The sequence below is a fragment of the Eleutherodactylus coqui genome, chromosome 7, assembly GCF_035609145.1.
Source record: "Eleutherodactylus coqui strain aEleCoq1 chromosome 7, aEleCoq1.hap1, whole genome shotgun sequence".
Classification (NCBI taxonomy): Eukaryota; Metazoa; Chordata; class Amphibia; order Anura; family Eleutherodactylidae; genus Eleutherodactylus; species Eleutherodactylus coqui.
The window spans coordinates 208,326,694-208,396,125 of record NC_089843.1 but is presented as its reverse complement, the minus strand read 5'-3'; the positions used below and the strand labels follow the sequence as shown (position 1 = coordinate 208,396,125).

General features: G+C 44.6%; 2 protein-coding genes and 1 non-coding gene across 3 annotated transcripts in view; 1 reads left to right on the top strand and 2 right to left on the bottom strand.

Moving 5' to 3' along the window:
- Positions 1–11,345, top strand: part of LOC136573587 (protein kinase C delta type-like) — a 15,641-nt gene extending 4,296 nt beyond the window's left edge. The window contains exons 2-8 of the mRNA XM_066574858.1: positions 3,451–3,524; positions 3,597–3,767; positions 6,070–6,161; positions 7,475–7,537; positions 7,777–8,059; positions 8,149–8,277; positions 11,184–11,345. Of these exons, the coding sequence (XP_066430955.1) occupies positions 3,451–3,524; positions 3,597–3,767; positions 6,070–6,161; positions 7,475–7,537; positions 7,777–8,059; positions 8,149–8,277; positions 11,184–11,345 (974 nt within the window). The remainder of the gene's footprint in view (positions 1–3,450; positions 3,525–3,596; positions 3,768–6,069; positions 6,162–7,474; positions 7,538–7,776; positions 8,060–8,148; positions 8,278–11,183) is intronic.
- Positions 11,346–25,026: 13,681 nt separating this feature from the next.
- LOC136573102 (flavin reductase (NADPH)-like) lies at positions 25,027–36,329 on the bottom strand. The gene is made up of 4 exons (XM_066574281.1): positions 36,159–36,329; positions 33,704–33,905; positions 28,051–28,218; positions 25,027–26,083 (listed from the first exon to the last, which is right to left on the bottom strand). The coding sequence occupies exons 1-4, from the start codon at positions 36,291–36,293 to the stop codon at positions 25,926–25,928; spliced, it is 663 nt and encodes a 220-aa protein (XP_066430378.1). The 5' UTR covers positions 36,294–36,329; the 3' UTR covers positions 25,027–25,925.
- Positions 36,330–64,431: 28,102 nt separating this feature from the next.
- LOC136574005 (U2 spliceosomal RNA) lies at positions 64,432–64,615 on the bottom strand. Its single transcript, XR_010786186.1, has one exon. It is a non-coding gene; the product is annotated as a U2 spliceosomal RNA (small nuclear RNA).
- Positions 64,616–69,432: the final 4,817 nt, after the last annotated feature.

The following is a 69,432-nucleotide window of genomic DNA, read 5'->3' as shown; positions in this document are numbered from 1 at the left end:
TTTCTCAACCCTCCCCCAAAAAATGTTAATAAAAGTTATATAATACATGTATGCAAAAAACAAGCCCTAGTACGGCTATGGGGATGGAGAAATTTGAATGTTATGGCTCTAGGAATGGGCAATGAAAAAAATTGGAAATGGTTTGTCATTATAGCTTTAAGGGGACTCGTCACTAAAGGGGTTTTCTGCACTTTTTAAACTGATGACCCATTCTATGGATAGTTCATCATAAGTTAAATGGTTGTAGGCCGAGCGCTGGCTTGAAATCAATGGCACCACGCTGCTCCTACATTTCATGTTCCGAGATCAGACTTCCTCCTCTGACCAGTGATCACAACATCCAGCCTACTATACCGGACAGTGGGCTGGACGATCAGCTGATGGACAGGGGTCCAGATCAGCAGATGCCCATCCATCAACTATGGTACTGATGTCCTATCTAGGGAAAAGGTCATCAGTCAAAAAAGAACAGAAAACCCCTTAGGGAATGAATACAAATATCAGATCAGACCCTACTTAGTACAAACCCTAGACCAGAACTGACTTAATACAGTCTATAGGACCCATTTAAAGAGTAATGATAAGGAAATATTACAATGGTAGACATGGACCATGTGGTCTTCTGTGTTTCTATACAGACCACCAGACTAGCCGTCACCCCTCCCCTGCTTTATTCTGACATCACACAGACCTTATACAGACCTGAATACAAGCCCCGGACCGGTCGTTATTTTCTTCTCTCCTTCTTTGCACTTCATTTCACTTGCCAGCAATGCCCAACAATGAAGAGGGGTGCAGAGGGAGAGAGGCGAGTGTAATTCATAGGTTCGGTGCCCGGGTGATTTGCCTTCTCTTCCTAGATTCTCCCGAACATTTCAGGCCAGTTGGTAAGTATTAATATACACCTACCACTGCAATGGTTCTATATGAATCACACTACAACATATCTATAAAGTGTGGTTGGCATTCCTGACATGAACATGCCAGTGTGATTTCTCTTGACTATTTCTGGTTTACCCATTTTTCCACTAATATTTATAACTAGAGATGAGCGGTTACGTCTGCGGACATCCCTTCCCCTTCACAAGTCTGGAACTTACATTCCTGCTGGTCTGGATCCATCAGTGTAGAAGCCGCCTTCTCCTCTCCACCTCCTTCCTGCACTCTACCTGAAGTGATGGGAGGCGTTTCCAAAGAAAAACGCCTCGGGTCCTTGGTTGAATCACACGCTGATAAGTGCGATATCAGTCTGGGTTTCATGACTTGATATCGCGCTCAGCTGTGTATAAGAAGCCTGAGAGAGCAGCGCCCCCTACCAGCAGGTTACAAAGAGATTTATGCTGCACCTGCTAGTCGGACATTCAGGGGAAAGGGAAGACACAGAAGGGACATCAGTAGTTTGTTGCACTGCAGAGGGGACACCAGTAGTCTGTAGGGACACACTGAGGGCACAGCGGTACTTTCTGGGGCCACAGAGGAGACACCAATACTATGGAGAGATAGTGAGAGCTAGTGGTAGGATGGGGAGTGTGCAGGGATGAATCTTGGAAAGAAGAAATCTTAGTGGAATTCTGGACCCAGACAAAGAACAAAAACCAAAGCAGAAGTCATCAATCAGAGGAGATGTCACATGTGATCACTGGAGGTAACAGCACTGTAATCACTATCACAGTGTAGAATCTAACGTCTCTATGATGTGATTGTATTAGAGGTATACTAGAGCTGAGCCGCTGTTATAGATATGCTGTCCCTAATTTAATTCTGAGTTCTGCTGTGGGGCCCTGTGAGTTCAATGTATGCCCCTCTTTACAAAAGTAGTAAAACATTAGGACTGTATAAATTTGGTATTGCTCTAATCATGCTGAGCCGGAGTATAATGTTCTCAAGGGATTTATGCTGCATAGTAAAGTCAGTAAAAACAAAACCCAAAAAACAATGCTGACATTTCTAGGTCTCACCCCCCAAAAATATATGAATAAAAAGTTATACAGACATAATATAAACCCCAAACTCCTGCTATGCAGTAAATACAGCTAATGACTTGGCCTGCTGGCAGTGCCGGAAGCAGACAGCGCTGTCCATAATACAGAGGCCTGGGTTGGTACTGCAGGCAAAGCTCCCATTGAATTCACTGTCTGCAGTACCAACCCAGGCTGCTACAATGTTCACAGCGCTATCTGCGCTTCTAGTAATAGTAAAACTCTCCAACAACCCTTTTAAGGGGTTAACAAATATTTGTATTATAGCACACGTATTATATTGAGAATGCCACCACAAATGGGGCTGAAATATGGATTGGACTATTGGACGGACTGACTTTCACATGTATATATGGCATTAGGATGTGCCTGCACACGGCATATACAGTACCTGGAATGTGAAACAGGTTGTGCAGTGGAATCACAGGTGCATCCACACTGTATACAGTACATTAAAGGGGTTGTCCCGCGGCAGCAAGTGGGTCTATACACTTCTGTATGGCCATATTAATGCACTTTGTAATGTACATTGTGCATTAATTATGAGCCATACAGAAGTTATAAGAAGTTTTTCACTTACCTGCTCCGTTGCTAGCATCCTCGTTTCCATGGAGCCGACTAATTTTCGCCGTCTAATGGCCAAATTAGCCGCGCTTGCGCAGTCCGGGTCTTTTTCTTTTCTGAATGGGGCTCCGTGTAGCTCCGTGTAGCTCCGCCCCGTCACGTGCCGATTCCAGCCAATCAGGAGGCTGGAATCGGCAATGGACCGCACAGAAGCCCTGCGGTCCACCGAGGGAGAGGATCCCGGCGGCCATCTTCAGCAGGTAAGTAAGAAGTCACCGGAGCGCGGGGATTCAGGTAAGCACTCTCCGGTGTTCTTTTTTTAACCCCTGCATCGGGGTTGTCTCGCGCCGAACGGGGGGGGGGGGGGGGGATCTTGAAAAAAAAAAACCCGTTTTGGCGCGGGACAACCCCTTTAAGTGGGTGAAAACTGGAGAAAGGTCACAGATTTCTGAAACATGAGGATTGAAAATCCACAACATGCACATTTTTCCATATGGATTTTTATCTGTGGATTGTTACAGTAATTACTTCATTCAGATGATATTCAAGGGGGATCATAGCCTTATCCATCACGTATATCTAATCGTATATATAATGTATACGATGCATCAGAGAAGAGCGCAAAACACTGAAGTGATGTGTTCAGGCTCTTCTGCTTTATTGTTCTGATGCAAGAGGTTCTATACTTTGGCTTCTCCAACGGTCCACAATGTAAAGTCCAGAGCGCGTGCGATACTTCTAATATAGTAGAATCCTACAAGAGGCTGATGATGACAAAGCTGCATGATCATTGTCTGAGACCCTGTTAGTAAGATGGAACTACAATGCGTCTTCTCCTCACATGTTTCTTGCTCTGCACACAGCATTAATATTACTACATAACATGTAATTCCCTACTGTTACACAGATCTCCATCCAGATGCATTGTACTGTAGATTGCTATGGAGCTGCGCTGAAGAATCCGCACTGCAAACCTGCACTGTGAATCCAACCTTCAGATTAGTTTTGGATTTTTGCTCTATTTGTCCTCTTCATAAATGACTATTTTTCTAGGTGGTGCTGGCAGAAGACAACTCTACTCGGCAGAAGTTTGCTGTGAAAGTCATCGCCAAGAGAAGCCTGCTTACCGAAGGAGAGGACCGCGTGATGGTGGAGCGGCGGGTGCTACAACTTGCATCTGGCAGCCCCTTTCTTCTACATGGACAATTTGCTTTCCAGACAAAGGTACATTTATGACTACTTCCAAATGAACAAATACCAGTATATGTACCTGATGCTGTAGTGATACAAAGTATCTGTGAGCTGTGCCACAGTAAGACATTTCCATACACCGAGATCTTGGGCTGACATAGCAATAGTCACAATGGGCCCCACTTTACACTCAGGGGCCGTTAAATATACAATACCTTTATTATAATGAATGCCCGCTATTGAGTTTGTAGGTGTACAATGCTGTGCTTATTAATGTCCTAGTATATCAGTACAGGGATATGGGAGCCGTGAGTCTATGGATGTCGAGGTGAACAACAGTAACAAGCACAACCGAAAATACCAAAACTGGGTGCTACACATGTGCAAGAACTCTAATCAAAGTTCTAGAGACACAAATTGAACCACTTAAAACCTAATACAAACATAGAAGCAAACCACAGGGGTATGTGCAAACATCGGGGAGTCAATCTGCTGATTTTCACTGCGGACGTCACTCATTGCCTTGAATGAAATCCACAATGAAGATCCATCCCTTTCCTGTGACCGATGACGCATGCTGCATGACTATCCTCCACTGCAGGTTGTTTCCATTGTTAGTGAATGGGGTTTGTTAAAAGCCCTCTCATTTACATTGTACTGCACATTGTTGGGGAATGTCGGTGCACATTCTGTAGCTGAAACTCCACAGCGTCTGAACTCACCAGCCGTCACGTTGGTTCAGCAAGTACGGCAGTGATTGGCTGACAGCAGTGCTCGCTGGCTAATCAGAGCCATCGCTTCCTGGAGGCGGGATTTATGAACGCTGCAAACAGGAAGTGACAGGATCTGTCAGCGGCCAAGGAGTGCAGGAAGCCTAGCGGAGCTACGGAACTTTGCAGACCATCGGGAGGAACCCGGACCATGGCAACTAGCTTAGTACTAATAAGACATTCCCCGAAAAGAAAACCCTGTGCCTCTTTTGGGGCAAACATTATTATAAGACAGGGTCTTATTTTCAGAGCATCATGGTATTGAATAGTTACTATTTGCAACCAGGCTCCTAAGCTGGGGGTCTTCAGACCCCCTTTCTACAATATAGGCTGCTCTCATTGGAATTAGTTTGTAACTGTCTCTCACATAGCATGCTGAATGGCAGCTTGTGTCACTTGAAATTAAAGGGGTTGCCCAGTTACTGAACAACTCCTCTTCAATAAGACCCCCTGTATTAAAACAATAAATTGTGATATACTTACCCCTCTGCAGCCCCTGGGATCCAGCCCTGGAGCCCGCTGCATTCCCGGTGATGGTTGTGACAGATGATGTCACAGGAAACCACATGACAACTGCAGCCAATGAAAGATCAGTACAGTTTGGTTGCCATAAAAGAAATTAAAATAATATCCCTCTGGTGCCAAGGATTTTGAAAATTTAATATTCCAGGTTAAAAGTAGTAAAACTTAATAAAAACTATATAAGCTTGCTAATCGCCATAATCGTACCGACCCACAGAATAACGTTGTGTCACAGTGAGATCTGCAGGATAATGGCATCAGTGCGTTTTATCATTTCACCACACTTACAAATGTAAAAATGTTCCCATACATTATATAGTAGACTAAATGATACCATTAAAAACACAACTCGTCTCGCAACATAAGAAGCCCTCATATGGCGAAAAAATGTATGTAATGAGAATAGGGATGAAGAAGTGAGAATAAAAACATGAAAAGTGTCCGGTCCTTCAGGGGTTAAAGGGAAAAGGATTTTGTGTAAAAAATATGTGAATGTAGGCAAACGGTTTGTAAATAGTCTATGGATGCCACTGCGACTGAGATGGCGTCTTCTCTATGATGCAAACATGAAAACCTTATATGTACATTATTAGTGAAACTAGATGGAGAACGGCTGCTGTATGAGGTATAAGCTACACCTCTCCTGTGTCTGGGGCCGGGCTGCAGCCTTATTATCACCAGTACTGAGCTTACTGATCCATCATACATGTAACTGTCCCATCCCCCCCGTCGTCATATAGTCTACATCTATGATGGAGAAATAACTGAGAATGGCCTCCGTATAACATAGTATGTGAGGCTGAAGGAAGACAATGTCCATCTAGGTCAGCCTTGTTGATCCAGAGGAAGGCAAATAACCCCAAGAGGCAGAAGCCAATTAGCCCTTTCGGGGGGAAAATCCCTTCCCGACTCCATAATGGCGGTCAGAATAATCCCTGGATCAACCTCTGATAGTTCCTGTCTGTATAGAATGAAGATGCTGCAATCATTTGGTAACTTGATCCTAGACATTCACATTCTTGTATCGCTCTTCTGTATGGCAGGACCTGGTGCTGCTCGGAATGGAGTACATCAACTGCGGAGACTTCGATGAACTTCTACAGCGGAAGGGGTGTCTCGACAGCCCCTGTGCACGGTAATGTAGTCGTAAGCTAATAAACATCTCCCTGTGGTTTATACATGAAGAGGACAGTACATGAGTGAAGTTACCCTTACACGGGGCAATTATCGCTGGAAGCAGCAAATTCAGGCAATAGCCGTCCCGTGTACTGGGTATGGAGCGAGAAATCGATCACTGGTCAGAGTCACTTAGCAGAACTAAAAACCAAGCGACTATCGGCCGTGTAAACAGGCAATCGTTCTACAATGCATGACTGCCTGTTTACTGTGAATGTAGGCGGCGGGTCAGCATGATCTTCAACCACTCAGCCTCCATTCACAGAACGACTATCACTGCTTGTGAAGCACAGGGGCGATAGTTGGGCGGCTCTTCATGGAATGGCTGTTGGGCGCTTATGTAACCTATAGTAGTGCTGTGTAAAGGAACCTTTAGATTGTTAGCCTTACTGCCCACATACAAGCTCCAATGATGGACTCCATTCATTAAGGGACTGTACATAGAATAGAGTGTTATACTCAGAAGCTGCAGCTATACTCTCCATCTATAGGATGTTAGCAGGGGCGTAGCTAAAGGCTCATGGGCCCGGGTGCAAAAGTTAATCTTGGGGCCACCCAACTTCTCTTAACTCCCTAATGCAGAGGTGTAACTTAAAGCTCCTGGGCCCCAATGTAAAACCTGTAACAGGGCCCCCAAATATAATGCTTTATTCATAGTACTGGACTCCCTATATGGAGAAGAGAATATATAGTTACGTCAGTGGATGTTAGTACTGAAACACTTTGTTAAAAGACTTTTATCCAATTCTAGGCTTGTTACTCTCTATATGGTCTGAACCTGTAGATCATGGATCTCACATAGTAATAGCAGCATCTCTTATACATAACTCTAAGTCACACAGTGCTTGCATAGGACTGCACCTAAAGCAGGGAAATGGCTGTTCTTGTATATCGGCACTGTTTGGCGGCCATTAATCTGCAAAAAGAAAAAAAAAATAGTTCCATGCTCCACCGCATGTAACATTATATTGCATTGCTCCGGTGGATGCTATATCTTCTCGAGGCTCTATAGGGTGTCGCACAGAGAGCCCACTGATCTATAACACAAACACATATGGCGCTGCCCTGTGCAGGAGTCCTTATCCCCATGTTTGTAGTATGCAGAATAAGATAGGATTAGAGAACATGTAGCATGAAGAATGAGATGTGTGATCCCTGCAGTCTATAGTAATAACCTCACATGGTGGATATTCTGCTCTTCTGTACTATGTGGTTTTTAGAGCTTTCTGTCAGCCTCCAGATACTAATTCTCTTCTCTCCCCTTCGTGCCAGTTTCTACGCAGCGGAACTTGTATGCGGTATCCAACACCTGCATGCGAAGGGCATCGTCCACCGGTAAATATATTCTTGTCTTTTTTAGGTGGAATGGACTCAGGCCGGGTCTGTAATCCCAGATTATATTATAGTAGATGGTTTGGAATCTGATATAAAACATACTTAGATATATTAGTTCTGGATGTTTGTGCCCACATTAGGTAACATCTTCATATATTTATACAGTAAATCAGCTAATGGGACAGATTCTCTCTTAGCAGTATGAATGGGAATAAACCATTGTTTCCTCTACTTCACAGAGATCTCAAGCCGGATAACATCCTGGTGACTTCAGCGGGCCATCTAAAGATCGCCGACTTCGGGTTGGCCATCGAGGACATCTATGGAGACCGCACAGCCTCCGGATATGCTGGAACACCGGGCTTCATGGCTCCTGAGATGCTGAGCGGGGAGGAGTACAATGCTGCCATCGACTGGTATGCCTTAGGTATCATTCTTAATATCATGGTTACCAGCAGGTCCAAGTACCATCGAGGACGATTTAATGCCTCCAACATCGAGGCGAAGAACATCATCAAGAAGGTGAATATATTCTCTATGTAATACATGTTATACTAGACCAGGACAGTAATAATAGTTCAAATTACTAGATTGTATTTTTTCATTTTTAGCTCCTCCGGGAAGATCCTACGACGCGCTTAGGGGTCCACGGTGACATCAGAGCCCAGAGGTTTTTCCAGCATATCAATTGGGACTTGGTAGAAGCCCTGCGGATGCGACCACCACACATCCCTGTACCAGTAAGTATAAGCAGAAATTGTATTGGTTCAGCTTGGTATGTTCTAACGTCATAGTAGTACTAATAGGAGATGGCTAAGCCTCACTATGGTGCTAGACGTGGGCTGTAGCCCTAATATCACCTTTATGAGCTTCCTTGGTGTATATACTGTATATGTCTATGCCTCACTATGGTGCTAGACATGGGCTGTAGGCCTAATATCACCTTTATGAGCTTCCTTGGTGTATATACTGTATATGTCTATGCCTCACTATGGTGCTAGACGTGGGCTGTAGCCCTAATATCACCTTTATGAGCTTCCTTGGTGTATATACTGTATATGTCTAAGCCTCACTATGGTGCTAGACGTGGGCTGTAGCCCTAATATCACCTTTATGAACTTCCTTGGTGTATATACTGTATATGTCTAAGCCTCACTATGGTGCTAGACATGGGCTGTAGCCCTAATATCACCTTTATGAGCTTCCTTGGTGTATATACTGTATATGTCTATGCCTCACTATGGTGCTAGACGTGGGCTGTAGCCCTAATATCACCTTTATGAGCTTCCTTGGTCTATATACTGTATATGTCTTGTATGTTTAGGTTGTAATATTGTTTAGGAAGAACACTTGAATTTCTGTGACTATCAGTGATAACTTACAGTAACCTGATTTAGGCCACTTTCATACGGGAGATTTTTCCATCTGACTTTCGAACCGATTTTTTGGGTTAGAAAATTGGACAAAAATGAAACGGATTCATTAGAACGGTTATATTTACGGGGGACTTTTTCTACTCGTATGAATAGTTCATGGAAAATAGAATTTACAGCATGCCCTATTCCTGTCTCATTTTTGAACAAGAATAGCACATGATAATGTGTGATGTCCGGCACATCGGACAGCGCATGGATGATGTGTCTGTGTGCCGGCTGATGTGAGTTCCATGTAAGAATCTTAGACACAAGTTTAAGTTTGTCCGTGTGCGAGTAGTCTTAGGCCCAATGCCCACGGGCATAATTGCACTGCGGGATCTGGAGCAAATACTGCTCATAGGGCATGCTAAGCAAAACACTTTTCCATGCCCACGAGCGGAAATAAACTGCGATTTTCTGCTGCGGGCGGAAAAAATCGCAGCATGTCCTATTCTAGTGTGAGGCTCGCACGGGCAAATTCCATTGTAGTCAATGGAAGCTGCCCATCCCGCAGCGAGTTGCCACACATCTGCATCATCGCTGGTGCAAGAGATCTGCACTGCGCATGTGTGGCGGCACACCAGCCGGCACATCTACAGCGAAGAAAGAAGACAGCAGACAGGTAAGCCAGGGGTCACCGCTGGGGAACAAGGTCTGATTCCATTACGAGATCTCACAGTCGGATTCCTCCCCGGCCGTCTGCATTTGGCCTTAGGGCTCAGTCAGACGAGCGTCCTTTTTGCGTAAAAAAAAGTGTTGCATGCATGTGCAAAATGCACCTGACTGTAGCTCCATGCCCATTGCTTTCAATGACGCTGCCTCTGATTGGCTGAACGCTGTGACCACTCACAGGCAGCACTCAGCTGTCATTCAATGAATGGCTGAGCGCTGCCTGTGATTGGCTGAGTGCTCAGCCAATCAGACACAGCTCTTTTAGGAGGCGGGGATTTTTAAATCCCTGGCCAGCTGAAAGTGCTTCAGAGCAGTGCCGCCAGTCAGCGAGAACATGCGCCAGAGCTGCACAGCAGCAGAGAGGTGATGTGTGTGTGTATATATATATATATATATATATATATAGATATATACATACACTTTTTTTTTTACAGCAGTTTCTGTTTCAAGCCCTTCCCCGAAAGTCACTGTGGGGGTTGACTGCATCGCATTGCTTTCAATGGGGCCAGCGGCAGTAGCAGCGGCCCCATTGAAAGCAATGGGATGGCATCATGGTTCTTTGCCACAGCTGTGACAGCTTCATCCCCACAGGGAGTCCCCTTGTCACTGAACACTGTGACAGTGCTCTCACAGTGTTCAGTGATAAGGGGACTCTCCGTGGGGAATCTTTCTGCATCGCACGGACCCACCCAGGGCACGGATGTCCTATCTTTTACAAGTAGGAGTATTTTGCGCCTGTAAAAGACGGACATGTGAACAAATCATAGGGAGCCACTGGCTCTATCAGACATGCCTTTTTTTGTGCACATAGGCGCAAGCAAAAAAAACGCTCGTCTGACTTTGCCCTTAGGGCTCATGTCCACGGGCAAAATATGATTTAGGATCCGCAGCGGATCTCCCGCGTGCGGATCCGCATCCCATAGGGATGCATTGACCACCCGCGGGTAGATAAATACCCGCGGATCGTCAATAAAAGGGATTTAAAAAAAAATGGAGCATGGAAAAATCCGGACCATGCTCCATTTTCGTGCGGGTCTCCCGCGGGGACGGCTCCCGCGGGCTTCTATTGAAGCCTATGGAAGCCGTCCGGATCCGCGGGAGACCTAAAATAGGAATTTAAAGTATTTACCATCCGGCGCGGGCGGGGAAGGTCAGCTGTTCCTCACGGCCGCATCTTCCTTGCTTCGGCTCGGCGGATGTGCCCGGCGCATGCGCGCGGCACGTCGGCGACGTGCCGGCGACGTGCCGCCGGCGTCAGGAATTCATCCGCCGGCCGAAAATGAAGATCCGGCCGTGAGGAACAGCTGATGTTCTCCGCCCGCGCCGGATGGTAAATACTTTTAAATTCTTATTTTCGGCGCTCATGTCCGCGGGGCAGGAGGGACCCGCTGCAGATTCTACATGGAGAATCTGCAGCGGATCTGATTTTCCCCGTGGACATGAGGCCTTAGGGTGATGAATTTTTATACAGGAATTAGTTTGTTTTTTTGAACTGTAATCCAGTGCTGTCATGAGAAGTTATCATACCAGCTAAATCCCTATGCTTCCTCTTCTTATAGTCAAACAACATCCGGCGCGGCTCCCGACCATTTAATCTCGAGAGGATGGAGGCAGCAGAAGCCCACCACTCGGCCATATCGGCAGACCACCAGGCCTTATTCACAGGGTTTACATTTGTCAGCACTAACTGGAAAACCCTGGACAGCACACCGGCTCTTTAAGATCATCAGAGCAAGATCTCATAAGCCCCAAGAAGACCATCCAGAGAAGAAGACCATCAAGAGAAGCAGAAGAACACCGATGATGTCATCAGGAGCAGCCCAGCAATTCCATCAGACCGAGCTGGATGATTACTGCCAGAATGTCTACATCTGGCATACAGGTGGTATACCTTTGTTTTTCTTTTGATATACATGGCGTGAGGATGTGCCTGACCATGTCAGACGCACCGCATGCGCAGAGTGCGTTGATATTATGGTACTATATATATAGTGTTACACTTTATATATACTCCATAAATGACTAAAAATACAATTACATTTACCAGTGACTACTGGTGAGTGTAATTTTATATTTCCCCCTCCTCTATGACATCTATTAGTATTGTCATCGATGACGGGGAAATAAGGAGAGAGATGGCCGGCTATTAAGGGGTGGAGGAGGCCGGACCCTTTTTTTTTTCTTTCTATGTATGGTATTAGGATGTGCCTGACCATGTCAGACGCACCACATGCCCAATATAGGATGATATTATGATACTCTATGTATAGTGTCACCGTATACATAGACTTCATAATATATTAATGCTACAATTACATTTACCGCTGACTACCGGTGAGTGTAATTTCATATTTCTCCCTCTTCTATGACATTGTTTAGTTTTGTCACCGGCGATGGGGAAATAAGGCGAGAGATGGCCGGCTATTAAGGGGTGGAGGAGGCCGGGCCTATTTTTTTTTTTAAATTAATATAAAATTTGTTTCCAGGAATATAAATGTTTGGCATTAAGATGTGCCGGACCATAGCGGGCGCACCACATGCTCAGAATAAGATACTACGGTACTACATGTATAGTGTTACACTATATCTATACTCCATAAGATATTAAGGATACAATTACATTTACTGGTGATTACCGCTCAGGGGAATTGTATACTTCTTCTCTCCTCTGACACCTCATGGTTTCGTCACCAGTGAAAGCGAAATAAGGTGAGAGATGGCCGGCTATTAAGGGGTGGAGGAGGCCGGACCTTTTATTGCAATTGTTTGCTTTTATATTTGGGCCAATTATAGTAGTCGGTCATTGGTCCAGCTCTGTAGACAGAAAAACACAAATGTTCCGGATCTTTGAATGCAGTGACACCATTTTTAAATTGTTTTTATTGTGCAAAAGTAATAAAATGTTACAAAACTATATAAACTGGATACAAATGTAATCCTACTGAGCACAGGATGTAGTGAAGATGTCATTTATGCCAGCGTCATATAAGCCTATGTGCACCAGTGTAGTGTTCCTACAGAATTAAAGATGCTTTTTTCTGCCCGCGTTCCAGATGTGCTCTTTTTCCTGCACAATTGCGCAGTGTTTCACGCATCTCCTAGCATATTTCGCGTACATTTATGTACCCTCTATTTCACTTCTATGAGACCTTTTGCTGTGCACATGTGCAGGAGAATAGAGCACGGTGCGCTGGTTTATTCTTCAACTAAAATCCTCAGGAAAAATACATGCATGTGAACAAACCCATTGAAATCAATAGCTTCTATAATCTGTGTATTGTGTGCAAATACACCCGTGTGCCACCGGCTTCACTGTATAAGGCCTCCTTCACATGACCAGTAAGAAATAGACCTTATTAAAAAGGGCAGGAGGTGTTGTGTTGTATGTTAGGAAAACATTCATCTCTACAGAGATTCAAGCTTCAGAGTCTTGGAGTTCTGTAGAAACTGTTTGGGTAAGAATACAAGGAGAGAACAACAGGAAGGACACCATTGTAGGCATTTACTATAGGCCACCTGGACGAGCAGATGATATGGAGGAACTCTTTCTACATCAGATGGCCAAGCTCTCAAAAAAGCATGATATAGTGATCACGGGAGATTATAACTATCCGGACATTTGTTGGGAATCTCAGGTAAAAGTAATGGATCCAACACATTCTTATCCGCTCTTGCTGACAACTTTATCTTCCAAAGGTAGAAGAGAAAACAAGGGGATCTGCTACCTTGGACCTAATTCTTACCAACAGGGAGGGAATGGTTGCGGAAGGAAGGTTGGCTGGGACCTTAGGAGGCAGCGATCATGTTATCATTGAATTTTGGATAAAAAGGGGATGAAGACCTGAGAAAACTCAGACCTCAAGGTTGGATTTTAGAAAGGCAGATTTTATTGAACTCAGAAAGAGGGTAGGAAGAATCCAATGGCTGGATGTTCTTAAGGAAAGAAATGACTAAGTAGGTTGGGAAATATTGTGAAATATGATTCTCAAAGCACAATCGTTAACATTCCCTAAAAGAAGGAAGAATGGGAAGCATTTAAAGAGACCAGGATGGATGAACACAGAACTTGTACACATGTTAAAAGGAAGAAAAATATGATCAAACGGAAAGAGGGGGAGATATAGTCAGACCTCTTCTGGAATACTGTGTCCAGTTCTGGGCAGCCCACTTTAAAAAAGACAGAAAAACTGGAGCAAGTTCAGAGAAGAGTTACCAAGATGGTGAACGGTCTGCAAATCATGTCCTATGAGGAATGGTTAAAGGATCTGGGAATGTTTAGCTTGCAGAAGAGAAGGCTGAGAGGAGACTTAATAGCTGTCTACAAATATCTGAAGGGCTGTCACAGTGCAGAGGGATCAGCCCTATTCTCATCTGCACAAGGAAAGACTAGAAGCAATGGGATGAAACTGAAAGGGAGGAGACACAGATTAGATATTAGACAGTGAGGGGGATCAATGAGTGGAACAGGTTACCATGGGAGGTGGTGAGTTCTCCTTCAATGGAAGTCTTCAAACAGAGGCTGGACAAATATCTGCCTGGGATGATTTAGTGATCCTGCTCTGAGCAGGGGGTTGGACCCGATGACCCTGGAGGTCCCTTCCAACTCTACCATTCTATGACTCTTTGACCGTATGCACTTTTACACTCACTGCATTGCTGCCAAAAATTGCATGAAAAGAAAATCGTTGCGATTAGAGATGAGCAAGCACCAAAATGCTCGGGTGCTCGTTACTCGAGACGAACTTTTCGCGATGCTCGAGGGTTCGTTTCGAATAATGAACCCCATTGAAGTCAATGGGCGACCCGAGCATTTTTGTATATCGCCGATGCTCGCTAAGGTTTTCGTTCGTGAAAATCTGGGCAATTCAAGAAAGTGATGGGAACGACACAGCAACGGCTAGGGCAGGCGAGAGGCTACATGTTGGGCTGCATCTCAAGTTCCCAGGTCCCACTATTAAGCCACAATAGCGGAAAGAGTGGCCCCCCCCAACAACTTTTACTTCTCAAAAGCCCTCATTAGCAATGCATACCTTAGCTAAGCACCACACTACCTCCAACAAAGCACAATCACTGCCTGCATGACACTCCGCTGCCACTTCTCCTGGGTTACATGCTGCCCAACCCCCCCCCCCACGACCCAGTGTCCTCAGCGCACACCAAACTGTCCCTGCCCAGCCTTCAGCTGCCCTCATGCCACTCCACCCTCATGTCTATTTATAAGTGCGTCTGCCAGAGGAACCGCAGGCACACACTGCAGAGGGTTGGCACGGCTAGGCAGCGACCCTCTTTAAAAGGGGCGGGGCGATAGTCCACAATGCTGTACATAAGCAATGAGAAATCCAATCCTGTGCCACCTCCATCTGGAGCTGCACACGTGGGCATAGCAATGGGGAACCTATGTGCCACACACTATTCATTCTGTCAAGGTGTCTGCATGCCCCAGTCAGACCGCGTTTTTTTATAAATAGTCACAGGCAAGTACAACTCTGCAATGGGAATTCCGTGTGCACCCACAGCATAGGTGACTCCCTGGAACCCACCGGCTGTACATAAATGTATCCCATTGCAGTGCCTTGGACAGCAGAGCTAACGTCAGATTAAATGCAGGTGGGCTTCGGCCCACACTGCATGCCCAACCTGACCGGGGTTTTTAATTCATAGACACAGGCAGGTACAACTCCCTATTGTGAAGTCCCTGTGGACCGACAGCATGGGTGCGTGCCAGGAAGCCACCGGCGGTACATAAATATATCCCATTGCATTGCCCATCACAGCTGAGGTAATGTCATGTTTAATGCAGGTGGGCTTCGGCTCACACTGCATGCCCCAGTCAGACTAGGGTTCTTTAGAAGTGGACACATGTAGTTACAACTCTCTGTGGACCCACAGCATGGGTGGGTGCCAGGAAGCCACCGGCGGTACATAAATATATCCCATTGCATTGCCCATCACAGCTGAGGTAACAATGTCATGTTTAATGCAGGTGGGCTTCGGCCCACACTGCATGCCCCAGTCAGACTGGGGTTCTTTAGAAGTGGACAGATGCACTTACAACTCCCTGTGGACCCACAGCATGGGTGGCTCCCTGGAACCCACCGGCGGTACATAAATATATCCCATTGCATTGCCCATCACAGCTGAGGTAATAATGTCATGTTTAATGCAGGTGGGCTTCGGCCCACACTGCATGCCCCAGTCAGACTGGGGTTCTTTAGAAGTGGACAGATGCACTTACAACTCCCTGTGGACCCACAGCATGGGTGGGTGCCAGGAAGCCACCGGCGGTACATAAATATATCCCATTGCATTGCCCATCACAGCTGAGGTAATGTCATGTTTAATGCAGGTGGGCTTCGGCCCACACTGCATGCCCCAGTCAGACGGGGGTTCTTTAGAAGTGGACACATGCAGTTACAACTCCCTGTGGACCCACAGCATGGGTGGCTCCCTGGAACCCACCGGCGGTACATAAATATATCCCATTGCAGTGCCCAGCACAGCTGATGTAACATCAGCTGTAATGCAGGTGGGCTAAAAATTAATTGGATTACACTGTAGGCGAGGGCCCCCAAAAATTGATGTACCAACAGTACTAATGTACCTGAGAAAAATTGCCCATGCCCAACCAAGAGGGCAGGTGAAACCCATTAATCGCTTTGGTTAATGTGGCTTAATTTGTAACTAGGCCTGGAGGCGGCAGCCCAGTTAAAATAAAAATTGGTTGAGGTGAAAGTTTCAACGCTTTAATGAGCATTGAAACGTATAAAAATTGTTTACAAAAATTATATGACTGAGCCTTGTGGGCCTAAGAAAAATTGCCCGTTCGGCGTGATTATGTGAGGTTTCAGGAGGAGGAGCAGGAGGAGGAGGATGAATATTATACACAGATTGATGAAGCTAAAAGGTCCCCGTTTTGGATGGTGATAGAGAACGATGCTTCCATCCGCGGGTGCAGCCTACGTATTGTTTAGGTATCGCTGCTGTCCGCTGGTGGAGAAGAGAAGTCTGGGGAAATCCAGCCTTTGTTCATCTTGATGAGTGTAAGCCTGTCGGCACTGTCGGTTGACAGGTGGGTACGCTTATCCGTAATGATTTCCCCAGCCACACTAAACACACTCTCTGACAAGACGCTAGCCGCAGGACAAGCAAGCACCTCCAGGGCATACAGCGCGAGTTCAGGTCATGTGTCCAGCTTCGACACTCAGTAGTTGTAGGGGGCAGAGGCGTCACCGAGGACGTTCATGCGATCGGCTACGTACTCCCTCACCATCCTTTTACAGTGCTCCCGCCAACTCAGCCTTGACTGGGGACCGGTGACACAGTCTTGCTGGGGAGCCATAAAGCTGGCAAAGGCCTTGGATAATGTTCCCCTGCCTGCGCTGTACATGCTGCCTGATCTCTGCGCCTCCCCTGCTACCTGGGCCGCGGAAATGCGCCTTCGGCCACTAGCGCTGTCGGATGGGAAGTTTACCATCAGTTTGTCCCCCAGCGCCCTGTGGTATAGCATCATTCTCGAACCCCTTTCCTCTTCGGGAATGAGAGTGGAAAGGCTCTCCTGATACCGTGGGTCGAGCAGTGTGTACACCCAGTAATCCGTAGTGGCCAGAATGCGTGTAACGCGAGGGTCACGAGAAAGGCATCCTAACATGAAGTCAGCTATGTGTGCCAGGGTACCTGTATGCAACACATGGCTGTCCTCACTCGGAAGATCACTTTCAGGATCCTCCTACTCCTCCTCCTCCTCCTCTGGCCATACACGCTGAAAGGATGACAGGCAAGCAGCATCTGTACCCTCAGCAGTGGGCCAAGCTGTCTCTTCCCCCTCCTCCTCATGCTCCTCCCCCTCCTCCTCCTCCTCTGGCCATACACGCTGAAAGGATGACAGGCAAGCAGCATGTGTACCCTCAGCAGTGGGCCAAGCTGTCTCTTCCCCCTCCTCCTCATGCTCCTCCCCCTCCTCCTCAATGTGCTGAGATATAGACACGAGGGTGCTCTGACTATCCAGCGACATACTGTCTTCCCCCGCCTCTGTTTCCGATTGCAAAGCGTCTGCCTTTATGCTTTGCAGGGAACTTCTCAAGAGGCATAGCAGAGGAATGGTGACGCTAATGATTGCAGCATCCCCGCTCAGCATCTGGGTAGACTCCTCAAAGTTCCCAAGAACCTGGCAGATGGCTGCCAACCAGGCCCACTCTTCTGTAAATAGTTGAGGAGGCTGACTCCCACTACGCCGCCCATGTTGGAGTTGGTATTCCGCAATAGATCTACGCTGCTCATAGAGCCTGGCCAACATGTGGAGTGTAGAGTTCCACTGTGTGGGCACGTCGCACAGCAATCGGTGCACTGGCAGATGAAACCGATGTTGCAGGGTCCGCAGGGTGGCAGCATCTGTCTTGGAGTTGCGGAAATGTGCGCAGAGCTGGCGCACCTTTCCGAGCAGGTATGACAAGTGTGGGTAGCTTTTCAGAAAGCGCTGAACCACCAAATTAAAGACATGGGCGAGGCATGGCACGTGCGTGAGGCTGCCGAGCTGCAGAGCCGCCACCAGGTTACGGCCGTTGTCACACACGACCATGCCCGGTTGGAGGCTCAGCGGCGCAAGCCAGCGGTCGGTCTGCTCTGTCAGACCCTGCAGCAGTTCGTGGGCCGTCTGACTCTTCTCTCCTAAGCTGAGTAGTTTCAGCACGGCCTGCTGACGCTTGCCCACCGCTGTGCTGCCATGCCGCGCGACACCGACTGCTGGCGACGTGCTGCTGCTGACACATCTTGATTGCGAGACAGAGGTTGCGTAGGAGTAGGAGGAGGGTGGTTTAGTGGAGGAAGCATACACCGCCGCAGATACCACCACCGAGCTGGGGCATGCAATTCGGGGGGTGGGTAGGACGTGAGCGGTCCCAGGCTCTGACTCTGTCCCAGCCTGCACTAAATTCACCCAATGTGCCGTCAGGGAGATATAGGCCCTGCCCGCCTGTGCTTGTCCACGTGTCTGTTGTTAAGTGGACCTTGGCAGTAACCGCGTTGGTGAGGGCGCGTACAATGTTGCGGGAGACGTGGTCGTGCAGGCCTGGGACGGCACATCGGGAAAAGTAGTGGCGACTGGGAACCGAGTAGCACGGGGCCGCCGCCGCCATCATGCTTTTGAAAGCCTCCGTTTCCACAAGCCTTTACGGCAGCATCTCCAGGCTGATCAATTTGGCAATGTGCACGTTTAACGCTTGAGCGTGTGGGTGCGTGGCGGCGTACTTACGCTCGCGCTCGAACAGTGGCGCTAGCGACGTCTGGACGCTGCGCTGAGAGACATTGCTGGATGGGGCCGAGGACAGCGGAGGGGAGGTTGTGGGTGCAGGCCAGGAGACGGTAGTGTCTGTGTCCTCAGAGGGGGGTTGGATCTCAGTGGCAGGTTGGGGCACAGGGGGAGAGGCAGTGGTGCAAACCGGAGGCGGTGAACGGCCTTCGTCCCACCTTGTGGGGTGCTTGGCCATCATATGCCTGCGCATGCTGGTGGTGGCGCCTCCCCAGCTGTTCTTGGAGCGACAAAGGTTGCACACCACTGTTCGTCGGTCGTCAGGCGTCTCTGTGAAAAACTGCCACACCGTAGAGCACCTTGATCTCTGCAGGGTGGCATGGCGCGAGGGGGTGCTTTGGGAAACAGTTGGTGGATTATTCGGTCTGGCCCTGCCTCTACCCCTGGCCACCGCACTGGCTCGGCCTGTGCCCACACCCTGACTTGGGCCTCCACGTCCTCGCCCGCGTCCTCTAGGCCTACCCCTACCTCTCAGCATGCTGTATTACCTGTAGTGCAGAAACAGAGCGCTGTAATTAAATGTGCCGCTTATTGGCCTGTGGTTGGAGGCTGACTTCGCTTACGGAATGCCAGGAAATAATTTTGCGCAAGCCTGCTGTAACACTTAGCTGGCTGCGTATGAATTTGGAGAACTACTACACCCAGCACAGACCCAGAACACTGAGGACAGTCACAGGCAGCCCGAATAGATATTTTTCCCCAAATTGTTTTGCAAAGGCCCACTGCCTATATTCAATCAATATGTCTTGTGTCCCTGCCTAAGCGCTTCTGGCCCTGGAGTATTACTGCAGGGCGCAATGCTCTGCACGGCCGATATACCAAAAAAAAAAAAAAGTGCAACACTGCAAAAAGCAGCCTCCACACTACTGCACACGGTTATTGATAGATAATTGCTAGCAAATCTCCTCATCACAGGCTTCCATATCTACCAATTTGGCACCTGGCAGCAAGGTCATCAGATCGGTATCGGTGTGGTCCGATAACATGCATCTTGTCATGTGATTGTGCAATGTATATGTGATTGCAAGGTATGTGAGTTGGGGTCTTCTGTTCTAAACTTTATTTTTGGAGCTGCAAGTGAGCCCCCAGATACCCTCTGTTCTGTATGGTCCGGAGTGGAAGAGGCCTAGAGGTATCCACCGGCCTACCCTGGGACTGCTGCACCTGGGAGACACCAGTGTCATCCATAAAACACTGTGAAGGAGAACGAGAGGAACGGCCATGCTGGCTGAGAGCTTCATTCTTCCAAATGTGAGTGTTGACCGGTAGAGAGCTGAAGAGAAGAGAGAGAGAGTAACCGGGAACAGAACCCCGCAGATAACCTAGGATTGTGGGTTCTTCTGATGTCCTGTGAATTCCTCCCTGTCGCACCACTTTGTGTTCATGCATCATTCCCTGCTGGAGTGTATATTTCTACTGTTGGACTGTAAATAGTTCTCAAGTAAACGAGCACTGCCGACCGGTCCCGGCTTTGCTCCTAAAAGTTTCCCTGTGTGTGGACCACTTATTTTATCATCTGGATTCACTCCGAAGGGAGGATCGATGGCATCACGTGACAGGACTGTGTAGGGTAAACCACGTTTTGGGTTACCCCTGTTAAGTCCCACCAGCGGGAACTTGAACAGGGGAGGGAGATGATAGAGCCCCGTGACAAGGCCCAAACTCCACTCCGCTGTCTCTTCGGCTGTGGGCCTGCTCCTCGGACGCTGCATGTGCATTTTGTCCTCTTCAGCAGGCACATCTACATTCAAAATCCCTGGCATAGATGCAGAATTGAATCGCCATCAAGGAGTGACATGCTGCTACTTTTTGTTTTCCACACGTAGGCTTGAAATTTGCACTGTATAGATTACGATGCAGATTCCATGGCAGAAGTCCACTATATCACAAAGCTTTACAGCAAAATGTTGCCAAACTACATGCACAGCATTATCTATTTTTGTAGCATATGTATATATTTTTTTAGATTAGTAGCATGGCTCTTCAAAGACACCCTGATTTAAAAAAAAAAAAAAACTACAAAAACAGGCAACCATGAGGGTTGCAGAAGGGTTGTCACAGGTGGCTCTATAGTCCCCCAGACAGTGGCGCCAAAGGTGCTCTGGGGTTGTGTAACGACCCAAGGAACATACCGCGGTACACTTACAGGAAGACCTGTTTTATCACTCGTGACGCCAGTACTACCACCGGGACTCTCAGGATGGAATGCCGATGAAATAAATGAGACGAGTCCGGTAGTTTGTGGTAGTTATCTGGGAGTACGCAGATTTACTGAGCTGAAGTTTGAAACAGTTGAACAGTGCAAAGTCTCCAATACAGTACTTGATAGTGGTACAGAGATATACAGCAGAATGCAGACTGAACACGATGCAAAATACAGTAATATTTAATTGTGTAGAAACTGGCTTCAACGCTCTCTCCTTTCCTCTCCTCTTTCTCTGCTTAATTGAAACAGATTCAGAAAGAAGACTCCCCACTAGTTGCTCCAACTGAAGGGATGAGTGAACTGATGAAAGGGGAGATGAAGCAGAGTGTAAAGTGGCTGCTAGACTAATCCTGGCTTTGAGTTCACCGGGTAGTTTTCAGACTCGCTGTTTTGTTGGAAGACCGACCTCTGAAAGATCCTTCTCCTCTCTGCTTCGGATCACCAAGGGAGCAGAATGAATCCTCACTCAACCTTGGGAAGGCTGTGAATATCACTGTATACTCTCTGGCATGAGTACCTCCTCCCCGACATGACCTGACTACAACCTCTCCTCTCTCACTCCTGGATGCATCTCTCTAACTGCTCACTGACTCCTCCTTTTATCCCCTCTTCTCCTTCCCGCACTTTCTCAGCTCCTCCCCTCTGCATAGGGACTTGTATTTTTGTTTTCCCGCCTTTGGACTCTGCACCAGTAACTTTGAAGATGACTATCCGCTATTAGGGCACCAGGCGACATCAGGCTAAGCTCTAGGCTTAGGAGAGAGGGAGAAACAGGGTTTCTCAGACGTACAACACCTATGTCCAAGGACGGCACAGGTGGGACAGGACAGGTGTTGCTGTGAATGTTCTGTAGGACCCGCTGGGCCACTACACATGCACCTGTAGTACCTGAGATATAAAGTCAAGGAGTAATTTTACTGCAGGAAATATTATAAAGTGGTAGCAATTTTACGATTCACTTAAATCAATACTAGTTCTAAGTTCATCAGCCGGCTTTTGCATTTGAACAAGTTAGTTGGAATACCAGTGTTGTACTTGGCTGTAATTTCTTGATTTAAATTGCAGAGTTATGTTCTGCTAATGATATTTAATCTCTTACCCCTTGTACCTCTTATTACCAACCCTTCTCCTCCTTAAATAACACACAAACAACTATTTATTTTTGGATAATTTTGGCCCCAGCAGCCATTTTATTACGAACATTTGGCATATATAATTCTTTTAAGAAAACCTTCATAACATTCCATGCTGTGAGGGGAGGTCTTTGGGGCCCAAAATCTGGCACCACAAGTTTAAAGGAAAGTATCCCACTTACCTCCAGCTAATCCCCACAGGCTCAGATGCACCACTAGCCCTTATAAGGTTAATTGATATCATCCACCAGCTCTGAGGGACTCCCCCCGTCAGAGCCACAAAGCGCCAGACCATACCACACTTCTGCCAATAAGGGAAAAGGTGAGCTATCCTTACCCGACTCCAAGGACCCACCAAATGCTACCATGACATATTAAAGTGCCCAACACACCCATTATCTGCCATCTCCTTTTTCCTACTCTTCTCATACCATCAAACACTCTCTGTTTATTAAACAACTTAAAGTCAGAAGGACTGGTCTTCCCAGTTTTTCTCCTAACTGCCTTTCCTGCTCTTTTTTTCCTTTTATCACTTCCTACATCACCCCTCCCCTCACCCCTACTCATACCTCCTTTATCCCCCTGTCTCCCAGTCATGTGGGCCCTAACCTACAGCCCTTGACCTCCATTACGGCCCTTAGTTGACCTGCAGCAACTGTTAGTCAAAACAATTCTTGACATCCTTCTCTGACCCCTTTCAGAGACAAATTGTTTGTCCACAGAATCCACTTGTGGTGGATCTTAATATGTGTGTATTTACTGAACTGTGCATATCTTAACCCCTTAACGCACCATAACATAAGAGTTTTGGATTGCCTTACCTAGAGGCATCAAGACATACATTTACTGAGGTATGAATGCACAGAAGCTGTGCCCAGGCCATTAGCAGTGGGTGTTGGCTGCAATATATAGTTGATATCCTGCTGAAATGGCCTGGATCATAGATAACTCTGATACCAGCCTTGCAATCCCTTAGATGCAGTCTATAACAACCACAACATCTAAACAGTTAGACAGAGATAAGGTACTCTCTGTCACCCAGTCTGTGCCCCTCAAATACAACTGTGTGGAGCATATGAGCTGTTATGGCAGGCAGTCAGCTAAGGAAGGATCCCAAGCCTTTCATGGTTATATGCCTTTTTGTTATTGGTAGAAGAGGGGTAGCCAGGCACTCTTTATCTGCCCCGCCTTAAGTGGTTAATAATGAAGTTTAGTTTCCCTTCTACATGATTCTACAGAAGGAAACAAATAAAATGGAGTGAAGTCACAGAAGAGGCGTTAACAACAGTCCAATAATAAGCAACATTGTATTATTGTTAGTGCTGTTAACCCCTTGACATGTATGTTGGATGTGTGTGGGGCTTGGAACATAGTCTGATCCTGACAAATAACCATTTAGATGCCACTGCTAATTCTGACATTGGCATTTAAGTGGCCTGATAGAGGGAGGGGGCTCCCTCTGTCTTTCTGCAACAATATAAGAAGGTGCCATTTGGATGTCACGGCAGCCTGGGGACTTCTGAAGGGCTGACATGGATTTTTACCTATTAAACCATGACTATGACAGGGCTTAATAGAATGCATGCAAAAAGTACAATATACTGCAGTACTAATCTATTGCAGTATATTCTATAAGAGATCAAATGATCAATTGTTAGTTTAAGTTCCCTAGGGGGACCAAAAAAGATTGCAAAAAATAAAATATTAAGTTTAAAAACTTCCTCTTTTCTAAGGTTTCACATCAAGAGATTAAAAAGTTGAATAGAAAGTGATCAAAAAGTTGTATGTATACCAAAATGGTACACAAAAAAAAACTTAAAAGTCATCCTGTAAAGAAATAAGTGTTCCCAGAAGCCAGACAATAAGTGATTATTCTGCTTAAGAAAGGCATAATATATGCCGAAATGCATTGCAGTTTCTTTGTAATACTCCTCTTTTACTAATAGAGTTGTCTGCTGAATATACAGCAGTGCTTCTGTTTATGCTAACGATGCAACAGAAGAAATAGATTGTCACTCTTACTAACGCCCAGGAGAGACAGGGAAACGTTTTTTGGGGAGTTCTTGGCACTCTTTATATTTTTGAAATGACCCAAAATAACATTCAGTAAATATCCGTAAAGTATATATACCATCAGATACAATTTTAAAAACGTTCAACAATTTATTTTATTAATATTTTCAAATATTGCCATTGATTGGTTCCTGGAAACGAGTGTTGATAGCCCTTACCCAATAAAGAGAACCTGTCAAGTTCCGTAACCCTCTATACCTATGGCCAGCGTGTTTTAGTGACAGACACACTGATTTGAGTGGTGTGTCACTTACACCTACAGGCCGCATTCAAAAATCAGTATTTGATGGGTCCAAAAACATTGAACCTACAAAGAAAAGTATAAGGCCTCGTTCACACGGGTGACACGGCATCGCTACGATAAAATCGCAGCGATATCGCATCGCTGGTCCGTGTGACATCGCTGCAACTTATCGCGGTGATACTGTGACTTTGTACCAACACATGCAAGGTTTTTCGGCGGAGGCTTGAAATATAAGCCCTTCCCCGAAAATAAGCTGCAGCTGAAGAAGAAAAAAAACAAAACACACATACATCACCTGTCCCGCGCTGTCAGCCTGACCGCACCTTCTCCCCGGGTCCCCAGCAGTGAGCTTCTCCTCTTCTGGCCAGGAATTCAGAAATCCCTGCCTCCTGGAAGCGCTGGCTGTGATTGGCTAACGCTTAGCCAATCACAGCCAGCGTTTCAAGGAGGCGAGGATTTTTGAATCCCCAGCCAGAAGAGGAGAAGATGTGGCTGGGCTGACAGCGCAGGACAGGTGATGAATGTGTATTTTTTTTCTGCAGCCAGGGCTTAAATTTTAGGTTTGACAGTAGGATTTCCTACTGTCAAAGTTGCATCGCATCGCACGAAAATCGCGTTTTCATGCGATGCAACAGAGAAGAAGGCTCCATAGGGAAATATGGACTACAAAACCTCACGAGCCGCGTGCATATAGTGGGACCTGTGAGGTTTTTGTGTCGTTTTGTAGTATGCTACAGAACATCGCATGTGTGAAGGTACCCATAGGAAAACATGGGCTTCTCATACATGCGATCTGTAGCATTGTAGCAATGCTACAAAATCGCATGACTTTGTCGTCCGTGTGAAGGAGGCCTAATGGAAACATTTGCATCTCTTCTCTATTTTGGACCCACTTTTGGTTTTGGCTCACAATTACTGCTGTCTGAATGGAGCTATCGGTTAAGAGGCTGTAAAAATGGGACTTTTTAAGTTTTTCAGTGGCGGATCAGAGATGAGTCTGATGAAGGTCATGCATAATTGTATATGCCATCCCCACTCCCCCAACTGCCCTGCTCCCTCCAGGCGCTGATTGACAGGTCTCTCCATGTGTGCAGTAACATTACATTAGGTAAATTAAGGTTGGAATTATATATTTGAGCATTCCCAGAGACATATAATCATATGTGAAATAGTTTGTCAGTGTTCGAACTCTATGCTTGTATTCCCATTTCTATTAGCGCGCCATGTGGTTAAGAAGCACATATCACCTGTAAAAATCCAAAACGCATTAAAAAATAGTTTTACTCTAAAATGTTTGGTTGTGCCGACATAAATGAATATACCACCCCATATTCTTTCCAATTATTTACAACACATGGCAACTATCTTCCTAGTCCATTGGTTGTCATTAAGAGTAGAGAGCATAAAGCGCGAAACGTCTGCTCGCGATACTGTGTTGGTTATTGGGTAACCTCTTTCATCTGGGACAAAATATCCTTCGTGGGTCAATATTTCTTTGTCTGTAAGATAGAAAAAAGTATTTAGCTCTTAAGTTCTTGTGCCAAGACCCACATAGCATGTTAGACAGTAAAAGACTTGTGTCCATCCAGTTCAGCCTATTATCCTGCAATGTTGATCCAGAAGAAGGTAAAAAAAAACCCAATAAGGTAGAAGCCAATTTTCCTCATTTAAGGGAAAAAAATTCCAATCTGGCAATCAGAATAATCCCCGGATCACCGACCCTTCTGAAGTAGTCAGTGACTATAACATGTAATATTGTATCGCTCAAGAAAGGCATCCAGGCCGATGTTAAATGCTTTCATCGAATTCGCCATTACCGCATTAAAATTACGTGTCACCTCTCCTGATATGTCTAATTTAGTAAATACTTGTATTATCAAAGAAAAGGTCTTCTGACCATCTTTTGTTGGTAGTCAAACGAAATACAGATAGTCCTCTACTTGTGAACGTTCAAGTTACGAACTTCACAAGATACGAACAATCTGTCCTGCACAGTATGATGTCATGCTATGGCATGACATCATACTGTGCAGGGACCGGGCAGGCTTCTATCAAACCTGTCCGGTCAGATCGCTGGACTCTGTGCGGTTGCTAGGCAGCCGGGGCCTTCTGAAAAGCCCTAGGGCTGCCTATGCAGAGTGCCTATCAAGCCGTGCGTTTGATAGGCGCTTTGCATAGGCAGCACTGGGGCCTTTCAGAAGGCCCCCGGCTGCCTAGCAACTGCACAGCGTCCCGCAATCTTATCGCGGAATGCCGTACGGGACCCCCGAATGTCGGGTGCCGGCTGTTCTTACAACGGGTACCCGGCGGCAGCAGTTCCAAGAAGCCGCGCCGCTCCTCTGATCTGTTAACACTTTAAATACCGCTGTCTATTCTGACAGCGACATTTAAAGTGTTAACATTTCTGACAAGTGGCACGGCTTGCCGGAACTGCTGCCGCTGGGTGCCCGCTGAAAGAACAGCCGGCACCCGACGTTGTATGGAGCGAGATCCACCCGCGATCCCCTCCATAAAACCATTTGTTCGGATATACGAACAAATGTACTTGCGAACCGGCACCTGGAACGAACGCTGTTCGCAAGTAAGGGGCTATATGTACGGTAATTTTTGCTTCGCTTTTTTTGTTGCGCAAGCTGTTTTGTGCTTTTTTTATGGTAATTTTTCTTAGTAGATATTTTTTAATTTGGGACTTTTTCTATGTTTACTACTTTATTTTTTTTCTAATTTTGCTTATGTTCACATGACTCGGGCAGCAGCGACGCCTCTGCTAATCTTTGCTATATAACTGAAGAATACTTCCATAAGGATGCCAGCTTAAAGAGCTTGCTACTATTTTCTTTTCCGTTGAACACCATAGGGGAATTGACAAAAGCAGCCTTGTATGCCTCTGTATAAAATGAGAGGCAAAAGGAGACCTAGTAATGCTACATGCATGTCTATGGGGGCTGTATTATGGCTCTGTACAACTTGGAGGTAGTATGGTCTTGTGGTATGGCCATGTGCAAGATCCCTCAGACAGATCCTCACTTTAAACCCTTTAGGGCTCCTTCATACACGTGGATGCGAGGCTTTTTCACGTGGAAACAGCGGGGATGAAGGAATTCCCCACCACGGCTGTCACAGCTGCAGCAGAGGATCGCAGAGTTCTCCCATTGAAAACGATGGGCGATATCGCAGAAAGTTAGAACATGCTGCGATTTTATTCCTGCATGGCACCAAGACTTCTGCAAGGACTCAATGAGTCTGTTAGGTACAGTTTGGCTCCATTATGATATGGATCCATTCATCAAGGGGATTCCCTTTTCCTGCTTCCATAATGGAACCAGAAAACAAAACTGCTAGCTCAGATATGGATTTCGCCTAAACCTCATCAATTGGTCACAGATACACTTAAAATTTTGGGTTTGGACTTGAGATCAGTTCGGTCTAGTCATTTTACAAATATATGTATAATACGAATACCTACCTGTTACTGGTGTATTTTGAAGTCCTGGTGGTCTTACGACAGTCCAGTTAAGATCAGAACATTCGTCTTCTAGATATTTTTCCATCTCAAGCATGTTTGTGAGGACACTTTTAATTAGTGGTAGAAGAAGGTTCCTCACGAAGAAGTTGGCATTCTGTCCTGAACTAGCTGTTGGCAAGAAAATAATTTACCTTAGTACATGTTCACACATGGTGGATTTGCTGTGGGTTTTCCTCAGCAGAAAGAATCTGCACCAAAAGTCATGTTAAAAATCACATTGTTTGGTGCAGATTTTACATGGATTTTCATGCAGATTTGCAGCACATTTCACCCATTCATGCACCCTTAAACTGAAAGATACAAAACACAGCCCACACTTTCTACATTTCTACGTACCAATTTCTGTACCACCCACTGGATATACAGTATATATCAGTGGTGGCGAAGCTATGGCACGCAGAGCCCTCCCTGCTGGCACGCGCACAGGCGGTTGCTCACCACGGCAGTGAATACCAGCTGGGGTGACGCGGCTTCCCTGCCGGTTTTCACTCAGCGGTGCTGATCCCAGGTGCACACTATGATGTCAGTGTGCATCTGGGATCCTCCTCCCCTGACATCTCCTCCTTGGTTCCACGAGAGGAAGGTGGAGGAGGCATCCAGCAGCACAAACTGACATCACAGTGTGCACCTGGGATCAGCACCAGCAACAGCGCTGAGCAGAGGAGCAGCGGTGCTTCAACAAGGAGGAGTAGGTAAGTTTAAGGGTCTCAGGGGGACACTATTTACTACTGGGTCGTTGTGGGGGGGTCACTATTACCACTAGGGCCGCTATGGGGGGTGACTATTACCACTAGGGCTGCTGTGAGGGGTCACTATTACCACTAGGGCTGCTGTGAGGGCTCACTATTACCACTGGGGCCGCTGTAAGGGGTCGCTATTACCACTGGGGCCGCTGTGAGGGGTCACTATTACCACTGGGGCCGTTGTGGGGGGTCACTATTACCACTGGGGCCACGGTGGGGGCTTCGCTATTACCACTGGGGCCACTGTGGGATGTCACTATTATTACTTGGGCCGCTGTGGGGGTCACTATTATTACTGAGGCCGCCGTGGAGGTCACTATTATTACTGGGGCCACTGTGGGGGTCACTATTACCGCTGGGGCCACTCTAGGGGAATCACTATTACTACTGGGGTATGTTTACACGTGGTGGAAATGCTGCAGAATATCCTCAGTGGAAATTTCTGTGGGAAATTCAGCAGCATTTCCGCATCCAAAAAGCAGTCAAAATCTGCACCCTGTCTATTTTGAAAGAGACCTTTGCTTTTTATAACAATGGAGGTAAAATCATACATCGTAATAAGGCCCGCCCCCTGATGTGTTGGGACTTTGCAATAAATAAATAGATTTTGGGTTGCAGTTTGGGCACTCGGTCTCTAAAAGGTTCACCATCACTGGTATTTATATTATCCAAAAAAACACTGTCAAGCACTAAAGGTCTCCCTTCTTACTAATTTTCTGTCCACTGCATGTTGTCATGTCTGTAGTAACAGAGGCACCAAGTTGGATTACAGGAAGTGGGGTAAGTATTGTATCATGCTGCCCCTACTGTCTTTGCAACAGGGAGGCGAGAGGACAAAGTTGCTACAGAGGGAGAGGGAAAAAGAGAGACTCACACAGATGTGGCTGCACCTAATCATAACTGTTTACTTTGTCACAGCTACTAAAATCACCTCTACACTGCTCAGTACTGCTGTACATTGTCCTCCATGATGCTGTTTTTATGTGTATATACTTATGGTACAGAGAGATCGAGAATATATCCTGATCTTCTATATGTCAAGTGCATGGTAGATATCATAACAGTTAGTATCCAACTACCTGCTCAGTGAAGACTGAGAATTAGTGTTACAGCCTGTAGAGTGGAAAGCTGATGAAAAATGTAAAATGCAGGTTATGTAATGACCAGAAATAGTGTTATTCATTAATTGTACACACATGGTAGCTTATTCTGAAAAGTCCTGTGAAACAACAGGTGCACTTAGAAGAGGTATTATGTACAGTAGCTGTTCTATGTAAGCTAATCAAATGTTATTAAAGTTTAAGTTTACTCTGGATTTTGTGTCTGTAGGTCTTTAAACCATAATCTTCTCCTAGCGCTTCAGATGTGTTTATTCACAGGTTGCCTATGGATGCGTCCTATAGTCATTCCAGCGCTACCGGTCGGGCTTGCTCAGTAGGAATGACCAGCGATGGCTCTTTTTTCTCTTTATCTCTCGGGAACAGATTGCTGAGCAATAACAGGGCAGCACTAAGAGGGAAGAGACAGAAGGAAGCACCGAGCAGGAAATTGTGGTAAATGTTGTTTTATTACAATTGGAAAATAATCTTGGAAATTAGTGATGTGTGGAAATGTCAGAAATGGAGGACGGAATAAGAAGGTAATGGCTGTGTGATGCTTACACTAACTTTTAGACAGTATTAGTAAATAAGCCCAATATCTGTTTGTGAGACAATCCAGATGATCAAGACAAAAAAGCCGAAAGGACACAAACCAAACACAGGAGCGGACATTTAAAAAAAAAAAAAAAAAGCGTCAGTCTTTTAATGCTGTTTTTTAATGTCAGGCCTTCTAACAAGCCTTGTACAATAACTGGGAATTATGGTCCAAAGCCAGAATCTTCTCCAGAAGGAAAAGATAACCATTCACAGACTGCTGTTTAAATGTGATTTCTCCTCATCTGTGTGCAGTAGTGAGAGACCTATAGACTTGGGTCGACTTTGACTTGCAGGAATGCCGCCTTCCAATAGGTGGCACTGTAGAGGCAATGTTTTATCTTCACATTTGCATATTTCCCAGAGTATTGTTTCTCTTAGGAGAAGCAATACCATTCCTGACACACATCTATAGGTCTCTCACCCAGCCATGCCAGAAACCTGCTGCACCCTGATGAGGGGCAATCATTCTGAAACAGCTGTCTGTGCATGGTTATCTTTTCCTTCTGGAGAAGATTCTGGCTTTGGCATATATTCCGCTTAATTGTTACAAGGCTTGTTAAAAGGCCTGACGTTGACTTGCTCCTCAATGCTTCCTTCCAATAGGTGGCACTGTAGAGGTGTTGTTCCATCTTTTTATTTGCATATTCCCCAGAGGAGCATGGATGGTCTTATAAGTCTCCTTACACCTTCCAGGTGCTCTCCCTAAGGAGAAATGTTACATTTCCTGATTCAGTCTTTCCTTTAAACTTAACCTATGTGGTTTTTTTCCACTGCTGGCTGTTGCTCGAAAAAGTGCCTTGAAACCTGCCATGTGTGTTACTAACCAGATCTTAACATAAACAGTATGTTATTTATAGAGGTATTAGGACCCTATTACAGTGAAGATTATTGTTCAGATTATCTCTGGATCGTGAGAATCTAAACGTTAAACTTTAACCCTTTCCAATCCACTGTCTGACGTCTAAAGGCATTCTGATTGAAGGCTGCACAGTTTCCGATGTCAGAAGACGTCCAGCAGGGTATTCTTACTGTATATTACTGGCCGCTCTGTTGTCGGAGACCTCTCCAGCATGTCCAATACCACAGTACTGGCTCTAGCCAGCAGATGGCGTCATTGTATAATGGCACAAAAAGAAAAAAACCCCTAGGAAACCCTGAATTCAAAATTGGATTGCAAAGGGTTAAGTGTAAAAGCTGCCAGAAACTGAACGATGAACAATAATTTTTGTTCTTGTTCAGTTTCTGCAGGTATAAAAATCAAACTACGATCAGGGCTGGGTAAACAGTCAGTCATTTATCTATGAACAACTACCTGTCAGGTTGTGCTCCTGGGACCTGTTGTGCTATGGGTTTCTAGGAGCACAGTTCCACAGATGTGGCATGTTTGTGCTGGCTGGGTGTGAGATTCTCCAGCCAGCCAATTACTGCAGGTCTGTTGCATATAAATGTTAGCCACGATGGCTAGAGGGAGCTGGTTTCCTCATTCCACCTTTCCCCCTGGTGTTTGCATTCATGCATGTAGTTCTGTTGGTGTGATGGTGTGAACAGTGATGCGGGATGTGTGCGCCTGCGCAGGGTGCCGGACATGTATGAATAGTCCTGTTCCTTTTCTAATGCATTCCAGGATGTGTGGGTATGACTGTGTCCTATTCTGCTTTGGATCGTTTACAATCTCTGGGCTAGTTAGGTCCTTAGGTTCCAGTGTGGAGCCGTCCCTATTGGGATGATCACCCCGCTTGCAGGCAGGATTCATGGGGTAAATTGCTTTGTTAGAGTAGGGACCCACAAAACAACAAGGACCTTTGTCAGCAGGCTTGTTGGCTTTAGTATCATAGCAAAATACAAACCAATATCTTGTACCATATCTATTTCATCTGTTTATACGTGCAGGTATGCTAGGTGAGTGTTTTGAGCATTTGTCAGTATGTGGTTTATGTCTATCCCATGATTCCCAAGTTCACATATGAAGGAGACGTGACATTACCTGCTTACTATGAATGGAGGTTGGCAGGCAGAGGTAATCTCCCTTCCGCCTCTATGTACTAAGCAATTATTACACCTGTGTGAGATAACAGGAGCGATAGTTGCTGGGATGGCTGGGGAACAATAAATTAATATCAGGGCTTATTCACAGGAGTGATTTTCAAGCCTGTGTACTGTCCAAGTTTGTAACTGACTACTCACAAACAAGATACTGAACCATTACAGTCAATGGTGCTATACAGACATTATTTTAACATGGACTGTAAATAATTGCAGGACGTCCCATTCTGGTTCAACATCTCTGAGGACAGTCACCCATTCAATTCAATGGGTGTGTAAAAAAAAAAAAAAGGAAGTGCACAAGGAGGACATCCGTGTGTGCTCCATTTTCACTGATTATTGCTAAGCAACTCTACAAAAAGGGTTTTGCGCAAGAGAAAAAAAATGAATGACACATGGATCAAGACATGGATGCAAAAAACAGACACACGCAACGCATATGGATGTCATATGGATGTCATACCCTCGTGTTAAAATTGGTCAGTTTTTCACACACTTAAACCTCTCATGTAAATAAGGCCTTACTGTTTTACTGTTTTTGTTATATTATGGCATTGTAAGTCAATTGCAAGAATAGAACTAATGTCCTCCAACCCATTTAATAAATAGAAGCATTCCTTGTTCAAGGTTTCCGTTTCTGCATTAATATATTTTTACAATAAATGAATCGAATTTTGCAAAAAATGTTGCAGGTTTTCAGCGCAGAAATCCATAGTAATTAGAGATGAGCGAGCATATTCGCTAAGGGCAATTACTCGAGCGAGCATTGCCGTTAGCGAGTACCTGCCCGCTCGGAAGAAAAGATTCGGCTGCTGGCGCGGGGTAGCGGTGAGTTGCGGAAGTGAGCAGGAGGGAGCGGGGCAGAGAGAGGGAGAGAGAGATCTCCCTTCCGTTCCTCCCCGCTCTCCCCCGCCGGCACCCGAATCTTTTCTTCCGAGCGGGCAGGTACTCGCTAAGGGCCATGCTCGCTCATCTCTAATAGTAATAATCCACAACCTTCCAGCACCGTCTGTTCTTGGTCCAACATAGGCCCTAAGAAGTTTTGTCGATAATTTACCTTGTTTGTAGAGCAACAACAGAGAAAAATTGCATTATGCTGTAGATACATACTGTCTGTGTACCAAGACGTCATGGTCACCATCCGGTTCACCCCGGTCTGTCGCATAGCACTCACAATGGCTGTCATGGAGTCCGTGTAACCACTTATTGATGAGAATATTTTATATGGGAATCCCAGACAAGATATAATTGCATCATGTCCTCCGAAATGTTCGGCTAATGAGTCTGCCAAAAATATATTGGCTTCTACTACCTAGAAAAGATGCAGATGTTAGTGGACTGATATACTTCACCAGAGAACAGCATTGTAATGCTCTATGTGAGGACTGCAGATTTTTATAATCCAGCCCTGCAAGATGTGTGTATGTATGTATATGTATGTATGTATATGTATGTATATATATATATATGTATGTATATATATGTATGTATATATATGTATGTATATATATGTATATATATATGTATGTATATATATGTATGTATATATATGTATGTATATATATGTATATATATATGTATGTATATATATATATATGTATATATATATATATATATATATATATATATATATATATATATATATATCTATGTATATATATATAAAATATATATAAAAAAGCGAAAGCCCTCACTGGCTGACTGACTAGTTACTAATTCTCTGACTTCCCGGTGTCGTACAAACTTGAAATTTGGCACAACCATTCTATAGGTCAAAAATAGGAAAAGTAAAGGGGTCGCAACTTGATTGTTCTATTGTAAGGGCAAAAGTAAGTGACCCCCCATGTAATGTACTTAATAGGGACTAATAACACACATCTGTACTGCACAATGTGAAATTTGCCATGACCATTCTATATGTCTTAAATCAGAAAAGTAAAGGGGTTACAACATCAATATTCAATTCTATGCGTGAAAAACTGTGCAAAAACCTGTCATACATGAGATCTTCTTTTCCCAGAAATCATAGATCCTAGGGTAATGATTTGCATACTATGGAGAATCTAACACCCCTTTATGTATATACACTGAGGAGAATCTAACTGACCTCTATTGTATGTACAGAAGAGAATTTAACTGATCTCTATGTGTATATACTGAGGAGAATCTACCTTGCCTCTGTGTGTATATACTGAAGAGAATCTACCTCGCCACTGTGTGTATATACTGAGGAGAGTCTACCTCTCCTCTATGTGTATATACTGAGGAGAGTCTACCTCTCCTCTATGTGTATATACTGAGGAGAATCTACCTCACCTCTATGTGTATATACTGAGGAGAATCTACCTCACCTCTATGTGTATATACGGAGGAGAATCTACCTCACCTCTATGTGTATATACTGAAGAGAATCTACCTCACCTCTATGTGTATATACTGAGGAGAATCTATCTCACCTCTATGTGTATATACTGAAGAGAATCTACCTCACCTCTATGTGTATATACTGAAAACAATCTAACTGATCTCTGTGTGTATATACTGAAAACAATCTAACTGACCTCTACGTGCATATACTAAAAGGCTGTAAAGTACATAAGGAAATGGCCATGGACTGTAGGGATAGAGCATTCCTTTAAGGCTAAGAAGGGGCTGCAACCACCAGTCTGGGGGTAAATTTGAATAAAAAGGGGCGTTACCTTTAAAGGTAAAAAGCGAGGAGAGTGGGAGGGGTGTAACATTCTGCAGAGGGACATCGGTACATGCAGTCTGAGGAGAATATAACACTCCTCTATGTGTATACATATTTTATTCCTCAGTTCCTCTAAAGTAACCATGACTTCATAAAACTTTCCTTGCGAATAATAGGTAAACACCAGTACCAAATGAACTCAGGTGAAGCCGGGTATATCAGCTAGTATAGAATAAAAAGAGATCAAAAAGTCGAACACACCCAGAATAATGTAAGTAACAATGCAGCTCATCCCACAAAAAACAGCTCCATAGGCGAAAAAATAAAAAAGCTACGACTCTCTACTTAAGGCTATGCAAAAATAAAACTTTTCTTATTTAGTAGTAAAATCTTAAAAAAAAAACATATAAACTTGGTATCAGGATAATATATAATTTATACTGAACGGCATATAAAAAAAAACAATGCCACAGTTGACTACCTTAGTCTCAAAATCGACAATGAAAAGTGATCAAAAATTTTGTCTGCACCCCAAAATGCCACATGACTTCCAAAAGTTATTCCAGCAAAATCTGCACTCCTTCGTTTTTGAGCCCTCCCTTGTGCCTAACCAGCACTTTCCATTTACACATGGGGCATTTTCATACTTGAGATAAAATGGGTAACAAGTTGGGAGGACACATGATGATTGGGATGGAAATATTTCTAAAACGCCTGTGCTACTTACACATATAGATATCCTGTATATACGTGAAAGCAGGTTGATGATTGTGGTGCATGCTCCCCTTGGAAGAGGCTGACATTTGTATGGTTCACCAGTAATAATGGAATTCTACCTACTGTAGGTAATTGTGATTAGAGAGTATAAAGTACCTTAGGTTTCTCATGCTGGATGGTCACTTTGCTGACGTTTCTTACAAGAGCCGTTACTTCATGTCCATCCTGCAGGGCTTGGTTTACTAGCGGTACACCCGTCTGTCCGGTAGCTCCAAGGACTATTAGTTTCATTCTGAATCCCTGTTTCTGATGATAACATTCATATTTTATTGCTGTAACTTCTAAGTTGAATTTGTAAAATACTTGTAAATTTCAAACTTTAGCAGGATTATAATGCCTAAACTGCCAGTTCACCTTCCTGTAAACCTCTGAAATTTCAAACAAAGTACATGGTGATTCAAAAGTTAGAAGCAGCTGGAATATCTTCTGAACAAAAAGAGATACACCCGGGCCCAGGAGCCTTAGTGGGCCCATAAGGCCTCTCTTCTCCATATAGGGAACCCAGTACTACCGCATTTTCCCGAAAATAAGACACTGTCTTATATAAGTCTTTGCCCCATAAGAGGCACAGTGTCTTATTTTTGGGGGGTGTCTTATAATACTCACATAGTAGCCAGTGATCGGGTCCCTTGCGCTGATCTCCAGGCTTCCGTGCACTTCTGAATGGCAACAAAGCATTTTTTTCCTGGTAGCAGGGCTTAAATACCCAGTCTGCAGCAAGCAATTGCTCTGATTGGTTCATCGAGCGTGTGTCAGCCAATCAGAGCTGGCGCTCAATTAACCAATCACAGCCATTCATTGAATGACATCATTGAATGGCTGTGATTGGTTAATCGAGCGATGGTTCTGACTGGCTGACATGGCACTTGATGAACCAATCAGAGCAATCTCTTGCTGGAGGCGGGGTATTCAAGCCCCGCTACCAGGAAGAAATGCTCTGTCAGCGTTCAGGACAACACAGCAGCCCAGCGTGAGGGACCTGAACGCTGGCTACTAGATGAGTATTGCTTTTTTTCCCCTGTAGTGTAGCTAGGGCTTATTTTCAGGGAAGCACAGTATGAAAAAAGCATTATAGTTGGGGGCTCTGTTACAGGTTTTGCATTGGGGCCCAGGAGCAACAAGTTATGCCTCTGCCTTTAAGGGTAGGATTTCACTGGAAAGTTAAAGGCGCAGTCATTTTTTTCAATACCTGCAAACATTTTCAAGTTATGGATGATGTCATGTTGCGTATTAATAAAGTTCGTATGTTGTATTTTATGATCTAGAAAACACTAATTGCATACTTTTTCATAAGATCCTGTCAACAATTCAGGACAGAACTGAGATCATCCTGATAGTCTATAACAGAAGTTCACGTGAGGTGGCTGAGGCTTTCAATGAAAAACACCCAGGAAGCTAGCTAGTGAGTACACAAACTGTCAGGAAACTGATTCAGAAGTTCAGGAAAACTGGTAATGCCCAGGACAAAGCAAGAACTAGAGAATGTGACACACATAATGTTCTAGGACGTCGAGCAGTGGGTGGGGTTAGTACAGTTAGAACTGGCAGAACAGCCAATAGTACCATTAGTAGCAAAATGAATTTACAGAACAAAAACAACTGTATAAATTGTATGGTTACGAATGCAAGAAGTCTGATCGGCAAAGTGGGTGAGCTTGAAGCGAGAATGACTGATGAAAACTACGATATAGTTGGAATAACGGAAACATGGCTTGATGATAAGTGCGATTGGGCGGTGAATTTACAAGGTTACAATCTCTTCAGAAGAGATTGTGGAAACCAGAAATGGGGAGGGGTATGTCTGTACATCAATTGTAACTAATGCCAAGGCTACGGGAGGATATAGGGGCAGGAGATGAACATGTGGAATCTCTATGGGTAGAAATACAGCGAGAAAAAAAATAACAAAATCCTGATAGGGATTTTCTATAGACCACCAAAAGCAACAGAAGAAACTGAAACCTTACTATTAAGACAGATAGAAGAGGTGTCAATCCGCAATGAAGTAATTATCATGAGGACTTTAATTATCCAGATATAATATGGGAAGACGAAACCTGCAAATCTCACAGGGGGGATAAGTTCTTGAGAACAATTGTTGTTCTCAAGGAGAACAACAGTATAACCCTTCACCAGTATGGGTTCATGAGGGGTCGATCATGTCAGACCAATCTGATCAGCTTCTACAATGAAGTAAGTTTTAGGCTGGACCTGGGAGAGCCTATTGATCTCGTATATCTGGACTGATATATAAAATGAGACCGCTCGGACTGGGTGAAAACGTGTATCTGGGTAAAGAACTGGCTCAGAGATAGAAAGCAGAGGGTAGTAATAAACGGTCCATACTCTGATTGGGCCACTGTCGCTAGCGGGGTGCCACAGGGCTCAGTACTAGGTCCCATTCTGTTCAATATATTTATCAACGACCTGATAGAGGGGCTGCACAGTAAAATATCAATATTTGCAGATGACACAAAAATATACAAGATAATTAATACAACAGAGGACAATGTGCGGCTACAAACAGACCTAGATAAGCTGGGGGCTTGGGCAGAAAAATGGTAAATGAAGTTCAATGTTGATAAATGTAAGGTTCTGCATATGGGCAGGAGAAATGGATGTCACCAATATACACTAAATGGGGTACCGCTAAGGAAAAGTGATATGGAAAAAGACCTGGGGGTACTAGTGGACTGCAGACTTACCTGGAGCAATCAATGCCAGTGAGCTGCTGCAAAGGCAAATAAAGTCTTGGGGTGCATTAAAAGAGGTGTAGGGGCGAGGGACGAGAACATTATTCTTCCACTATATAAGGCACTTGTCAGGCCTCACATGGAATACTGCGCACAGTTCTGGTCACCGGTGCTCAGGAAAGATGTTACAGTGCTGGAGGGGGTTCAAAGAAGGGCAACTAAACTAATACATGGAATGACGGGACTGGAATACCCAGAGAGGCATCAAAACTGGGATTATTTACTCTGGAAAAAAGACAGCTAAGGGGCAATCAAATAACTATGTATAAATACATGAGGGGACAATACAAGGATCTCTCCCATGATCTGTTTATACCAAGGACTGCGACGGTAACAAGAGGGCATCCGCTACGTCTAGAAGAAAGCAGGTTTCATCACCAACACAGAAAAGGGGTTCTTTACTGTAAGAGCAGTGAGACTGTGGAACTCTCTGCCTGAGGACGTGGTGATGGCAAAATCCATAAAGGAGTTTAAGAGGGGACTAGACGTCTTTCTAGAGCGGAAGGATATATCAATTTTAGGTGACCAGCGGGTTGTTGAGCCGGGTCTAACAGACAGGTAGGAACTGTTAGGGATTGATCCAGGGAACAGTCTGAATGCCATTAGGGAGTCGGGAAGGAATTTTTTCCCCGAAAGGGCTAATTGGCTTCTGCCCCTTGGGGTTTTTGCCTTGCTCTGGATCAACAAGGAGATTGAAACAGGCTGAACTAGATGGACATTGTCTTCATTCTGCCTAACATACTATGTTACTATGTAGTCTCCGTCTTCTGTGGAAACATCTAGCAGTGCTGTCGACACCTGAATATCAGAAACTGCTCGGACGACCAGTTTTCAAGTTGTCCTGGACACTACTAGTTTTCTTAAACTTCTAAGGCCGCCTGCAGACGGCCGGGTCGGATCCTGCTGTGAGAATTCTCGCAGCGGGACCCGACCCGAGCCCCTGCAGGGACCAGCGCGGCACTCACCTGCTCCCGCGGCTCCGGCTCTGTATTATGTTATTATAGATATGGAAAAAGGAGGGTGATTTAAACTTTTATTACTTTTCTTTTTAAAAAATTGTGAAACTATTACAATTTGGTATTGGCATAATCGTACTGTCCTGTAGAATTACTTTAATATATCATTAATACTGCTCAGAGAATGCAGTGAAAAATAAAAATAAAAAACATGCCAGAATTACAGATTTAGTTAATTTTGCCACTAGAAAAAATGGAATAAAATACGATCAAAATTTTACATGTTCCTAAAAAATAGATAACTGAAGACTGGAGTTCATCCAAAAAAAAACCTCCTGGCAATGGAAAAAAAAAATAATACGGCTCTTGGAATGTGGCGACACAAAAGGAAACCTTTAAAAAAGAAATGTTTTAAGTGTACAAAAATAGCAAAACATAAAAAACTGTATGAACTTGGTATTGCCGGAATCGTATTTATTCTGCACGTTGAACGAAGTAAAAATGAAAGAAAAAAACTAATGGCAGAATTTCTTTTTTTCCCCAATCTCCCTACAATTTATTTTACAAAAGTTATGCAATACATTATACCCCAAAATGATGTCTTGTCCCACAAAAAAAGAAGCCCTCACATGGCCGTGTCAATAGAAAAATGAAAAAGTTATGGCTCTTGGAATGCGACTGAAAAATTAGTGAAAACTAAAGGATTGGCCCATTTAAAAAACCTGACCTGGTGGTTCTGACAGGGTGGTAAGAAACCCGCCACTCAAGGGGTTAAAGGGGTTGTCCAAGAAATTTGAAAAATAAGGGTTCCTCCATGGCAGGAAATAATACATAAGCTTATACGATCAGAAAAGCATGCAAGTGAAAACTCCCCTGTCCATTTGTCAGCGTTTCCGGACTGATAAGAATTTCCCGGATCGACTGGTCACTATGGATGAGACCTGGATTTATTTGTATGACCCTGAAACCAAGGAGCAGTCAAAAGAGTGGAGGCACAGTGGTTCTCCTCACCCAAAGAAGTTCAGCCACTAAGGTGATGGCGTCTGTGTTCTGGGATAAGGAGAGCGTGCTGCTAGTGGACGACCTTCACAATGGTTCCACCATTAATGCGAGGTATTACATTGAACTTTTGGACCAATTGAAGGCAGCTCTGAAGGCCAAAAGGCGCGGGAAGCTGTCCAAATGAATCTTATTCCTACAAGACAACGCCTCCGCTCACAATGCACAAGCGACCACAGCAAACTTCTCTGTGGGGTTGCTATTACTACTGGGGCCACTGTGGGGGTCGCTATTACTACTAGGGCCACTGTGGGCATCACTATTACTACTGAGGCCACCCTGGGGGTCGCTATTACTACTGGGGCCACCCTGGGGGTCGCTATTACTACTGGGGCCACTGTGGGGTTCACTATTACTAATTGGGCCACTATGGCGTACCCTGTTACTACTGGGACCACTAGGGGGGTCAATATTATTACTAGGAACACTATGAGAATCACTGTTACTACTGGGGCCATTGTAAGGGACACTATTACTACTGTGACCACAATAGGGATCTCTATTAGGGCTCATTCACACAGGCGTACTATGCGTATTTGCGCAATCAAAAATCGCTTATGCCAACGTATGTGGGTGCGCAAAAAAGACTGCAGATGGGCCCACTGAAATGGTGCACAAATATGCAGTGAATCAACAGGTTTCCGGCGCATTCACCATGTATTTGCGCAGCCCATTCACTTCAATGGCCTATTGCGGTGCAACAAAATAGGTCATGCTGTGTGACAATATACATCATGTGAATAAACTCATTGACATCAATGGCTTCTATTCACTGCATATTATGTACGCAAATACGCTTGTGTGAACAGGCCCTTACTGTACCGTCTTACAATTACTATTGGCCCCTTGAAGGTCACCACAAGGGCTTTTACCCACTAGCGTTTTGTTAACGCTGCGATATCGCTGCATTTTTTTTACTGCAAATGTCAATGGGACTTTCTAATGTTAAAATCGCACAAAAAACGCAGAAGCGCAAAATAGCGATTTTTGTACGATGCGATTTAAACATTACAAAAGTCCCATTGACATGTGCACAAGTGTCCAATTGACACATCTAACGATTTTACCCATGTGGCGGTTTTATGACCCGATTTTTTTTTCTGGCCTACTTTTGAAGCATTTTTGTCATCCCATATAGAGCTATTTTTTATACCTTTTTTACTGAAATGTTTTTCATTTTGTTATCTTATCAGAGGTCAGTAATGTGGGCAGAAGAATGAACAACTCGTTTTGTCTCTGCTAATACTAGCTGATTTAATCAATAATCAAATAGAAATGAAGACCAAATGGATGGAGAAATACAAATGAAGACCATAAAGTTTATATTAATACATGAAGACTGTTTATAATTCCTGTAGAGATGAAATGATGGCTCATGTATACAGTATATAGCACATATAAGTGAATGCTATTGGTCAGTTATCAGTCACATGACCAGCGGCATGCGGGCAGTTTGAATCTTGAGTGGCAGTTGGCAGTCCAGGTGACAGTTGTCAGAGACTGGATGCACAGCAGCTTTATGCAGCAGCGATCAAAAATGGAGGAGATTGTAAGAGGAGAGAAGCGGAGAAGAGACGTCATTGATTCATCGGAAGATGAGGAGACGTCTCTGAAGAAGAGCCATGGGAGGAAGAGGAGGATTGGCTCAGGACAGAACATCTGGCAGGAGAAACATCATGGAGACCAGAGAGGAGGAGGATGTGGAGAAGCGGAGGTGATCCTTATCTTGGACTCAAGTGAGGAGGAGAACCCTGCAATCAAGAAAGAAGAGGAAAAGAAAGAAGACCCCCGGGACTCAGGTAGAGGAATACAGATTGGGGGCATGGAGAGCCATAACACCTATAGATGCACATACACAGACACAACTAACTACAAGGGGAAGCTGCTTTACCACACTGTTACTTATAGACTGGCTTTTCTTATCTAAAGCCCTGTCAGTTTACTATTTGATACATTTGCCAGTTACAGGCTTTTGATACACAGTTGCACTTTTGGCATTTTTCAAAAGGGGAAAGCAAAAACAGGGCCTTGGTTTAGCAGTAGAGAATAATTTAATTTGCATTTCTGGTGCGCGAACAGTCAAAGATGGACCAAATTTATTAAGACGCGTTCACTTACTAATAAATCTGGTACATCTTTTTACAGCTCACTGCTGCTAAAGATGGCAGAAGATGGGCAGAAGATGCCAGTCTTCAGGAAATTCCACCAAAATGTTGTGCTTGTTCTCAGTATCAGTGAAGCCAGAAGATATTACATGGCTGATGAGTATGGGGTGAATATGTTCATGGCAATGGTCCCTAATGAAAACTCATATGAAGCCATGAAAAATCTTGTCAGCACTGTTTTTTTTTTATTATTTAGATTTTTATTGGAAAAATTAAAAAAGAGTTTTTTCTGAACCTTAACCTTTTTTTACTGTTTTAAAAATGTTATCAAACCTTTTTCTATATTTCATATAGCCCCACAGGGTACTCGAACTTATGATCACTTCAGTATTGCAGTATAGAGTAACAGTCTCCATGTTGCAATGCTAGCCCATTGGTACTAATGATTGCATTCCATGGGGTGGGGAGACGATAGGGTGGCCTTCTTTTGGTTGACTGTTTAGGTGCGTGGTCAACTTTGGTAATTAACTATTTAGATGCTGCAATCAAAGTTGAATGTGGGTCTAAACAGTTGGTGATGGTTGACAGCTGTCCAAAACAGCTGATAGCTGGCAGGTATGGCGCACACTTGGCTTCTGGTCCCGCTTTATACATCCTTCATGATTGCATGGCATATATTTAAGGATATTTAAGGGTTAAGGATTCATCAAATGTAAAAGAGAAAGACCTGTGGAACAAAGTATGTGTCCTCATCAGTAAAATGTATTATGTATTTTATCAAACATTTCTCAGTATAAACCTAAGGGAGTATTCAGACGTCCGTATATCGGCCAGGTTTTTACGCTCGAATCGATATACGCTGTCCCTCGCTGCAGGGGGAGGAGGCAGAGTGCACTGAGCTCCCGCCCCCTTTCCACCTGCTCTCCACCCCTCGCCACAGTTTGCAATGGAAGGGCTGGACGGGGAAGAGATAAGTTCCCCCCTGTCCCGCCCCCTCCCATTGCAAATAGTGGCGAGGGGTGGAAAGAGGGTGGAAAAGGGGTGAGAGTTCAGTGCATTGCTCCAGGCCCGCCTCCTACCCCTGGAGAAAGGGTCAGTGTATATCGGCCAGGCATGAAGACCCGGGCGATATACGGACATCTGAATAAGCCCTTGAACTGGCACTTTATCCCCAATAATCCGGGTTTACAATGCTTCTACATCAGTGATATTATTATTGTAGCTACCTGCAAATTTCCCCCCAAATTCTCCTCATCGTGACTCTTGTATAGCAGATTTTCCATTAATCTTAATGTGTCCCTTTTCTGTTCCTTGTAGGACACATCGGTGCTCGGCCACCCCACCCCGGCGGCACAACCTCGGATGACATCAGTAGACTCACTTTCCATCATGTGCTCGGCCGGGGTAGCTTCGGACAGGTTAGACATATTGTGCTGGACAAAAATATCAGCTACTGCTTCTGAGGGCTTAAACACACAGGCGCATGCAGAAATACGCTCGCCGCTACCGAGAGCCTTTACCCATGAACCAGTGGAAAGTTTTCTACTTTACCCTTAATTTCGTGCTATTGCGCATGGTTTAAAAAAAGCAGAAAGGTAGGTTCTGTCCTGTTTTCTATGTGTGAGAAAGATCAGGCAAGACCTATCTGTTCTCGTATGTAGTAATATCGGCGAGAATCATGCTAATTAAAGGTAAACTATTGAAATGAAGGTTTAGTTTCTTCTGGTTTTGCGGCCGTCACGCTCGTCTGTTTGAGCTCCAAGACTCTGCTGCCTACATTCACCCGTCTGGATATTTCGTATTATTTACTGATGACTATCCCCAGGATAGGTTATCAATATCAGATCAGTGGGGTCTGTTGCTTGGACTCTCCACCGATCAGTTGATTGAAGAGGGCATGCACTCAGGTGAGCGCTGCAGCCTCTTCCCCGGCCAGTGATATTATCTTTATCGGTCACATGGCCTGGGAACAAATCAGTCCCATTCAATGGAATGGGACTGAGCTGCAATACCAAGAAAAGCCAATAAACCAAGTATGGCACTGTGCTTGATATGGACTGAAATGACAGCCACGCTCACCCAAAACGAAATCCTCCTACACTTCCTCTGTCTGATTTGTCTTATTGTTCTTATATAGCTTTCTCAGTGCCGTGTATGATCAGTAAGTTAGTGTACCCTAGTGACGGGTCATACCTTCAGTACCTCTTTAAGGGTGTCTTCACTTACTCCATTTTTGCTGCAGGCTTTCTGATCCAGGTTTTTAATGCAGATTCTCTACTGGCCTTTATATTTGAAAGGTTGAAATCCGCCATCACAACCAGCAGCCTAGACGGACTTTGGATTTAGAGCCGGCATGTATTTCAAATACTCTGCAGATTCTGTGCGGAAATTCTCTATTTCATATGGATGAGATTTTTGAATATCTTCCACATCATTTGCGCTGTAAAGGCGCCCCACAGCTGCGGTTTTATAACACTGCGATATCGCTGCGTTTTCTAATGCGATTGTCAATGGGACTTTCTAATGTTAAAAACGCATCGCACAAAAATCACAAAGCACAAACCTGCGATGCGTTTTTAACATTAGAAAGTCCCACTGACAATCGCATTAGAAAACGCAGCGACATCGCAGCATTATAAAAACACAAGAGAGTAGGAGCCCTAAAGTAAAATATACCGCTGAGATTCTGCAGCCTCTATGGCATGACTGTGGGCACCCGTAGGGGGGACACCCACTTGCTATGCAATCGCCTTGCGATGTAAGAGAGAGTGAAAACGCATGATGATGAAACCAATGATTTTCAACGGTTTCATTCTCATTTACGATGTTTTCACTGTAATCTCGCATCGCAAAGAAGAATCTGCGATATCGCCCATTGTTTTCAATGGGGCCAGTGGCAGCAGCGCTAGCCCCATCGAAAACATAGGGAGAACATTCTGCTCCCCTGACACAGCTGTGACAGCTATGGCAGGGGATTCCTTCGCCCCCGCAGGGACCGCAGTTCATGATGCTTTCCCATTTCTTTCAATGGGGCCAGCACTGCTGCGGCCGCATTGAAAGCAGTAGGTTTGCAGTGATGATTTTTTGGGGGAGGGGCTTGAAATATAAGCCCTTTCCTGATAATCATAGCAAGCTCTCGAAAAAAATAAAAAAAAGATTAACTCACCTAGAAGAGCCGCCTGGCTCTTCTCTCCAGTCCCAGCAGTCTTCTTCTCCCCGCCTCCAGAAAGTGCTGCCTCTGATTTGCTGAGCGCTCAGCCAATCAGAGGCAGTACTCAGCTGTCATTCAATAATAGCTGGGCACTGCCTCTGATTGGCCACGGACAGCTCTTCTAGGTGAGTTAACCTTCTTTTTTTTTAACTTTTTTTGACAGTTTACTGTTAAAATGGGTCAATTCCTGCATGACACTACTATATATGCTAAAATTGCGGCAGTTTGCAGTCAGAAATATGTTTTGCTCCCAAAAATGTATTCTGTATCATTTACTAATATAAAATAATTAGTCAACAGTCCAAATAATGATAATAAAACAAAAAATGGGGGCAAAATAAAAAATATATATCCATGTAGTTGTATTTGTGCTACAAATATTCCAAAACAATTGCATATGTATATATACAGATTCCAAGACCAACCCCCTAAGCAAATACAGACCACCTTAAATCCCTTAAATATACACCCCCTAAATAGATACAAATTCCTTGAGACCCCTAAACTAATTGAAACCACAGACCAGATCTCCTAAAAGAATATTCCCACATCAGCAATCCTATTTCAGCATGTTCTAAGGGCGATCATGGATTCCACAATTAGAATCCATCCATGTGCCACCCCCCCATACACCCCCCCCCCCCACACACCCTTACTGTTGCTACATTCATAATGACCCATATAAAGGAGTATGAATTCAGGGGGATATTTCGGTTACAAATCGTTGGCCCATAAAGCACCCATGAAGATCTCTTATTTACAGGATTCCTTGTTTAATTGTTTGTTTGATACATTTGTTTTGACACTTCTGTATATTTTTTGTTATAGGTCTCCTCTCTGTGTTCCCCCTCAGGTTAACTATTTGGGGGCTGCCTCTTTGGGATCCCGTTGGTAATACTCCTTGACCGCTGGAGTTCTGGCTTCTTTCTGGCCCTACTTTCTCACGTCTTGGAATCATTGGTGGATTGTCCGTTGGACTGATGGAACTTCGTGATCTTGACCTTTATGGGCTCTGAAGAAAATTCCTTGGTCTAAATTGGACTGTTCAGATTTGCACTATGACTGTCCTCAGGACTTTTAGATCTTTTGCCTAAGATCATGTCTGGACTCTACTTTGCTCTGTGGGGCGAGGCGGTGGGGTGGGGGGTGGGGGGGTGTAGGGGGCGGGGATTAAATTGTGAGTAAATATTTTTTTTCTCTGCTGTCTTGGCCTCCCATTTGTATTATCTTGTTTTGCGTGACTTTTCTTGTATTTAGTCATCTCTGGTCCCTCTTTAAATGTTTTGGCATGTTAGTTTTTTGGCGATGTGTATCTATGTAATTTGGACTGTGTGATGTAAGTGACTCCTAATGCCGACGCCGTGCTCTTATAATGTAATCTCTCTTGAGGGTATGGTTTTGACATGATTACCTAGGGTCTTATAGAGTTTTATTAGCATCTTTGTGGTGTTCAAGCATATTTCATCTTTGCGGGTTGGATTTGAGAAGCACTATTAGGGCGGTTTCACACGGCCGTATGCGCAACTACGCTCGCCGCCATGGGGAAATGATCTTGTTTTTCCACTGTACAATAACTTAATATGACATGGTACCTTACCCATGTGATAATTATACTATATGCATGTTCAACTATCCTCATATTGAATGATTGGCACCCACATTTTGTATGCATTTAGTATGACACACATATTGCATATTGACTCGCACCAATAAGTAATACTCACAGGGATTTATTGAAAATGGCATTATGTTTGCACAATATAATGGTTTGACATATTGTGAAGAGCTTAAAAAAAAAGAAGAATTGCAGATTTTATTAATTACAATTCTAGAAAAAGCGTAAGAAAAAGTGATTATCTTTCCCAAAAATGAGATAAATGAAGACTGAGGGCTCAGTCAGACGGGCGTTTGATTGCTGCGCATTGTTTTGCGCAAAACCCAAATGCACAAATATTTGCGTGACCAAAGCGGGCATCACACTGAGAAAATGCACTTGGCTGCATTTATGCACACCTAAAGTGCGCTGCCCGCTATCCCCTGCTGCAGCTGTGACAGCTGCAGCAGGGGATTCCTTGGATGCTGTCACATCCAGGGGTTTCACATTGTGGTCAATGGGGTCAGCGGCAGCAGCAGCAGACCCAGCCCCATGACATACAGAGAAGATGGCAGTCCTGTGACAGCTGTGGCCGAGGATTTGTTCATCCTCGCAGGGAGTCCCCTCATCACTGAACACTGTGACGGCATTGGGATAGCATTGTGGTCCTCTGCCACAGCTGTCACAGTGTTCAGTGATGATGATGAAATCCTCAGCCACAGCTGTCACAGCTATAACAGAGGATCGCGATCTTCTCTGTATGTCAGTGGGGCCGCCGCTGGCCTCATTGGCCACAGGTGAAACCCCTGGATACATCATTCAAGAGTTTCACATCCAAAAAATCCTGAATACTGTAGTTATTTGCGTTTTAAGATCCGCTGCCCTAGATTTACCGCTGCACATTTTTGTGCGCTGGTAAAAATCAGACATGTGACCGCTGCCATTGAAAAGCATTGGTTCTAATAGATGCAGATCGCAAATGCAAATAAGATGTGCAGCAAAATACGCCGTCTGACTGAGCCCTAAAGATCCTCTGCAAAAGAATAAGCTCTCATAGAGCTCGGTTGGTGGTAAAATAAAAACACTATGGCTCTTGGGAGGTGACGACAGAAACGTGAAAGACTTTATACTGTACAAATATAGCAAAACACAAAAAATTCTGGTATCGCCAGAATCGTGCGGACCCAGAGAATAATGTATCACAATATTTATTCTGCATGCTTGACCTGACAAGTGAAATCCAAAAGACAATGGTGAAATGTCTGATTTTTTTCTCAACCCTCCCCCAAAAAATGTTAATAAAAGTTATATAATACATGTATGCAAAAAACAAGCCCTAGTACGGCTATGGGGATGGAGAAATTTGAATGTTATGGCTCTAGGAATGGGCAATGAAAAAAATTGGAAATGGTTTGTCATTATAGCTTTAAGGGGACTCGTCACTAAAGGGGTTTTCTGCACTTTTTAAACTGATGACCCATTCTATGGATAGTTCATCATAAGTTAAATGGTTGTAGGCCGAGCGCTGGCTTGAAATCAATGGCACCACGCTGCTCCTACATTTCATGTTCCGAGATCAGACTTCCTCCTCTGACCAGTGATCACAACATCCAGCCTACTATACCGGACAGTGGGCCGGACGATCAGCTGATGGACAGGGGTCCAGATCAGCAGATGCCCATCCATCAACTATGGTACTGATGTCCTATCTAGGGAAAAGGTCATCAGTCAAAAAAGAACAGAAAACCCCTTAGGGAATGAATACAAATATCAGATCAGACCCTACTTAGTACAAACCCTAGACCAGAACTGACTTAATACAGTCTATAGGACCCATTTAAAGAGTAATGATAAGGAAATATTACAATGGTAGACATGGACCATGTGGTCTTCTGTGTTTCTATACAGACCACCAGACTAGCCGTCACCCCTCCCCTGCTTTATTCTGACATCACACAGACCTTATACAGACCTGAATACAAGCCCCGGACCGGTCGTTATTTTCTTCTCTCCTTCTTTGCACTTCATTTCACTTGCCAGCAATGCCCAACAATGAAGAGGGGTGCAGAGGGAGAGAGGCGAGTGTAATTCATAGGTTCGGTGCCCGGGTGATTTGCCTTCTCTTCCTAGATTCTCCCGAACATTTCAGGCCAGTTGGTAAGTATTAATATACACCTACCACTGCAATGGTTCTATATGAATCACACTACAACATATCTATAAAGTGTGGTTGGCATTCCTGACATGAACATGCCAGTGTGATTTCTCTTGACTATTTCTGGTTTACCCATTTTTCCACTAATATTTATAACTAGAGATGAGCGGTTACGTCTGCGGACATCCCTTCCCCTTCACAAGTCTGGAACTTACATTCCTGCTGGTCTGGATCCTGATCCGTCAGTGTAGAAGCCGCCTTCTCCTCTCCACCTCCTTCCTGCACTCTACCTGAAGTGATGGGAGGCGTTTCCAAAGAAAAACGCCTCGGGTCCTTGGTTGAATCACACGCTGATAAGTGCGATATCAGTCTGGGTTTCATGACTTGATATCGCGCTCAGCTGTGTATAAGAAGCCTGAGAGAGCAGCGCCCCCTACCAGCAGGTTACAAAGAGATTTATGCTGCACCTGCTAGTCGGACATTCAGGGGAAAGGGAAGACACAGAAGGGACATCAGTAGTTTGTTGCACTGCAGAGGGGACACCAGTAGTCTGTAGGGACACACTGAGGGCACAGCGGTACTTTCTGGGGCCACAGAGGAGACACCAATACTATGGAGAGATAGTGAGAGCTAGTGGTAGGATGGGGAGTGTGCAGGGATGAATCTTGGAAAGAAGAAATCTTAGTGGAATTCTGGACCCAGACAAAGAACAAAAACCAAAGCAGAAGTCATCAATCAGAGGAGATGTCACATGTGATCACTGGAGGTAACAGCACTGTAATCACTATCACAGTGTAGAATCTAACGTCTCTATGATGTGATTGTATTAGAGGTATACTAGAGCTGAGCCGCTGTTATAGATATGCTGTCCCTAATTTAATTCTGAGTTCTGCTGTGGGGCCCTGTGAGTTCAATGTATGCCCCTCTTTACAAAAGTAGTAAAACATTAGGACTGTATAAATTTGGTATTGCTCTAATCATGCTGAGCCGGAGTATAATGTTCTCAAGGGATTTATGCTGCATAGTAAAGTCAGTAAAAACAAAACCCAAAAAACAATGCTGACATTTCTAGGTCTCACCCCCCAAAAATATATGAATAAAAAGTTATACAGACATAATATAAACCCCAAACTCCTGCTATGCAGTAAATACAGCTAATGACTTGGCCTGCTGGCAGTGCCGGAAGCAGACAGCGCTGTCCATAATACAGAGGCCTGGGTTGGTACTGCAGGCAAAGCTCCCATTGAATTCACTGTCTGCAGTACCAACCCAGGCTGCTACAATGTTCACAGCGCTATCTGCTCTTCTACTAATAGTAAAACTCTCCAACAACCCTTTTAAGGGGTTAACAAATATTTGTATTATAGCACACGTATTATATTGAGAATGCCACCACAAATGGGGCTGAAATATGGATTGGACTATTGGACGGACTGACTTTCACATGTATATATGGCATTAGGATGTGCCTGCACACGGCATATACAGTACCTGGAATGTGAAACAGGTTGTGCAGTGGAATCACAGGTGCATCCACACTGTATACAGTACATTAAAGGGGTTGTCCCGCGGCAGCAAGTGGGTCTATACACTTCTGTATGGCCATATTAATGCACTTTGTAATGTACATTGTGCATTAATTATGAGCCATACAGAAGTTATAAGAAGTTTTTCACTTACCTGCTCCGTTGCTAGCATCCTCGTTTCCATGGAGCCGACTAATTTTCGCCGTCTAATGGCCAAATTAGCCGCGCTTGCGCAGTCCGGGTCTTTTTCTTTTCTGAATGGGGCTCCGTGTAGCTCCGTGTAGCTCCGCCCCGTCACGTGCCGATTCCAGCCAATCAGGAGGCTGGAATCGGCAATGGACCGCACAGAAGCCCTGCGGTCCACCGAGGGAGAGGATCCCGGCGGCCATCTTCAGCAGGTAAGTAAGAAGTCACCGGAGCGCGGGGATTCAGGTAAGCACTCTCCGGTGTTCTTTTTTTAACCCCTGCATCGGGGTTGTCTCGCGCCGAACGGGGGGGGGATCTTGAAAAAAAAAAACCCGTTTTGGCGCGGGACAACCCCTTTAAGTGGGTGAAAACTGGAGAAAGGTCACAGATTTCTGAAACATGAGGATTGAAAATCCACAACATGCACATTTTTCCATATGGATTTTTATCTGTGGATTGTTACAGTAATTACTTCATTCAGATGATATTCAAGGGGGATCATAGCCTTATCCATCACGTATATCTAATCGTATATATAATGTATACGATGCATCAGAGAAGAGCGCAAAACACTGAAGTGATGTGTTCAGGCTCTTCTGCTTTATTGTTCTGATGCAAGAGGTTCTATACTTTGGCTTCTCCAACGGTCCACAATGTAAAGTCCAGAGCGCGTGCGATACTTCTAATATAGTAGAATCCTACAAGAGGCTGATGATGACAAAGCTGCATGATCATTGTGTGAGACCCTGTTAGTAAGATGGAACTACAATGCGTCTTCTCCTCACATGTTTCTTGCTCTGCACACAGCATTAATATTACTACATAACATGTAATTCCCTACTGTTACACAGATCTCCATCCAGATGCATTGTACTGTAGATTGCTATGGAGCTGCGCTGAAGAATCCGCACTGCAAACCTGCACTGTGAATCCAACCTTCAGATTAGTTTTGGATTTTTGCTCTATTTGTCCTCTTCATAAATGACTATTTTTCTAGGTGGTGCTGGCAGAAGACAACTCTACTCGGCAGAAGTTTGCTGTGAAAGTCATCGCCAAGAGAAGCCTGCTTACCGAAGGAGAGGACCGCGTGATGGTGGAGCGGCGGGTGCTACAACTTGCATCTGGCAGCCCCTTTCTTCTACATGGACAATTTGCTTTCCAGACAAAGGTACATTTATGACTACTTCCAAATGAACAAATACCAGTATATGTACCTGATGCTGTAGTGATACAAAGTATCTGTGAGCTGTGCCACAGTAAGACATTTCCATACACCGAGATCTTGGGCTGACATAGCAATAGTCACAATGGGCCCCACTTTACACTCAGGGGCCGTTAAATATACAATACCTTTATTATAATGAATGCCCGCTATTGAGTTTGTAGGTGTACAATGCTGTGCTTATTAATGTCCTAGTATATCAGTACAGGGATATGGGAGCCGTGAGTCTATGGATGTCGAGGTGAACAACAGTAACAAGCACAACCGAAAATACCAAAACTGGGTGCTACACATGTGCAAGAACTCTAATCAAAGTTCTAGAGACACAAATTGAACCACTTAAAACCTAATACAAACATAGAAGCAAACCACAGGGGTATGTGCAAACATCGGGGAGTCAATCTGCTGATTTTCACTGCGGACGTCACTCATTGCCTTGAATGAAATCCACAATGAAGATCCATCCCTTTCCTGTGACCGATGACGCATGCTGCATGACTATCCTCCACTGCAGGTTGTTTCCATTGTTAGTGAATGGGGTTTGTTAAAAGCCCTCTCATTTACATTGTACTGCACATTGTTGGGGAATGTCGGTGCACATTCTGTAGCTGAAACTCCACAGCGTCTGAACTCACCAGCCGTCACGTTGGTTCAGCAAGTACGGCAGTGATTGGCTGACAGCAGTGCTCGCTGGCTAATCAGAGCCATCGCTTCCTGGAGGCGGGATTTATGAACGCTGCAAACAGGAAGTGACAGGATCTGTCAGCGGCCAAGGAGTGCAGGAAGCCTAGCGGAGCTACGGAACTTTGCAGACCATCGGGAGGAACCCGGACCATGGCAACTAGCTTAGTATTAATAAGACATTCCCCGAAAAGAAAACCCTGTGCCTCTTTTGGGGCAAACATTATTATAAGACAGGGTCTTATTTTCAGAGCATCATGGTATTGAATAGTTACTATTTGCAACCAGGCTCCTAAGCTGGGGGTCTTCAGACCCCCCTTTCTACAATACAGGCTGCTCTCATTGGAATTAGTTTGTAACTGTCTCTCACATAGCATGCTGAATGGCAGCTTGTGTCACTTGAAATTAAAGGGGTTGCCCAGTTACTGAACAACTCCTCTTCAATAAGACCCCCTGTATTAAAACAATAAATTGTGATATACTTACCCCTCTGCAGCCCCTGGGATCCAGCCCTGGAGCCCGCTGCATTCCCGGTGATGGTTGTGACAGATGATGTCACAGGAAACCACATGACAACTGCAGCCAATGAAAGATCAGTACAGTTTGGTTGCCATAAAAGAAATTAAATTAATATCCCTCTGGTGCCAAGGATTTTGAAAATTTAATATTCCAGGTTAAAAGTAGTAAAACGTAATAAAAACTATATAAGCTTGCTAATCGCCATAATCGTACCGACCCACAGAATAACGTTGTGTCACAGTGAGATCTGCAGGATAATGGCATCAGTGCGTTTTATCATTTCACCACACTTACTAATGTAAAAATGTTCCCATACATTATATAGTAGACTAAATGATACCATTAAAAACACAACTCGTCTCGCAACATAAGAAGCCCTCATATGGCGAAAAAAATGTATGTAATGAGAATAGGGATGAAGAAGTGAGAATAAAAATATGAAAAGTGTCCGGTCCTTCAGGGGTTAAAGGAAAAGGGTTTTGTGTAAAAAATATGTGAATGTAGGCAAACGGTTTGTAAATAGTCTCTGGATGCCACCGCGACTGAGATGGCGTCTTCTCTATGATGCAAACATGAAAACCTTATATGTAGATTATTAGTGAAACTAGATGGAGAACGGCTGCTGTATGAGGTATAAGCTACACCTCTCCTGTGTCTGGGGCCGGGCTGCAGCCTTATTATCACCAGTACTGAGCTTACTGATCCATCATACATGTAACTGTCCCATCCCCCCGTCGTCATATAGTCTACATCTATGATGGAGAAATAACTGAGAATGGCCTCCGTATAACATAGTATGTGAGGCTGAAGGAAGACAATGTCCATCTAGGTCAGCCTTGTTGATCCAGAGGAAGGCAAATAATCCCAAGAGGCAGAAGCCAATTAGCCCTTTCGGGGGGAAAATCCCTTCCCGACTCCATAATGGCGGTCAGAATAATCCCTGGATCAACCTCTGATAGTTCCTGTCTGTATAGAATGAAGACGCTGCAATCATTTGGTAACTTGATCCTAGACATTCACATTCTTGTATCGCTCTTCTGTATGGCAGGACCTGGTGCTGCTCGGAATGGAGTACATCAACTGCGGAGACTTCGATGAACTTCTACAGCGGAAGGGGTGTCTCGACAGCCCCTGTGCACGGTAATGTAGTCGTAAGCTAATAAACATCTCCCTGTAGGTTATACATATAGAGGACAGTACATGAGTGAAGTTACCCTTACACGGGGCAATTATCGCTGGAAGCAGCAAATTCAGGCAATAGCCGTCCCGTGTACTGGGTATGGAGCGAGAAATCGATCACTGGTCAGAGTCACTTAGCAGAACTAAAAACCAAGCGACTATCGGCCGTGTAAACAGGCAATCGTTCTACAATGCATGACTGCCTGTTTACTGTGAATGTAGGCGGCGGGTCAGCATGATCTTCAACCACTCAGCCTCCATTCACAGAACGACTATCACTGCTTGTGAAGCACAGGGGCGATAGTTGGGCGGCTCTTCATGGAATGGCTGTTGGGCGCTTATGTAACCTATAGTAGTGCTGTGTAAAGGAACCTTTAGATTGTTAGCCTTACTGCCCACATACAAGCTCCAATGATGGACTCCATTCATTAAGGGACTGTACATAGAATAGAGTGTTATACTCAGAAGCTGCAGCTATACTCTCCATCTATAGGATGTTAGCAGGGGCGTAGCTAAAGGCTCATGGGCCCGGGTGCAAAAGTTAATCTTGGGGCCACCCAACTTCTCTTAACTCCCTAATGCAGAGGTGTAACTTAAAGCTCCTGGGCCCCAATGTAAAACCTGTAACAGGGCCCCCAAATATAATGCTTTATTCATAGTACTGGACTCCCTATATGGAGAAGAGAATATATAGTTACGTCAGTGGATGTTAGTACTGAAACACTTTGTTAAAAGACTTTTATCCAATTCTAGGCTTATTACTCTCTATATGGTCTGAACCTGTAGATCATGGATCTCACATTGTAATAGCAGCATCTCTTATACATAACTCTAAGTCACACAGTGCTTGCATAGGACTGCACCTAAAGCAGGGAAATGGCTGTTCTTGTATATCGGCACTGTTTGGCGGCCATTAATCTGCAAAAAGAAAAAAAAAAATAGTTCCATGCTCCACCGCATGTAACATTATATTGCATTGCTCCGGTGGATGATATATCTTGTCAAGGCTCTATAGGGTGTCGCACAGAGAGCCCACTGATCTATAACACAAACACATATGGCGCTGCCCTGTGCAGGAGTCCTTATCCCCATGTTTGTAGTATGCAGAATAAGATAGGATTAGAGAACATGTAGCATGAAGAATGAGATGTGTGATCCCTGCAGTCTATAGTAATAACCTCACATGGTGGATATTCTGCTCTTCTGTACTATGTGGTTTTTAGAGCTTTCTGTCAGCCTCCAGATACTAATTCTCTTCTCTCCCCTTCGTGCCAGTTTCTACGCAGCGGAACTTGTATGCGGTATCCAACACCTGCATGCGAAGGGCATCGTCCACCGGTAAATATATTCTTGTCTTTTTTAGGTGGAATGGACTCAGGCCGGGTCTGTAATCCCAGATTATATTATAGTAGATGGTTTGGAATCTGATATAAAACATACTTAGATATATTAGTTCTGGATGTTTGTGCCCACATTAGGTAACATCTTCATATATTTATACAGTAAATCAGCTAATGGGACAGATTCCCTCTTAGCAGTATGAATGGGAATAAACCATTGTTTCCTCTACTTCACAGAGATCTCAAGCCGGATAACATCCTGGTGACTTCAGCGGGCCATCTAAAGATCGCCGACTTCGGGTTGGCCATCGAGGACATCTATGGAGACCGCACAGCCTCCGGATATGCTGGAACACCGGGCTTCATGGCTCCTGAGATGCTGAGCGGGGAGGAGTACAATGCTGCCATCGACTGGTATGCCTTAGGTATCATTCTTAATATCATGGTTACCAGCAGGTCCAAGTACCATCGAGGACGATTTAATGCCTCCAACATCGAGGCGAAGAACATCATCAAGAAGGTGAATATATTCTCTATGTAATACATGTTATACTAGACCAGGACAGTAATAATAGTTCAAATTACTAGATTGTATTTTTTCATTTTTAGCTCCTCCGGGAAGATCCTACGACGCGCTTAGGGGTCCACGGTGACATCAGAGCCCAGAGGTTTTTCCAGCATATCAATTGGGACTTGGTAGAAGCCCTGCGGATGCGACCACCACACATCCCTGTACCAGTAAGTATAAGCAGAAATTGTATTGGTTCAGCTTGGTATGTTCTAACGTCATAGTAGTACTAATAGGAGATGGCTAAGCCTCACTATGGTGCTAGACGTGGGCTGTAGCCCTAATATCACCTTTATGAGCTTCCTTGGTGTATATACTGTATATGTCTATGCCTCACTATGGTGCTAGACATGGGCTGTAGGCCTAATATCACCTTTATGAGCTTCCTTGGTGTATATACTGTATATGTCTATGCCTCACTATGGTGCTAGACGTGGGCTGTAGCCCTAATATCACCTTTATGAGCTTCCTTGGTGTATATACTGTATATGTCTAAGCCTCACTATGGTGCTAGACGTGGGCTGTAGCCCTAATATCACCTTTATGAACTTCCTTGGTGTATATACTGTATATGTCTAAGCCTCACTATGGTGCTAGACATGGGCTGTAGCCCTAATATCACCTTTATGAGCTTCCTTGGTGTATATACTGTATATGTCTATGCCTCACTATGGTGCTAGACGTGGGCTGTAGCCCTAATATCACCTTTATGAGCTTCCTTGGTGTATATACTGTATATGTCTAAGCCTCACTATGGTGCTAGACGTGGGCTGTAGCCCTAATATCACCTTTATGAGCTTCCTTGGTGTATATACTGTATATGTCTATGCCTCACTATGGTGCTAGACGTGGGCTGTAGCCCTAATATCACCTTTATGCACTTCCTTGGTCTATATACTGTATATGTCTAAGCCTCACTATGGTGCTAGACGTGGGCTGTAGCCCTAATATCACCTTTATGAGCTTCCTTGGACTATATACTGTATATGTCTAAGCCTCACTATGGTGCTAGATGTGGGCTGTAGCCCTAATATCACCTTTATGAGCTTCCTTGGTCTATATACTGTATATGTCTATGCCTCACTATGGTGCTAGACGTGGGCTGTAGCCCTAATATCACCTTTATGAGCTTCTTTGGACTATATACTGTATATGTCTATGCCTCACTATGGTGCTAGACGTGGGCTGTAGCCCTAATATCACCTTTATGAGCTTCCTTGGTCTATATACTGTATATGTCTATGCCTCACTATGGTGCTAGACGTGGGCTGTAGCCCTAATATCACCTTTATGAGCTTCTTTGGACTATATACTGTATATGTCTATGCCTCACTATGGTGCTAGACGTGGGCTGTAGCCCTAATATCACCTTTATGAGCTTCCTTGGTCTATATACTGTATATGTCTATGACTCACTATGGTGCTAGACGTGGGCTGTAGCCCTAATATCACCTTTATGAGCTTCCTTGGTCTATATACTGTATATGTCTATGCCTCACTATGGTGCTAGACGTGGGCTGTAGCCCTAATATCACCTTTATGAGCTTCCTTGGTGTATATACTGTATATGTCTATGCCTCACTATGGTGCTAGACATGGGCTGTAGCCCTAATATCACCTTTATGAGCTTCTTTGGACTATATACTGTATATGTCTATGCCTCACTATGGTGCTAGACGTGGGCTATAGCCCTAATATCACCTTTATGAGCTTCCTTGGTGTATATACTGTATATGTCTATGCCTCACTATGGTGCTAGACATGGGCTGTAGCCCTAATATCACCTTTATGAGCTTCCTTGGTGTATATACTGTATATGTCTAAGCCTCACTATGGTGCTAGACGTGGGCTGTAGCCCTAATATCACCTTTATGAGCTTCCTTGGTCTATATACTGTATATGTCTAAGCCTCACTATGGTGCTAGACATGGGCTGTAGCCCTAATATCACCTTTATGAGCTTCCTGGGTCTATATACTGTATATGTCTATGCCTCACTATGGTGCTAGACGTGGGCTGTAGCACTAATATCACCTTTATGAGCTTCCTTGGTGTATATACTATATATGTCTATGCCTCACTATGGTGCTAGACGTGGGCTGTAGCCCTAATATCACCTTTATGAGCTTCCTTGGTCTATATACTGTATATGTCTAAGCCTCACTATGGTGCTAGACATGGGCTGTAGCCCTAATATCACCTTTATGAGCTTCCTTGGTCTATATACTGTATATGTCTATGCCTCACTATGGTGCTAGACGTGGGCTGTAGCCCTAATATCACCTTTATGAGCTTCCTTGTCAGCGAGAACATGCGCCAGAGCTGCACAGCAGCAGAGAGGTGATGTGTGTGTATATATATATATATATATATATATATATATATATATATATACATACACTTTTTTTTTTACAGCAGCTTCTGTTTCAAGCCCTTCCCCGAAAGTCACTGTGGGGGTTGACTGCATCACATTGCTTTCAATGGGGCCAGCGGCAGTAGCAACGGCCCCATTGAAAGCAATGGGATGGCATCATGGTACTTTGCCACAGCTGTGACAGCTTCATCCCCACAGGGAGTCCCCTTGTCACTGAACACTGTGACAGTGCTCTCACAGTGTTCAGTGATAAGGGGACTCTCCGTGGGGAATCTTTCTGCATCGCACGGACCCACCCAGGGCACGGATGTCCTATCTTTTACAAGTATGAGTATTTTGCGCCTGTAAAAGACGGACATGTGAACAAATCATAGGGAGCCACTGGCTCTATCAGACATGCCTTTTTTTGTGCACATAGGCGCAAGCAAAAAAAAACGCTCGTCTGACTTTGCCCTTAGGGTGATGAATTTTTATACAGGAATTAGTTTGTTTTTTTGAACTGTAATCCAGTGCTGTCATGAGAAGTTATCATACCAGCTAAATCCCTATGCTTCCTCTTCTTATAGTCAAACAACATCCGGCGAGGCTCCCGACCATTTAATCTCGAGAGGATGGAGGCAGCAGAAGCCCACCACTCGGCCATATCGGCAGACCACCAGGCCTTATTCACAGGGTTTTCATTTGTCAGCACTAACTGGAAAACCCTGGACAGCACACCGGCTCTTTAAGATCATCAGAGCAAGATCTCATAAGCCCCAAGAAGACCATCCAGAGAAGAAGACCATCAAGAGAAGCAGAAGAACACCGATGATGTCATCAGGAGCAGCCCAGCAATTCCATCAGACCGAGCTGGATGATTACTGCCAGAATGTCTACATCTGGCATACAGGTGGTATACCTTTGTTTTTCTTTTAATATGTATGGTGTGAGGATGTGCCTGACCATGTCAGACGCACCGCATGCGCAGAGTGCGTTGGTATTATGGTACTATATATATAGTGTTACACTTTATATATACTCCATAAATGACTAAAAATACAATTACATTTACCAGTGACTACTGGTGAGTGTAATTTTATATTTCCCCCTCCTCTATGACATCTATTAGTATTGTCATCGATGACGGGGAAATAAGGAGAGAGATGGCCGGCTATTAAGGGGTGGAGGAGGCCGGACCCTTTTTTTTTCTTTCTATGTATGGTATTAGGATGTGCCTGACCATGTCAGACGCACCACATGCCCAATATAGGATGATATTATGATACTCTATGTATAGTGTCACCGTATACATAGACTTCATAATATATTAATGCTACAATTACATTTACCGCTGACTACTGGTGAGTGTAATTTCATATTTCTCCCTCTTCTATGACATTGTTTAGTTTTGTCACCGGCGATGGGGAAATAAGGTGAGAGATGGCCGGCTATTAAGGGGTGGAGGAGGCCGTACCTTTTATTGCAATTGTTTGCTTTTATATTTGTGCCAATTATAGTAGTCAGTCATTGGTCCAGCTCTGTAGACAGAAAAACACAAATGTTCCGGATCTTTGAATGCAGTGACACCATTTTTAAATTGTTTTTATTGTGCAAAAGTAATAAAATGTTACAAAACTATATAAATTGGATACAAATGTAATCCTACTGAGCACAGGATGTAGTGAAGATGTCATTTATGCCAGCGTCATATAAGCCTATGTGCACCAGTGTAGTGTTCCTACAGAATTAAAGATGCTTTTTCTGCCCGCGTTCCAGAGGTGCTCTTTTTCCTGCACAATTGCGCAGTGTTTCACGCATCTCCTAGCATATTTCGCGTACATTTATGTACCCTCTATCTCACTTCTATGAGACCTTTTGCTGTGCACATGTGCAGGAGAATAGAGCACGGTGCGCTGGTTTATTCTTCAACTAAAATCCTCAGGAAAAATACATGCATGTGAACAAACCCATTGAAATCAATAGCTTCTATAATCTGTGTATTGTGTGCAAATACACCCATGTGCCACCGGCTTCACTGTATAAGGCCTCCTTCACATGACCAGTAAGAAATAGACCTTATTAAAAAGGGCAGGAGGTGTTGTGTTGTATGTTAGGAAAACATTCATCTCTACAGAGATTCAAGCTTCAGAGTCTGGGAGTTCTGTAGAAACTGTTTGGGTAAGAATACAAGGAGAGAACAACAGAAAGGACACCATTGTAGGCATTTACTATAGGCCACCTGGACGAGCAGATGATATGGAGGAACTCTTTCTACATCAGATGGCCAAGCTCTCAAAAAAGCATGATATAGTGATCACGGGAGATTAGAACTATCCGGACATTTGTTGGGAATCTCAGGTAAAAGTAATGGATCCAACACATTCTTATCCGCTCTTGCTGACAACTTTATCTTCCAAAGGTAGAAGAGAAAACAAGGGGATCTGCTACCATGGACCTAATTCTTACCAACAGGGAGGGAATGGTTGCGGAAGGAAGGTTGGCTGGGACCATAGGAGACAGCGATCATGTTATCATTGAATTTTGGATAAAAAGGGGATGAAGACCTGAGAAAACTCAGACCTCAAGGTTGGATTTTAGAAAGGCAGATTTTATTGAACTCAGAAAGAGGGTAGGAAGAATCCAACGGCTGGATGTTCTTAAAGGGGTTGTCCCGCGGCAGCAAGTGGGTCTATACACTTCTGTATGGCCATATTAATGCACTTTGTAATGTACATTGTGCATTAATTATGAGCCATACAGAAGTTATAAGAAGTTTTTCAATTACCTGTTCCGTTGCTAGCGTCCTCGTTCCCATGGTGCCGTCTAATTTTCGGCGTCTAATGGCCAAATTAGACGCGCTTGCGCAGTCCGGGTCTTCTTCTTTTCTCAATGGGGCCGCTCGTGCAGGATGCCGACTCCGTGTAGCTCCGCCCCGTCACGTGCCGATTCCAGCCAATCAGGAGGCTGGAATCGGCAATGGACCGCACAGAAGCCCTGCGGTCCACCGAGGGAGAAGATGCCGGCGGCCATCTTCAGCAGGTAAGTAAGAAGTCACCGGAGCGCGGGGATTCAGGTAAGCGCTGTGCGGTGTTCTTTTTTAACCCCTGCATCGGGGTTGTCTCGCGCCAAACGGGGGGGGGGGGGGGGGTTGAAAAAAAAAAAAAACGTTTCGGCGCGGGACAACCCCTTTAAGGACAGAAATGACTAAGTAGGTTGGGAAATATTGTGAAATATGATTCTCAAAGCACAATCGTTAACAATCCCTAAAAGAAGGAAGAATGGGAAGTATTTAAAGAGACCAGGATGGATGAACACAGAACTTGTACACATGTTAAAAGGAAGAAAAATATGATCAAACAGAAAGAGGGGGAAATATAGTCAGACCTCTTCTGGAATACTGTGTCCAGTTCTGGGCAGCCCACTTTAAAAAAGACAGAAAAACTGGAGCAAGTTCAGAGAAGAGTTACCAAGATGGTGAACGGTCTGCAAATCATGTCCTATGAGGAATGGTTAAAGGATCTGGGAATGTTTAGCTTGCAGAAGAGAAGGCTGAGAGGTGACTTAATAGCTGTCTACAAATATCTGAAGGGCTGTCACAGTGCAGAGGGATCAGCCCTATTCTCATCTGCACAAGGAAAGACTAGAAGCAATGGGATGAAACTGAAAGGCAGGAGACACAGATTAGATATTAGACAGTGAGGGGGATCAATGAGTGGAACAGGTTGCCACGGGAGGTGGTGAGTTCTCCTTCAATGGAAGTCTTCAAACAGAGGCTGGACAAATATCTGCCTGGGATGATTTAGTGATCCTGCACTGAGCAGGGGGTTGGACCCGATGACCCTGGAGGTCCCTTCCAACTCTACCATTCTATGACTCTTTGACCGTATACACTTTTACACTCACTGCATTGCTGCCTAAAATTGCATGAAAAGAAAATCGTTGCGATTAGAGATGAGCGAGCACCAAAATGCTCGGGTGCGCGTTACTCGAGACGAACTTTTCGCGATGCTCGAGGGTTCGTTTCGAATAACGAACCCCATTGAAGTCAATGGGCGACCCGAGCATTTTTGTATATCGCCGATGCTCGCTAAGGTTTTCGTTCGTGAAAATCTGGGCAATTCAAGAAAGTGATGGGAACGACACAGCAACGGCTAGGGCAGGCGAGAGGCTACATGTTGGGCTGCATCTCAAGTTCCCAGGTCCCACTATTAAGCCACAATAGCGGCAAGAGTGGCCCCCCCCCCCCCCAACAACTTTTACTTCTGAAAAGCCCTCATTAGCAATGCATACCTTAGCTAAGCACCACACTACCTCCAACAAAGCACAATCACTGCCTGCATGACACTCCGCTGCCACTTCTCCTGGGTTACATGCTGCCCAACCCCCCCCCCACGACCCAGTGTCCACAGTGCACACCAAACTGTCCCTGCCCAGCCTTCAGCTGCCCTCATGCCACGCCACCCTCATGTCTATTTATAAGTGCGTCTGCCAGAGGAACTGCAGGCACACACTGCACAGGGTTGGCACGGCTAGGCAGCGACCCTCTTTAAAAGGGGCGGGGCGATAGTCCACAATGCTGTACAGAAGCAATGAGAAATCCAATCCTGTGCCACCTCCATCTGGAGCTGCACACGTGGGCATAGCAATGGGGAACCTATGTGCCACACACTATTCATTCTGTCAAGGTGTCTGCATGCCCCAGTCAGACCGCGGTTTTTTATAAATAGTCACAGGCAAGTACAACTCCGCCATGGGAATTCCGTGTGCACCCACAGCATGGGTGGCTCCCTGGAACCCACCGGCTGTACATAAATGTATCCCATTGCAGTGCCTTGGACAGCAGAGCTAACGTCAGATTAAATGCAGGTGGGCTTCGGCCCACACTGCATGCCCCAACCTGACCGGGGTTTTTAATTCATAGACACAGGCAGGTACAACTCCCTATTGGAAACTGCTGTAGGAAAGGGGGTGCACCGGTCCTGGAGGTACTGCAATACCAGGTCAATGCGCGGAGTGGACAGAGCAAGCTCTTTTTCCAGCTCCCTGTTCTAAAAATCCATTTAATATATGGTCCCCAGATAGGGGACGTATCAGATATTAAACTGATAAGAACAGATTTTTTTGAGTTAACATCCCCAACTAGTGGGGTGACTTTATTGAAACATCAAGAGTTTTACAAAATAAATGCACTTTAGGAACATTTTAAAACCTAAAATGTTCTAAAACAAAAACTCTTTAAAAATACAAATATACATACACATAAAATGGGCACTTGGTGGCATCACAATATGGAACTCCACTCACTTAAAAGCCATTTTCTGGATAAAATCGGAAAGTTCTTTTTATCTATTATAAAATAATCGTACATCTCGCTAAAACAAATAGATAAAACGTCCTGCACTGTTAAAATCTCATGTTTAAACAGTAAAATGTTTCGGGCCTTCCATAGAGCTGCCTTCACGCAGTTGATGGTCTTCCATGCCATTATCCTCTCGGTCCATGTGGGGCACTCCAGGCATCCGTACAGCACGGTTTCCATCTTTAGCTCTTTAATCCGGGTGATTTTTCGTAGAAGAGGGCTTATTTTAGTCCATATAAGTTGGGCGAAGTAACAGGTCCACATCAGGTGTTGTATCGTCTCGTCATCTCGGCATCCTGGTCTTGGGCATGCGGCAGAGTTGGTCAGCCCTCTTCGATGCTGGAATGCCCGGCATGGAAGACACTCGTGAACGCAGCTCCAGGCAAGGTCCTTCTGGGAATTAAAAAGAGAATTATTATTCACCATTCTCCATATTTGTTTTGTTTTTTCTTCATTAAAATTCCCTGCAGGCGCCATAAAACCACTTTCCTTTATGTCCTTATATGTTTTTTTACTATTTAAAAGATATTGCACGGTCTTACCACTCAGATCATATAAAATCACCGTTTTTGCTAAAATCTTGTACTCGTCTGTCAGGTTAAAAGAATAGGGGGAATTTAAAACTGTGGAAAACCACCTATGTCTACGCATAAAATAACCTGTATTAAAACGGACGAAGTAAGACCAATAATGACTCTTAAAAACAGCATTCAAACACATACTAAAAAACTTAGTTAAAAGAAAAGCCTTAAAATCAGGGAAATCCTTCCCCCCCATGGGTTTGGGTTTTAAAACTATTTCTCGTCTAAGTTTTTCCATCTTGGAGTTCCATAGGAAGGTGAAGCATGCTTTTGTGATTTTCTTTAGCAGCCGGTCTGGAGGGGGAAACACCAAACTGAGGTATAGTAAAATCGGTAAAATAATCATCTTTGTAATTAAAACCTTCCCCTCCAGCGTCAGCTGCCGCATGCTCCACATACACAGTTTTTTGTTTATTTTTTGTGCCACCAAGTCCCAACTGGTAAAACCATTGTTTGACTCATTAAAGGAGACACCTAAAATCTGCACTGATTCAGAAACAGGAACAGGAATGTCCGCTAAAAGCATATCTCCTATATTTAAAATGTTGCTTTTATTAAAATTTACCTTAAAACCGGAGGAGCAACAAAAATACTGAATTTGCCTCAAGGTTTTCTGAATTGAGAGGGTGTCCCTGCACAGTACAGCGACATCATCCATGTACCCCACTACTTTGGCCTCGATACCCCCCCCACCCGGTAGGGGGACTCCACGAACTTGCTTGTCTTTCCTTATGGCGCATAAAAGAGGCTCCAGTGCACAGATAAAAAGTAGTGGGGACAAGGGACACCCCTGCTTCACCCCGGATTTTAAAAGGACATCCTGCGTCTTAAAACCGTTTACTAAAATCTTGCTGGTGCAGTTATCATAAAAGGCTCTTAGAGACAGTAAAAAGCCTTCCGGTATACCCATCTTCTCTAAAACCTTAAAAAGATAAAAATGCGACACTCTGTCGAAGGCCTTCTCGAAATCTATGGATAAAATGGCCATTTTGCCATGCCTCGACTTCGTGTCGCTGATGCAGTCTTTTAAAAGGTTAAGATTTTCGTGTATAGCCCTCCCAGGGACGCCACAGACTTGATTGGTGTGTATAATTTTATGTATGATTTCTTTAAGTCTGTTGGCGCAGATTTTAGCCATGATCTTATAATCGGCGTTTAGAAGGGTGATGGGTCTCCAGTTTTTTATATCAGTCTTATCCCCTTTCTTGTATAACAGAGACACCTCACCCTTCCGCCATGACCCTGGGAGGCTCTTGGAATTAAAAATCTCGCTAAAAAGAGAATAAAAATCCTCTTTTAAGATTCCGTAAAACGTGACATAAAACTCGATGGGTATACCGTCCGGACCAGGCACCTTGCCTGGTTTAAAACTACGGATGGTATCTAAAATCTCCTGCTCCGAAATATCACGTAATAAAAGGCTCTGGGAGACAGGGTCTAAAACATCCGTGATCTCCTTTAATGAGTCTTCCATAAAACTTATATCCACACTTTTAGTGTTAAAAAGATCCGCATAAAAACCATGTACTTTTCCTAAAAGACCCTGTACGTCGGTAATTCCATCGAGTTCATTTAAAATACATTTTCTCTCGGTAACTTTCTTAAAAAAATACCTGGAGCAGGTCTCATTCTCTTCGAGGTGCTTGACTCTAGAACGGAATATTATTTCTTTACCTCTCTGCTCCAGGCATTTGGCGATATCTTTCTTGGCGTCCATTACTTCCTTAGTTACCTCTATACCGTGCTCTTTCATCTTGTACAGGGTCTGCAGACGGGTATTTAGATTGGAATAAAAAGCCCGTTTTTCTTTGGCTTTGGAGATCCCAACCTGGATAAAATAGTCCTTGATCTTGATTTTCATCTTTTCCCACCACTGGCTGGTGGGAATGTTGGGATCTCTTACCCGTCTGCATTCTTTAAAAAAAGTAATAAAATCAGATAAAATCTGCGGATCTTGTAGAAGGGACACGTTCATCTTCCAGGCATTACTGGTTCTCCTTCTTTCTCCAAGGTTTGCTTTAAAAAATAAAACCTTGTGGTCAGAGAGGGTATTATTAAAAACATCAGATCTAAAAGGTTGTACCTGGTGAGAGCAGAAGATAAAATCGATCCTGGAGCTGCAGGTGGTGTTGCTCCAGGTCACGCCGGCCTCTTCTGGTAAAAGCGGGTTACAGGTCTTAAAAACATCCGTAAGCAGGTGGTCTGTGACGAGGTTCTTCAGCATATTGGAGGTTTTATCGTAGTTCCTGCTTACGGAGTTAGAGAACCGGCGTTCCCCCCTTAAAACACAATTAAAATCTCCAGCTAAAATAAGGGGATAAGAGGTGTTAATAAAAAGGGGTAAAATCTCCAACATTTCTGCTCTCACCTTCTTTTCCGGAGAACCGTAAAAATTTAAAAACTGACATTTAATACCGTTGATAAAAGCTCTGACCAATAAAATTCTGCCTGGTAAAATTTCATAAAAATTTTCAATAAAAACGTTCCCTTTAAAAAGAATGGCGACCCCTGCTGATCTGGATTCGTTAGATCCAGACCAGACTGATGGCCCATGTACCCAATCCTTCTCGTACTTTTTGTATTGGGATTTGTGCGGGATGCCGCATTCCTGCAGGAAGAATACGGAAGCAGCAAAAATGGTTAAGTAGTTAAACAGGGCAGCCCGTCTCACTTTGCTCTCGAGGCTTCTTACGTTAAAAGTGAGACATGAAAGGTCCGCCATCATTGAGTGTGTGCGTAGATGTCTTGGAATACGCTCACGATGTTCAACTTAAAAACCACACTCTCCGGCTACGCCAGAGACCCCGCTGGAGCTCTCATACCCCCCCGCATCCGAGTCTACCGTAAACAATGATGATGCTGGAGAGGAACTCCCATCACTCAGCTGCCCCCCCGGGACACCCGAGGCAGGAATGTCAGACAGATCCCATATTGATGACATTGGTAATGTGCTTACCCCAGGGGTCGACATATCGGCCTTCTGCCGTTCACTTTTCCCCTCTGCAGGGGTGGGTACTCGGCTCGCCGCCACCATCTCGGAGGTTGCCCTCAGGTCCCCCACCTGGCAGGGAGGGGGAGGGGCACTGGTGGTTGGCACCTTGGGGGGACCGTCCGGTTTCGCTGCGTCAGCAGGTACTTCCTTGGGTCCCCCCCGTACCACCTCCGAGTACAGGGTGGCCTTCGAGCCTTTCCGCCTTTTCATTGCTGCTGCGTCACCCCCGGGGTCTTCTGCCTCGGGTACCCTCGCAGCCGGCGTCTCCTGCGGGCTAGGACCAGCTTCATCGGACTTCCCCTCTGACCCAGATTTCTGGGATGGGATGTCCATCGGCCGATCCGTAGCCCTCCTCTTGCTACGCCGCTGCTCTTTGGATGTTCCTTCCTCATTTTGGGGGGGTCTGCTGGAAGTGTCCATGTCCTCCTGTTCCTCTCCTTGGGGGGGTGCGGTTTGGTCTGCTGGCTTCCTTGGCTGCCCTCGCTGCTCCGTATTTCGTGCCCTATGGGGACAAGCATAAAAGAGGTGACCAACTCTGCCGCATAGATGACATTTTTTCGCCATAGGACACTGATTGGTTTCGTGATCTGAGCCTTCACAATTCCTGCAGGTGACGCCGCAACTGTCTTTGTCATGGCCATATTTTTTACAGTTGCGGCAAAAATCAGGCATTCCCGCAAAATAGAGGTCGCCACTCACGTTACCCAGTTTAAAACGAGCAGGCGGTAATTTGAGACCCCCTGGGCACCCAGGGTCCTTAATACACGTGACCTGGAACCTCCATTTAGATGTCCAAATACCAAGCTCGTTCATAATCTTTCCCATACACTTGACCGATTTGAAATAGCCATGTAGGAAGGCTTCCACTTCTTTTTGGTCAGCGTAGGGAGAATACATCTTAATCACAACAAGCTTGGTCACATCTAGGACGTGCTCAACCAACTGGACACCCTCAAGCCGTGGATCTTGTTTAGTAGGAATCGCATTGATTAAATCACTGAAAATACCTTTCTGCGTAAAGGTAACATCATA

Excerpts from the sequence above, each read along its gene's own strand:
- LOC136573102 (XM_066574281.1), bottom strand. The coding sequence starts at position 36,293 with ATGAAACTAATAGTCCTTGGAGCTACCGGACAGACGGGTGTACCGCTA. Across the intron at positions 33,906-36,158 it reads TCCAGCATGAGAAACCTAAG|GTAGTAGAAGCCAATATATT; the intron begins GTACTTTATACT and ends CATCTTTTCTAG. Across the intron at positions 26,084-28,050 it reads TCAAAATACACCAGTAACAG|ACAAAGAAATATTGACCCAC; the intron begins GTAGGTATTCGT and ends TCTATCTTACAG.